The sequence below is a fragment of the Hydra viridissima genome, unplaced genomic scaffold (assembly GCF_058129835.1).
Source record: "Hydra viridissima isolate aposymbiotic clone 2 unplaced genomic scaffold, HvirCarnegie_v1 scaffold_4, whole genome shotgun sequence".
Classification (NCBI taxonomy): Eukaryota; Metazoa; Cnidaria; class Hydrozoa; order Anthoathecata; family Hydridae; genus Hydra; species Hydra viridissima.
In genome coordinates this window covers 3,146,166-3,218,254 of record NW_028324303.1, presented here as the reverse complement: position 1 = coordinate 3,218,254, position 72,089 = coordinate 3,146,166, and the positions used below count along the sequence as shown (strand labels likewise).

Genomic DNA, 72,089 nt, shown 5'->3' with positions numbered 1-72,089 from the left:
TGTCATTCCAACCGTCTGAGCAAATATTTACCCAACTGTGACCGAAGTAGAATTGCAAATCACCATGCAAAGTAGGCTTTTTAGATTTACCGGAGTGGCTCCACAGTCGTAGTTCGTATTCCTAATATCATTCAATTAAAATTGTCTTTCAATCTTATTGAAAAAAAATTTAAAACATGTACAAGTGAACGATCAAAGGGCAATAGGACTCTAATATTTATAATATTTCACTATTACATTCAATGTTAAGTATCAAGAAAAGTGTCTTAGATTAAATAGTGAAAAAGAAAAAAAAAGTGGAAAATAAATGAATAAAATAGAGTTACACAAAAGATAACTTTTCATATTTGCTATCTACAAAACTGAAAATTAGAAGCATCACAATTGCGCTGCAACAATGAAGAGCCGTAAACTCTGGATTCTTCTTTATTTTAAAGATATACTAACAGTATATGTGTATTATTCTCTATTCTCTCATGAAAAGGATGAGATAATTGAGTTTTTAAGTATAGCAAATAAGAAAAGAAAAATTTTTATTAACTACCATTTCTAGTCTTCATTGATTTATTAAAAATCTTAGAGATGTTTTTTTTAACCAATCAATAGAGATTAAATTACCTTATTATAATATTACCTCCGGGTAATATTAAAGATCACTGAATGCTCAAGCTTTACACAAAATCCTTTTACAAACTGGTAGTCAAATAATTCAATATTTAAGTTTCTCTGATTTTGGAAAATAAGATATCACATCGAAAGAAGGAGAGTAAAGAACAATGGTGGAGCTGCAAGATGTGTTCCTAAATGTCACGGTAAGAGGAGTTACAAAGTTATCTTTAACATGCGAAAACATTTCTCATCTTAAATTGCTCTGAAAAAGTTACATCGCATTGGGTTGATGTCATACTAAGCCCTAGAAAACTTCATACTTAAGCCATAGAAAGCCCTATAAAGCTTCATACGATTGAGTTAAGCTAATATTAACTCAATATGACAAAAATCGATTTTTAATTTAAAAAACTTAATAAAAAAGCAACTTTTTGAAAAAAAAAAAAAAAAAAAAAAAGATAGAAATAAACAAACAAAAAAAGAAACGATTTTTTAAATCACACCGCTCATGATTTACTCAGTTTAAAAAAATGTGTAAAAAAAAAGAGATTTTAAGAAGCTTTTAAAAATGTTTTAAGAAGCTCTCTCTTTAAATTTAATGTTTCTCGTAGATAGAATAAAGAATTATTACAACATGAACACACCTAAGGACATCTAAAAAATCCTTAGTATAAACCCCATCCCCTTTCCTCACTAAGTAGTCCTTAGACCATTAACCTTGACCGTAACCTTCATAATCCTCATCGCTCATACCAACATTAACATAAAATAACACTGAAGTCATATACCTATCCTCTCATTGACTAAAATAGTTAACACGCTACATAATATAAAAATCTCTTCCCTACACGATTCTATTTTCTAAACTATTGACACATTTATTGTCATAGTCTCCTTCCTCACAGTACTACACGTTAAAAACCATTTTATCGTCTATTTGAATGATGAATTAGAGTACCAATCGCGAGGTTAGAATTATTTTGTTTTATCTCCCATTTTAAACGTTGGGAGAAAGTTTTTGATTTTTTCCCAAAAGTAAAAATTACTTAAAACTTTAGCTTTTCTTTTTTAAAGAAACAATAACTTTTGCTTTAAATAATTTGTATTTAAACAAATTATTTAAAAAAAAAAAATTTTAATAAAATTTGTTTTAAAAGTAATCATTACTTACTAAAATTAATAACTCATTTTCTCCCAACGTTTAAAATGAAGATAAAAAAAAAAATTCTAACCTCGCACATTGATAAAAACATAAAAAAAACCTGGTTTAAAGATTTTATTGTATCGTTGTCTCTTCTCTCTGAGCAATAGATGAATACTTGAGATGATTGATGGCATTTGTTTTTAAAAACATAAGGTTTAATATTTTTTGTAGGACACTGCACTAAAGACTTTTCATTTCCTTCACAATGCAACATCAGTTGATGGAATCCATTATGAAAAATGTCTCCTAAGATGCTATAAAAAAAAAAAATACAAAATATAAGTAAAATGTAAATGTTTATATAATACAAAAACGTTTGATGTTTTAAAAACTATTACTTAAAATTGTTTAAAAAAATTAACTGAGAGAGAATGGGAAGTCATTTATTTTGTCATTTTTTTTGTGTTGTTCCTATGCAATTGTTTGTGTTTTTATTGCTGTGATTGTCATGATGATTATTGTTATGATAAACGGTTTTAAAACATCTTTCAAAAGATACCCCAATAGCTGTTAGAAAATTTTTCATAACAAGCTATGAAAAACAGCCACACACAAGAACTACTTCAGACTAAAGTCATATAAATGTAATTTAAGAAAGATGAACTGTGACAATCAAGTTCATAGAAAACACGCTTTTCCGAGTTATGAATTTTGTGCGTTTCCTATAGTGAGATCTCTGTAATCGAGCTTCATAAATAAGTTTTTGATAAACAGAGTAGCCGGCATACCTGTAGCGCTAATAAAATAACCCATGTTTTACAAAATTAAAGTAGAACCTATTTTGTGAAAGACAAATATATACACACAAAAATTGATAATTTTTAATTTTATTGCTAACCTGGTTTTATTAACGTGAATCGCTTTCGCAAAACCAAATTCTCTACACACCACCTTTGAGTTCCTATCATCCCAAAATTCATTACATAAGTATTTCCATTGTCTGTTAAAAGAAAACTGTAGGTATCCTTTATGATAACCATCGGAGCCATCAGCATTCAACATCCGAATATTCAGTAATGATACAAATGATAATTGAGCGACCAAAAACAAAATAGTCAAACCAGCATGCATTCTTCTCATGGCATTAGGCAGTATCCAATACAGAACTTTGAAACAGTTGACTCACTTTTTATTCTAAGAAACTTTACGTAGTATAAATGTTTACAAATTGTATTAGATATTTTAATAACAAACAGTCGTTGCTGAATGATTGATTTGAGGAAATTATTGTGTGAAAAATGTTATTAGATTGGTGAATGGTTCTCGAAAATATTTAGAGAAATGTGTAAAAAATTGACTCAAAAATGGCTAACTGAAATTAAGAGAAGCAAATTCAAAAAAAAACAAAAAAAAACGCTCTTCATATTCATCATTCTAATCATCCTCAACAAATGACACTTCTATTCTTTCGTGATGTTTTTCATAATCTTGGGCATAAGAGCCCCTTATTCTAAATTTAAACACGCCTCAGCAAATACAGAGAGCATACCAAGATAAAAATTATACAATTTTCGACCAAGTCGTTGTACTTAATATCATTCATAAAAAAAAAAAAAGATCGTTCTAATTTGTAAGAATCTAAAAACCACGATCTCAATTTTTCCAATAAAAACCTCAATCTTAATATGCCATTAAACATGAGTTTTAATTTCCAATTTTCAAAATATGCTCCCGGTATCTTTAAATGTGCTCCCGTTATCTTTAAATCAGGCATTACATTACAATCTGCATTCAATAGCCTTCTAAAACTTCGCGTTGAACAAAATTGATGTGCAATGTATTTATTCTTAGGATAATCTCTTTTTTTAAATCTCAATCTTTTTTTAAAGCTGTAAGCACTTAATAGATTACGCCTTTCTTTACTGTCTGGTTATTTCAGTAATAATGATGAAAGGGTTTTCATATCAACTTAAGTCATAATCTTGTTTACACCAATTGCTTCTTTAAGGTATTTTGATCAAGTTGACGTGATCAAGTTGACGTGCTAAATGGAGCAGTTGTCATTATTTATTGTTTTTACTACGAATATTTAAACAAGGTTACTAATTCGGGTGAAAAATCGCTGTTTTTTTTTTTTTTTTTAAACTCGTGATCTGATTGCAATTATGGAGAAACATGCATTTGTTCAGGAAGCAAATAAGAAGCCACACCTAAGAAAATTATCTCTAATAATTTTGTTTCGTGGTTGTTTTTGAAAATTAAATTCCTTAGGTAGAAATTTAGAAAGTTTAGTAAAAAGTTTGTAAGAAAAAAAAAAACAGTTTAAATGAGGTAAAATTTTTCGATTATAGAATTTAAAATTACAAATCTAAATTTAACTTAATTGATTGCATGAAATGATCAGTTATTAAGATTTAACAGAAGTCTCTTTTAAACTGCAAGTTCCACTACCAATTGGTCGAGAGATCAATCCGGAACCGGAAACAGTTTTTAAAGTTAATAATAATCATTTTACTTAATAAACAGCTTTCTCATGCTAGGAAATTTAACATGATAAAGACCAAGTTTTAGTTGTTTTATTTTAACTAATTATGTTTTACAGCGATAAGCCTGAGATTACGAACTATGTTTTACGGTGATAAGCCTGATTTACGGCGACATGCCTAAAACTGCAAACTGATATTATGATTTTTTTGATATAATTAATGCAAAATTCCCAATTTAAAAAAATATATATCTCCATCATCACGAAGCACTGTTAAGAAACTTGACCGCCAGGTTGAACTTTGTGTCAATTAAAAGTTCTGATTTATATAGTCTCTACTAACATATAGTAATGGGAAACAATTCAGTTTGAAAAAAAAATCGCATACTTAAGTATTAAAAACAGTCAATTTTCATCATTTTATCAATTTATACATTTTACAATAAAGATTACAACAGGGATAATATCATTATTTGACTCTTGTGTTAAAACTGACAAAACAGGTTTTTTAATTTTTCTCCGTGCTTAATATGCTCTGTACTGACTTTACTTTTTTTTTCAGGTTATCCAGCTTTTTCGGGTTATCCAGCTTTTTCCATTTTAAATTCAACAGGCACTGCCTCGCCAACCTGTTCTGCAAAATTTCCCAGCCTCATGTTATAATGTTTTGTAAATGGAACAATATGGTTCACAATGATATGTATTTTCCATGTTGTTGATAATGTTAATCCCTCTGTGTTTGCATTATGGATGTCATTTTGTAGGAATTTAAAAATGATAGCAAAATTGTTAATAGTTGTTTCAAATTATGGTTTCAAATCTTTTCCAAAAGCTACATCTTTTACCGATTTAAAAGCTCGCAAACATTAATTACAGTTAATGACAGATGTTGGTATATTGAGATTTCCTTTGTCACAACTTATTCAAGATAATCTAATTTTTAAAGTGCATTGTTGGAGTTATTTCCATCCCATCCAAAGTTTCAAGCGAGAATCAAAAAATATGACAAGACAACCAAGTTTTAAAACCTATGGGAACAATAATGCCTAAAATTCCAATTGCCCCCACCATTAAGTGAAATTCTGGTAAGGGTATCTTATGAATGCTTAATTTTTTATGATTCTCATCTAAATTAATCAATCTTTTACTATTTACATTGTAATAATTTGGCATTTTTGTGAGTGACCATCCATCATTTTTATATTTTTGAGCGCAGTAATCAAAACTTCGTATTTTCCTAATTTCTCCAGAGGTTAAAGAGCATAATCTTGTACAGTATAAACAGGTATATTTTCCAGAGAACATAGACAAACCTAGTGCACCATTCACACATTTTAAGTTAAAGGCCTTATAATAGTTTAAGTCTCGATGTAATCAGTCTAAATTCGAGTTAGAATGCTGGATACACTGAACTCTACTATCTTGATACTTTAAAAAATAGGATGCAGAATTTCAGGAACACATCACATGTAACCTTCAAGAAACTTTCTCCTCCCTTTATAGCCATATTCAAAAATGTTTTATAAGGGTATAGTTCCCTTTCATTTATAACATACATTACAAAATCACTTGCATTTTGACAAAATCCAAATTGCAGTCTCTTTTTGACCCTGCCTTTCCTCAAAGTTCTAATAAAGACTTATACAGCAATTATGAGGCTTTATAACACCTAAGAAAAAATTGACAAAAATTTATCCAAAAAAAAAAGTTCGCATACAAAAGAAGAGCAATAATAATTAAATCATTGAAGATTATCTTTTCTTAGATTGTTTAAAGCATGATATTTACAAATATATGAGATATATGAATCTTGTTAAATAAGAAAGTTAAAAAAATAGTATATTACAAAGTATATTATAAAGCAGGGCTGTGGAGTCGGAGTCGGAGTAGGTGTCGGAGCTCATTTTGGCTGGAGTCGGAGTCGGAATCGGAAAAATTGTACCGACTCCGACTCCGGTTTAAAAAAATCTTTCAAAGTTTCATAATTTTCATAAGGATTTTATAAATGTTTTTCATTAAAATATTTTATGTTCAGTCAGCCTAAAGCACAAGTATCAAACTCTAGCCCTTCAGTTGTTACAAAACTACAAATCCTAGGATACTCTGAAAGCTAACACAATGGGAATTGCAGTTTGCAACAACTGAAGGACAAGGAGTTTGACATTTCATTTTAAGGCCTTTAAAACAGTGGTAAGCAATAGGATATTTTCATAATGTTATTAGTGACTGCATAAGAGTTTATTGCATAACAAGAGTTCAGAAAAGTTATTTGTTTAGAAATTGTTTTCTAATAAATATTGTTTAAAGCACTAAGTTGTTTGATTATTTGTATCATAGTGATGAAATAGCCAATGTTAACATTTTACTACAGTATATTTGTTGTTACAAACTGGTTACTTATGAAGGAGTCGGAGTCTGTCCATGATGAAATCAAGGAGTCGGAGTCGGAACAGCAGCTTAGCGACTCCACAGCCCTGTTACAAAGTATATTATAAAAAATAAACTAAATGATAACAATAGTTTGTCCTTTGAAAGCTTATTAAATTTTCTGTTGCAAATAAGGTATATACTACATACATACATACATACATACATACATACATACATACATACATACATACATACATACATACATACATACATACATACATACATACATACATGCATGAATGCACGCATCTATACATGCCTTGCATTATGCACGTGTGCATGCAAAATGTTTCTTTATTTAAAAAATCTTTGTTATTCAAACACAGTATTACAACACCAATATATTTTTGATTTACGTTAAAGTGAAAAGGACTTAAAGTGAGAATTTGTTATAATTATTTTGATATCTTGGATGCTTAAGAACTTCTTGCAGTGCATTTGTCTGAGTCAAATAGGTAAACGTTTCTAAAATAGGATCACATTTGTAATTAACGAACTTTTTGTGTATTTTTTTGTTAATTAAGGATCTGTCAACGACATTTCGAATTTAGTTGTACTATGACGCACTTTGTAACAGGCCTATTCACCGTGCCGATACGTCATAAAGTGGAGGCGAGTTTTTTTGAACAGAAAAAAATAAAAAAATACTTTATTCCTTTTTTTTTTTTAATCAACAATATGCAGTAAAATACAATATATGCAGTAAATATATATATATATATATATATATATATATATATATATATATATATATATATATATATATATATATATATATATATATATATATATATATATATACATATACTGCATAATGCTAAAATAATTATTAACTTATATATCTAGACACCAGGAAAAAAGACTTTTATTTGTTGGCCTGTGTTATTAAATACTGAATTCCAAAGTTTTTTGTTTTGGTTCTTTTTTAGATCTTGAAGATTACAAATTAAAATACAGTTATTAAAGAATATATTTGAAAGTATAATACCATGGTTTCTGTTCATATTTAGTTGGTATAATTCAGAAATAAACATAATTAGATTGCACAAAGAAGAAATCCATGTATTATCAGCTACTTCACGAAACATTATATAGTTATATTACTCATTGACAAACCAAATCACCAGGCACTGTTAATCCCCCACGATTGATTTCCTCAGTAAAATCTCTGAATTTCTCATAACAAAAGTACATCATATGATACTTTATCATTTCTGACAATATACCCTGCTATGTAAATCAGAATCATTTTGACATCTATAGATAATAGTTTTTCTAATCCTGGTAAGTTATTAAATATCAAACATTTTTCTTCATTTAAGTAAAAACCACATCTTTCATAAGAATGCCCTGATGTAGTAAAATTAAGACTAACACCATTATTGTCTAACTGCAAAAGTAGTTTTGCTTTTATAATACCAACTTTCTCAAGTATTTGTTGTACAGGGTTATGTACCACCTGATCCTTGTCTGATTTTTTCAAACTGCTTCTCTAAAGGATCAGTTGTAAATGTTCCAAGGAAAATTTATTTATGACTTGTAGACAAGAGGAGCTTTGACAACTCCATGAGATTATTACAAGTATGATAAAGACCATTAGAAGTATCTTTTGAGAAACATTTAAAACAAACTTTTTGAGAAGAGCACATTTTTTTAGCCATGTTTCCAAATTCTAACAGTTATAGAAGATAAAAACCACCAGAAAAGAAAAAAAATAGCTCAATTTGGATCACGCATACATACATCTACAAAAGGGCTATGAACATTAACAATTCTCCAAAATTCAATTGAAAAAAAAAAAAAAAAAATAGTATTATGAACATCTTTTAATTCTGGATGACATTTTAAGGTACACACTGTTTCTTCGCAAAATACTTTCAGACAAGTTGAAACTTTTTGCCTTTCAATTCGCTTGGGAAACACAACCATGTCAGTAAGTTTAGATATTTTAATGATTTGATTTGATTCTAATTTATGTAATGTTATTAACAAAACTTTTTTTTTTTATTAACAGAAAACTCAAGTTCTTGAGTTTTTTCAGTTATCCAATTATTGCAAATATTTTTTTAAAAGGTGTACATAATCATATAAAAGATATATATCATCTTTTGTTTGCCAAGGTACACCATCTGTCTTGAATTTCTTGAAAATGTTACCATCACAAACTATAGATACAACATGACCACCTGCTGTTTTTATGGCAGATAAAAGTAGTTTGTTCAAAAAGAAAATTTGAATCAGTAATTAAAAATAGAATTAACAAGAACACTTGGATTGTTAACTGCTTTTCCAAAAACTGTTCCCCCATGGTACTGCAACATAGTCTTAACATAAACTTCATCTAACAAAAGAATACAATTTTTATGTCTACTGTCTGTAAAGGTTGAAAAAACCTTTTGTAAATAAATATCCTTGTGAACAGATTTCCCTTTTGATGTTAGTCTTGTTAATGTCATAATGCTAGGAAGTTCAAAGTCTTCTCTGAGACAATTATATGTAGCACATGACATTGCAGAGTACTCAAATGCTCTTATCATCTGTAACAAGTTTACCATCCATTGAAAAAAGTTGCTGTTGATAATATTTTTTTTTTACTTATTTCATAAGTATTTAAAAATCAAACAGCTTCTACAATATGGGGCCATCTTTTCAATATGATAATTCTGCTTTATGAGAGTTTTTATTATACAATTAACTCCACAATGAATGATTCATAATGAAAATTATTATTTATTTTCAAAACAAACAATGGCACACCTGTGCTATGGAAGAACTCTAATGATTGAATCGATACTTGATTCTCTGTTTTAGTATTAAATAATATATCAACTCCATTAGAGTTGTAGTTTCCTATGCTTGTTTTCAGACCATTAAACGATTTTATAACATCTTTTAAGGTGAAAGCAGATAACTTATCAGGTTAAAAAGTTCTAGTTTCTGAATGAACTCTTGAAGCAGTTTTGGGACAAGCAGATGGCGTAGGAATTTAGCTTGGTTTTACACACGTAAACAGAGACAGAGGATCACGAGGTCTTTCTTTGCCATAGTCTTTTGTTCTAACGTATCCAACAGACCAGTGTCTTTCACAAACAACGGTGTCTTTCTTATCTGGTATATTGTCTCTTGGTATAACAGCCAACCACTTTTTTCCTTCTTCTGGTGTTCGAGAAAGGTTTTTTCTTTGAAATTTTTATCATAATTTAACATTTCACTTTGTAACACAGCATTTACGACCCATGTTTATTATAGATATTATCGAACACCTAAAAATCTTGACTAAATAATTTGGCAAGACCTTCAACGCTTCACAAGTATCAAAATCTGAAAATACAAAATGTTTGCATCCAGTTTTGACGTCATCCGCACGGTGAATAGGCCTGTTATGAAGTAAGTCATGACTTGTTCCGATTTCCTCGACAACAAATCAAAATTTTGATCCAAGAATACCAAGTTTTTTGCAAAAGATCTACTTTCAGAAATCATGCTTTCCACCTCATATTGTGATTGGGCTGAATTACTAGGCATGTGAAAATGACTGGAGAATTTTAGCCGAAGTATTTGGTGTTAGCAAAGTTTTTGTTGGTCGTTGTGTTAAGCGATTTGTGGAGAGTATTTATGATAATAAAAATAGATAGATTGCCTTTCTAACTAAAGAAGCAGCGTTAGACAAATTAAATGACGAATTCTTCAAAGTTACGCAGTTTCCAAACTGCATCGCGGTCATTGATGGTTCGTTGATTATAATAAAGATGCCACTTTTGAACGAGCATGTTTATGTGAGCCGTAGTTACAAGTTCATTTTCATTCAAAAACCTAGGTATGTCTCTTATTATTATGGCCTCTGTGACATCACTTGTCTAATCATCAGCTTCTTTTTGGATTGAGTGTATATTGTTATTGTAATTTGACTGAATGAAAACAAAATACTGATTATTAAGAAATGTTAGTGATTATAGTGATTATAGTTTACATTTTAATTTTTCGAAATGTTTAGATAAGATAAGATTTACGTTTAACGTTAAAAAAACTTACAACTGTTTCTGATGATTCACATTCAGCCGAAATCTCTTCACTGCAAAGAAGATCACTTCTATGAGTGTCAAGTGATGTGAGATGGGGTATATCATGGGAAATGCCTCTACCAGTTTGTGTGGTACGCCTCCTTTTTACGGCCTCCCTCTGCTTCACTTTCGATTTAAGTTCATTGAATTTGTCTCTGCATTACTGCCATTATCTTAAACTGGTCTAAAATGAAGCACTGTAAAACCCCATTCGCACCAAATATAAAACTTGTTTTAATCATGGTTATTTCAACTAGTGACGCATTTTCCGTTCACACTGCTTTTTAAAACCTTGTTTCAATTGAGTTTAAAAAACGGAAGCTAAATAAGACAACATCGCAAAATTATTTTATTAAAAAACTTTTGTTTAGAAGCCTAGAAGTTTTATAAATCTCCATGAAAAAATAGATGTAATGAAAAATTGAGAAATTGAGAATAATAATACTAATAATAATAATAATAACAATAATAGTAATAATATAATAATAATAACAATAATAATAATAATAACTATAACTATAACAATAATAATAATAACAACAATAACAACAATATTAATAATAATAATAGTAATAATAATAATAATAAAAATAATAATAATAATAATAATAATAATAATAATAATAATAATAATAAAAACAGTAACAATAATAATAATAACAATAACAAAAACAACAATATTAATAATAACAATAGTAATAGTAATGATAATAATACTAGTAATAATAATAACAATAACAATAATAATAATAACAACAACAACAACAAATTAATAATAATAATAATGATAATAATAACAATAACAATAATAGTAACAACAACAACAACAATATTAACAATAGTAATAATAACAATAATAATAGTAATAATGATAATAATAATGATAATAACAATAACAATAATAATAATAACAACAACAACAATATTATTAACAATAATAATTACATATATATAATCGATTATATTAATATTCTCTCTTTTTATCTCTCTTACGTCATATATGATACAACTAAGCATATATTTATGTGTATTATAAGTATGATTTGTGTTTGAATAACAATTTTTTCTTCAATATCTTTGAAAATCGATATCTCTTCATTTGGAAAATATTCCTTTTTTTTTGTTTTTAAAAAATACTTCAAAGTAGACGTGACCGAAGTGTTATATAAAAGAATTTTTACTTGAGTTAGCAAATTTAATTTTTATTCGGTTTCGTAAAAATAAACCTGATTTATTCTGGTGTGACAAGGATAATAGTTAAAAAAGGTTTAAATTGAACACGGTTTTAAAAGCGAGTGTTATTAAAACTCGGTTTTGTTAGTGTGAATGGGGTATAAGTCGTCTTATTTAAAACGTCTTAAAGTTGCCTTATTAAAGACGTCTTTAAGTTGTTTTAAATTAGACGACTTACAGTTGTCTTATTTAAGACGTCTTAAAGTCGTCTTAAATTGGTCTAAAATGAAACATTGTTTAACAACAGAAATATATACAGTTAAGTATAAATTACTTATACATAAAATGAATATAAATACAATAAAGAAAAATTAATTTGTCACAGCTTTAAAGAATTCAGCAAAGCCAATTTATGACTAAAAATTTAATATTAACATAATAAAATTTACCACCTATATATAAACTAAACTTTATTTGACAAAAACTAATGGGTTATTGTGTGCTTTTTATGATAAATAAATTGATAAATGAAATATGAAAAACGAAAACATAAAATATCTGGCCACATTTTGCAAGTCAATTTTAAATTTGAATAACTTTTTAAAAGGTTTTGCATTATCAAATGAATTTAAAAAAAAAAAGGCCATTAGGAAATACAGCTACTAAAAAACAATGGATAGTGGAATATGTATTATGGAGCTTATAGAGTAGTCGAGGAAAAAAATGGCGACATATCAGAAAAAATGCTTAAAAAATACACAACTTTAAGGGTGGTGAATGAAGGACCAAGAATTGAATGAATCCAGATCTTGACAAAAAATTTTATTTAAGCTTTTTTGTATTTCGCTATACTTTTTTTAGTCATTTTAAAATTATCCTATTATCCTACAGGTCTATTTTATAATTGACGGAACTTTGTTTACACGAAAAAAGTACCCAAATTTACAAATGTTTATCTCGCAAAAATGATGAAAATCTGTTCGTGCCAACAACTAATTTCCTTTACCTTGGTGTAACTTGTCAACACGTGAGTATTTCTTTATCCTATTAAACAAATGCTATAAAAGTTTAAACTAATACCACGTGATCAGAGTTTGTTTTAAACCTGTGGGTAACCATTATAATAGATTTTTTTGTTGATGGGTGAAAATTTAGAGTTTGTCGGAAACTTGTATGGCTCGCTGATTTCTGCGGCCTCTTTGATGTAAAACAGAGTTGCACGTCCATCTCTTATACGTCCATGATTAGACAAGATCGCGAGGTCACTTTGTTAAAAAACTTTTGTTCAGAAGCCAAGAGATTTTATAAATATCCATGAAAAAAAGTTGTGATGAAAAATTGACTATAACAATAATTTTATATATATTTAAAAATCGAAAGAAATTATTTATATAAGGAGTATATTAATGTTCTCTCTTTTTAACTCTCTTACGTCATATATGATACAACTAAGCATATATTTATGTGTATTATAAGTATGAATCCTGATCTTACAAGTTTAAGCTTTTTTATATTTTGCTATACTTTTTTAATTATTTAAAAATTATATATATACATATATATATATACATATATATATATATATATATATATATATATATATATATATATATATATATATATATATATATATATACATGTATATATGTTTAACAAAGAATCCTACAGACTTTAAGGGAATTAAATTTCTATTGTTTAAAACAATAGATTTTAAACAATGCGCAACTAGCATGATTTGTAAAAAAAACAAAAACGCTGCACGTCGATCTCTTATACTTCCATGATTAAAGACATCTTAAACTGGTTATTCCGAAAGACGTCTTGTTAAAATGTCTTCAGGACGTCTTAAACTGGTTATTCCGAAAGACGTCTTGTTAAGATGTCTTAAGGATGTCTTAAACTGGTTGTCGGAAGACATCATAAAGACGAGTACAAAAGCCGTCTTGAACAAGTCTTTATTTAGTTGCAGACGTCTAGACGAGTTTAAGATAAGTTACAGACGTCTTAAAGACGTCTTATGTTGGATGGGAAGCTTACAATTGAAAAAATAATGAAGTTATGTAAATAAGTTTTTCATTTTTATACTTGTAAGCAGGCTTTAGCTCCAATCTAATATAAATAAAACACTTTATTGTTACGGCACATTGCGTGGATCGACAGAAAATTTTTTATGTAGTCATTATTCCAAAAATATTCATGAGACACTAATCGTCTATCTTTGTTAGAAAACCTATAACTTTGTTAGAAATTAAAATTCTTACTCTTTTTGTCGATTTGCGAGAAATACAGTTTTCAAAATTTATTTTCACAATAATTTTGAAATAACCAATGACAGGAGTTCTCCTGTCATTGGTTATTTCAGTTCAGACAACAAAAATTATTGTGAAAATAAATTTTGAAAACTGTATTTCTTGCAAATCGACAAAAAAAGTATTACACAAAACAACAACAATACATTTACACAAAACAACAAAACAACACAAAACAACACAATACAATTTTGTATTCTGGGAACTAATCAGAATCGTCGCACAAGTTGTCAAATCTTAAGTATTTTAATTTTTGGTCAAAAGTCAGCAGGCAGTTTTTAAAGTTCGATGTCCTGTCGACAGACGTTTCAGTCCGTGGTAAACATTGATGTTGAAGCCCATGTGGTGTCAGAATCTGGATCAGTTCAGAGCGTCGGACGCGGTTTTGGTCAGCAGTCTGGTAGAATATCAACACCAAAGGGTACAAAGAGGACTTTGAGGGTGAAGTTAGAACACCTGACAGGAAGCGAGTGGCAAGACGGAATACCGCCTTGTGGGAGTTCTTCGATGAAGGTCAAGAAGCAGACAGGGTCATCCATCCGCCATAGCTGTAATTTTTATAACTGTTCATTTTTTATTTTTTGAATCCAGTTTAAAGACAACATAAGCTTTTAATTTGTAAACGGAGCTTAGACATCATTAAATCAAAACAACATCGCTCCAAATCGGTACACCCGGGGTCAAGTTGCAAAAGTGTATGACGCAATAGAAGCCCAGGTGAAACAGAAGGTAAAAGAATTTGAAGTTAATAACTTTAATTCAAAAATAATTTTCTGGTATGCTAAAATAAGTCTAAAGACAACATAAGCTTTCAATTTGTAAACGGATCTCAGACAGAATAAGTTGAAACAATTTTGCTGGCACATAAAGTACCATTCATTGTTTCTGCAATTAAACCATACTCTCTGCACCAAAGAATTGTAGCGTACAAATTTTTTGTAAACTTTTTTTTTGTAAAATCCAACTTGGTCTAGGGAAATGGAATCCAACTCAATTATTGAGTTGGATTCCATTTCCCTAGACCAAGTTGGATTAATCTTACTCCATGACTTTTCGTTTCCGAAAAGTCATGGAGTAAGATTAAAATTATACTAATTTAGGTTCTTTAAAGCAATTTATAACATTTATTTTGGTAAAATTTACAACTTTTATATTTATATGTTTAAGTCTTTCTGAAGTGCTCATTATCGTCACTTTCAGCATCCTATTTTAAAATCAGTCACTTCGACCGTCACTAAGTTTTGGTAGGGTTTTTATTTTTTTTCAAACTAAAGTAAAAATACTTTGAATTGGTCGAAAAACTAAATGGACACCAATTTTCTTTACTTTAAACAACAATCTTTCATAATCTCCAATTTTTTTTTTTTTTTTTAAATAAAGGGGGTTGTTACGCAAATATAAGGCAAGAAATTCAAATCGGTATTGTTAGTTGACTACAGTTAAAAAAGGAGATTTTATAATCAACCATTTCTGTAAGAAAGTTCCCAACTGGCATCCTCATGATGAAAGCTATCACCAATGCACATCAAAAAGCTAATATCTTCTATTGAATGATAGCAGGAGAAATAGTTTGTTCTAAATTTTTTAGCAAAACACTATCTTTAGGAATGTTAGATATGCAAAAGTATATGAGAATTTTCCATGAAAATTATAGAAGCATTTGTTCAATTTCTGAAAAGCAAGGAAGCGCATTCTTGTAAATAAAACACCTGCCTAGCAAATTAACATGATAAAGGATCATAATTCTCTTTGTCCAAAAATCGACAGTTACTAGTGCAGCAAATAAACAAAATGACAATATATAAATCTGACTTAATTAAAATGTATGAACACTTTAAACAAAAAAGCACCTGCAGACATGAAATGATCTCTTTCTGAAGAATACGAGGGTTGCATTGATCAGAAAGAAGAAGCACAGAACGAGAAAAAATAAAGATAAATATAAAAAGATGTTTCTGTAACATTTGATCTATAGAGAGTGCTGCAGCCAAAAAAGGCTTCTTTTATTAAAAGTAGTAAAATAACTGCTGTTTACATGTCATAATTTTATTACAAATTTTTTCTGTTTTTACGAGAACATCATGGCTAAAATTTGTCAAAAAAACAAGAAGAATTTTATTATTAAATTTTTCTAAAATTTTTAAGAACTGTTTAAGGCTGAATAAAAAAAAAAAGGTTTTTTCAGTGCGTAAGTCAGTTTAATTGTCTAAAATAAGAACAACGAAGGCTCAACTTTTAAATTAAAACAGAACAAGTTCAATTGGAGGCTCAACACGCCGAAAAAATTAAAAAGTGCCCAGATTTTCTAGTTCTTATTAAAAAGAAATTGCATATCAACTAAGTTGTCCGAAGTGCTCTACATATACGATCTACACTGTAAAAGAAACTTGCTGAAACTTACTTATGCAATTGTTTTTCTGTTTTAATCAAAAAGTTTAATTTTGAAAGTACACTCATTCACAAACGCGGCTACCATTATGAACTCAACTAGATTATTTGGTGAAGGTACCGATGCTTTTAAATTGAGCATGTTTTTTTTTTAATAATTTGATTATGAAAAAATAATTATAATTTCAAAGAGCCATTTCTAGATTTCCAATGCATATAGCATTTAAAAGATACTTTAAGGAAATTCCAGTAAAGTTGTCAAACTTTATACTAATTACTTTCAATTGATGTAAGTGATGATGTAATGACTAAAAATATATAAATCCGTCATGTAGAAAGGTTTGAAAATTAGTGGCCCTAGGTAAAATTGACTTTTTCTTTATTATACCTTTTTTGGGGCTTAGGGCTTCCTTAGTGAAAGAAACTTTTATTTTTCATAAAATCAGAATACCATTGCTCATCGGCTTAACTATTTTTATCCCAGGAGGTTGGATTTTTTTTTTTTTTTTTATATACGGTTTTGCATACTCAAAAGCAAGCTTTTTATGCTGTGGTTTTGACAGTCCTTAATGCATATTGCTTGCAATGACGAGGTACTCAACTTAAGCTTGTTCTTTGTCTTTAGAGAATACAGTCCAAACAGCACATTGATTAAAATATTGACATTTTGGTTCAGTATTTTCATAACTATTCTTCTGACAAAAGTTTATATGTCTTCGCAGTGTTGTTCTGCTGATGCTAGAATTTTGTGCAGCAGTCCTAACTGAAAATCCATCCTTCATTTTATTGCTTCTGCAGCAAGAGCAACAGTTCCACTTCTGCATTTGTTAATATAATTCACAAACAGCTCTGAACATTTAAGTAACACAGCTTGATTGCAACATTTGTTGTATATAAATAACAAAGTTGATCAATAATTCTAAGCAGAATTGACGATTAGTTCTAATCGTAAAGTGGTATCCACAAAACAACTGCGGAAAAAAATAAACGCTCTGCACCAATCAGAATTAAACAATCTACCTAAAACAAATTCTTTATGAGAGAAACACACATGGTCCTATGTACAAGACATGATAGCCTCATCCAAAACGTCACCTATTGAAAAACTCGAACTGAGAGGAAACTTATTAAATATCGCATTTAGTACTTAAATAACAAACAACATTATATACAAGAATCTAGAAAGGCATTTTCTGTAAGTTTGTAAAACGGTATAAAATAGCAACAGCAAAACTTTACGACTATAAAAAATCTTTTTCCAGTTATAACTTGCCGATGCAACGCTCTCTGAGACTGAAAATAGGATTAAAAAATAGAAATTTGCTTAACCAATCACTTGACTGAAAAGAATAATTTAGACTAAATGAGTTTTCAAATAAAGTGGGGTGTCCATAGGTACACGAATTTCCCTTAAATACATTTTAAAAATCCACAGAGAGAGCTGCTCTACCTGGCTGATATCAGCTGTTTCAATTGCCATCAGAGTCAAAGAATTATTTTTTTTGAAAAATATTTGTGACTATTTTAGCTTGGTTCATCGAATACTCTAATTAATTCTTATTGAATTACTGAACTAGTAGACATAGTCTTCCTAAGACTTATTTCCAAAGTCTTGTGGGTAGATTTCCACTACTAAGGTGGTGATAGCAAAGTGCTTGCCAGAAAAATATTTATACTTTTGAGATCTTCGACGTCTAATTTCTAGACGAAGACTTTTTTTTTTCAATAGAATGGTTTCACATAAAGACTCTTCACCACTTTTGTACTACTTTAAACTTAATTCTGAGAGTTTTGCGGGCTGATTGATCTCAATAATGGCTGATTTAAGATTTCAAAACATTCAAATAATCGGTGACATTGGCGTTGAAGTAGAACGTAAAGTCTACTGGAATAGCGTGAGGCTGTTTATTATTCATAAAAATAATTATGCAGTAGTTTTTTTATAGATAACGCACTGTTCCATAACTTAGGGGCGAGTCATCAATGAAAACACCCGAAAAAATCCTTTGGAGGGATCAAAGTACATACCCATGGGATATCAGAACAAGTGATTTTAAAATCAACGATTTCTGTCCGTGAGAGAAATTTGCATTTTAAGTTTTTTCCTATTCCAGCTAAATTTGAGAGATGGGTTTTTAACAAAATTTCAACTTCGACTATAATTCAATACTTTTTATTCTTTAAAAATGTAGTTTTTTATTTTGATAACAAAAATAACATTATTATTTTACAGGAATTTCTAAGCAATAGTATGTAAAATTAAAAAATTTAATTTAATACATTTCTCAAAATTAGAGTTACCACATCCTAACTCTACTCTACATTAATTTTGTTTTGATTTCCAGTTAATCCTAAACATTTGATAATTTTTACCATTTTTACTTTGTTTTCACATTAGGAGACAAATATTTCATTAAAACTTTTAAATTTATTGAAAATGCCGAATTCTGCAAAAACTCATTCTGAATGTCGTAATTCTGTTTGCATTCTCTGCATGTCAAAGAGTGATCGCTGCTTAACACCTTTCCTAATCAACAGATTGACAAAAGATAGCCCTATACCCTTAAACTTTGCAGATGATCGCCTTCCATATGGCATGTGTACAAATTGTCGTTTTCACTTGCAAAAAATAGATGAAGGAACGTCAACAAAGCCATTTCCCAAGCTCTATGATTTTAACTCAATCATTGTGAAGCAACAAACAAGAAACTCTCTGCCTTGTGATTGTATCATTTGTCAAATTGAAAAAACAAAATGCAAAGCACCATCTCCATCGGCAGTTGATACAAGTCATGAAAAGTCAACTAAAACTGAAAAAAGATGTGCAAAATGTCTAACATTACTTGGGCCAGGATTACCCCATAAATGTACTGCTGGAGCCAGAATTTCAAATCTGATTGCCCTAACAAAAGCAAACACAAAAACTGCTGAAATTGTGGCATCTTCAGTGTAAGGAACTCAAGATGCATCTCCAAATGGAACAGTTCAACTCAACCAATCAGATGGAGGTCCTAAATTACCATTAAAACTTGGTAGGTTTCTTATATGTGCCAATATTCATTAAAACTCTAACTTAAATTCTAATTTCAGAAAGAATAAACTCTTAAATAAGACAGTACTTATCATTTTGTGCAAGGTTTATCTATTTGATGATTTCTCCTTGCATTAATAAAATTAATTAAATGCACATGCTTTAGATTATGCACAAGTCTCTTAAAATTTTAGGCAAAGCTACTCCAACTCGACTGTTCAGAGATCCTCTTCCAGTTGAAAGCAAGTTGCAACTGTGCAACTTAATACAGGACTGTCCAATAATAAGATGACACAGCTTGTCTCAACCTTCAACTCTATTGCCCCTCAAAGACTTGTTGAGCCAAATTTTGCTAAGAAGTTTGCACAACACGGACAAATGCTCAAGGATCATTTTACTGTTTCTAAAATAAAATGTTCAACCAATGAGACTCTAAGAGATGTTGTGCATTGTAAAAATGTTGGTGACCTATTGCAATTTGTTTTATCAGCAAAAGCTGTCCCTGAAGAACACATTGTAAAGGTTGGATTAGATGGTGGAGGTGACGTTTTAAAGATGAGTTTGGGTGTTCTTCAGATAGCTGCAGCACCAAACATTCCTGTTTTTAAAATCTCCTAGGCTTTGCAGCTCTTCATTAAAGGATTCTGGAGCAAAGAAACAACTAATAACAGCTATATCAGAAGGAATGCCTGAGACATATGAGAATATCAAAAACCTTCTGAAGCAGACAGATGTTAGTTCTATTTCCTATATCTTGTCATGTGACATGAAAGTAGCTAAGATTGTCTGTGGTCTTCAATCCATGAAGCAGACATTTTTGCTGTTGGTGTGATGGTGACTCCTCAAACCTTAGCACTTGTGGAAGTATGAGAAAGGCTCATCAAGCATTTGTTAAGAAAGGAAGTGACTTGAAGAGTGCGAAGCATACTACAAATGTCATTAACACGCCTCTACTCAATGCAACAGATGAGACACTAATTTTGAAAGCAATTCCACCTATGGAGTTACATTTGTTGTTGGGAGTTGTCAACCATCTGTACAAGAATCTGATCAACATTTGGCCAGATGGGAAGGATTGGCCTATGGAATTAAATATACCTCTTTAACCCTTTCATGGTGGTCATTTTCATGGACAACACTGTCACAAGCTTTTGAAAAATATTGATATTCTAAAACAAAAAATTCAAAAAGCAGCTGTAGATACAGCACTTCCATTTGTTGAAGCATTTCAACAATTTGAAAAGGTAGTCACCAGTGTTGAGTATTTTAAAAAGTATTTTAAATGAAAGTATTTAAAATACTATTTAAAATACTTTTGTATTATTTTTATTTTTATTTGAAATGCTTTTATTCATTAGTATTTTCAATTTTATTTCAAATACTTTTCAAGGCTATTTTTTATTTTGTTTAAAACACAAAATACAAAATACTTTTCCACCAACAGCAAATTAATTAAAAACTTGGTTTCCATAAGTGTAATATTAAGACGACTACATTCTATATATGTTATGTATTTCATCCTGATGTTCATTCGCTTTTACAATTTAAATATCGTTTCTTAATTCATTGTGCGCAATGAATTATGCACAAAGAGCCATATATAGTCATTGAACTACATATTCATTGTGCACAATGAATTACACAATGACGCAACTACAAAAAGTTCTTTGGCTGGATTGAGCTGCCTCGGACCACCCTTGGTAATGGTAATTTGTTATTTAATTACTATATTAGAGGGAACCAATCTACCAAAAATTCAAAATGGCGGAAGAGAGGGAAACGACTGAAATTGTAGAAAATGAAAATGCTGAGAGTGAACAAGCCGTCCCTGCCATACTTGATGGAAAATTTTTCAAAATTATATCTAAAAGTAAAACTACAGGGGATGTTAAAATTATTGCACAGTGTATGTTATGTGTTGGCAAAAAAACCTACAGTGGTTCACTAAAAGCAACTTCTAATTTTACTCAACATCTTCAGGTATGTATATAACTACAAAAACACTATATTATATTGCGCACTAAACAGTAAAAACGATAAACACATAAAGCAACACAGACAAACGCTAATGCTATAACATAACACAAATAAATGCAATAATCTCGGTTGATTGACTGTTGTTGTTGTTGTTGCAGAATGCTCATGGCAAAAAGCGAATCGAGGAATACAAGCAGCACAAGGTTTCAGTTGCAAAACAGCGTAAGTGCTCGGTAGCTGAGATGGAATCTGGAGTTGGAGATGGACCTTCTGTTGAATCTGGTCCTGCTTCTAAGGAGTTGAAACAAATGCTATTATGCCTCGAAACCAAACATCCATTTCACAGGATGAAGTTGACAAGCTTATTGCTGACTACGTTGTGCAGGAAATGCGCCCCTTGATCACAGTGGAAAAGCCGGCGTTCAAAAATTTGAATCACGGACTCAATCGCAATGTCAGTATACCTTGTCGCAAAACATTAGGCAAGCGATTAAACGCCCGTTTGCAAAAAATGCGTGATGATAAAAGAACAGTCTTCAGTAAAGTACCATTTGTTTGTACAACAGCTGACATTTGGTCAGTGAACCAAAAGAGCTACTTAGGAACGACAGCTCATTATATTGATATTAGTACTGAATGCTCAGTATCACGCATATCTGTTGCTCTTTCCTGTCAACGTTTTGGTGGAAGTCATACTTACGACTCAGTGGCTGCAATGATCTCAAAAATGATTATGGGTTACACGTGGAAAAAATTACAGCAACAGTAACAGATAATGCCTCTAACTTCAGCAAAGCCTTCCGAGAATATTTTGTAAATACTAGCAGTACTGCATCTGGTTCAGGGATCTCTGCAACTGCTGAAGAACAAATTCAGGAAACAGGAGCTGGTGATGATGATGAAGCAGAAAATTCCGACAATGATGTTGAAATAGCGGACATGACTGCAGTCCTAAATTTACCAGTTAGCAAAGACACGGATGATGATACTGAAGTTGTTCTGCCTCACCATGAAGCTTGCAATAGTCACTCTCTCAGCCTCACATCAACTACTGATGCAGATAAAGCATGTGATTCTGATGCTAATTTCAAACGTCTTTATCGAGCTGCATTGGCCAAGTGTACCAGCATTTGGAATTTGCTTCATAGAAGTTCCAAGGCATCGGATGCTGTGAAAAAAATCATCGCAAGGGCAATACTGATACCAGTCCCTACACGATAGAACTCCCGGTATGATGCATTGAAATGCATTCTCCAGTTGCAAGATAAGCTTGGAGAAATATGCGACGTTTTGAAGTTGCCAAAGTTCAAAAAGAAGGAGTTAGAATGTCTAGAAGAGTATGTAATGATAATGGCTCCTATTGCTGTTGCCATTGACAGGTTACAAGGTGACAATGTGTACTTTGGCGATGTATTTCCGACGCTGCACACCGTATAGCAGAAGTTGCAGGACCTGCAGCAGAAATCACTGAAGCATGCTAAGAAATTTGCAGAATCTATGCTTACAAGCTTGAAAACAAGATTTGAGGTTCATCTATCATTTTCTGAACATAATGCCAGCAGGATAGTTGCAGCAGTATCGCATCCCTACTTCAAAATGAGATGGGTTCCGGGTGATAAAAAAGATTTCTGTCGTGATCTCTTCGTTCGTGCAGCTAAGTCTCAGCAACAACAGTTGTTGGACAGAGCTAATACTATTTCTGACCCTGACCCACTTCCAGGTACTCAATCAGCTGGTGGCAATGGCATGAGTGATGATTTTTTCTCGTTTAGTGAAATTAACATTGCAGAACAAACAACAGTCAACAACGAATGTTTATCGTACTTAAGCGACTCTGGTACGGATTTTAAAATCTTGGCAAAATATGAAGTTATAAAACACGTATTTGTGAGGTACAATACGACCTTACCTTCATCCGCACCTGTTGAGCGGTTATTTAGCACCGCTGGACAAATTCAGACGCCACGAAGGAACTGTCTTAGTGATGCAACATTCGAAAAACTGTTACTTTTAAAGGCCAATAAAAGTTGATTTAAAGGTTAAATTATGTCAATAAAGTTGTGATGTACGATTCGAGTCGTTACAATTCCAGTATTTTGTATTTTGTATTTAAAATAGTTTTATAATGTATTTTTATTTGAAATACTTTCCTTGTATTTTATTTTTATTTTCATTTCAAATACTTTTTAGGTAGACTATTTTATTTTTATTTCAAATACTTTTAAAAAGTATTTTGCCCAGCACTGGTAGTCACAGCTTGCTTTGAAACAGAACTGGATGACAATTTTCGAGAGCATATTGACAAATTCAAGGATGCTTATCTGGCACTTCCAATCTCAATCACTCCAAAGGCCCACATCGTGTTCTTTCATGTGTCTCAGTTCATCTCTATCAGCAATCAAGCTCTTAGACTTTACAGTGAGCAGGCCACCGAAGCTCTGCATTCAAACTTCAACCCTCAATGGCAGCGGTATAAGAGAGACAGGGCTCACCCAGAATATGGATCTCATTTGGCTAACTGTGTTGTAGATTATAACAGTAAACATGTTTAGAAATATTTTAAAAAATGACTTTTTTGCTATTAGAGCAAGGCATTCTAAGAAGTCATTCTTGAAGTAAAAATCATTTTTGTCTTGGTCTGTTCTTGTTCCTTTGTTATTTATCCAGAAAATACACATTTTGAAAGAAGAAATCTTTGAGTAGTTGCCAAAGTTAAAAATTTGTCAAAAAGCAATCTCTTAAATTTAGCCGGTATAGGAGAAAACTTAAGACACAAATTTTTCACGGACGGAAATCGTTGATTTTAAAATCACTTGTTCTGATATCCCATGGGTATGTACTTTGATCCCTCAAAAGGATTTTTTCGGGTGTTTTCATTGATGACTCACCCCCAAATTATGGAACAGTGAACAAAATATAACCTGATGATTACTTAGTTTGTGTTCAAGCCACCATTCTGGTCACTTTTTGACTTTATAATCCATAGACTGCCTAATATTTAATACAGCTGATAGAATACAAAGCTACAATAGCCCTGACTGGAAGCAACCTCAGAACTTAACGTCTTTAGTTTGAATGAGAGGTCCATTAAAAAATCTTTTAAATATAAAACGTAAAGACCGTAAAAAATAAATTACATTGTTTATATTTAATTTAAATTATCTTCCTAAGCTAACAGATCCCGCTTTTCGATGATTTATGTCGCTGAAGATGTCGCAAGTTTTTTAAGATGATCCATAAACACTTGTAGACTGACATCATCGGTTAATATCGCTGATCCTGTGTCTCCACCACCCATCATATACATATTATTGTGAGTTTGACTCGGATTGACACGCGATAGAAGAAAACGAGCCTAAAACATAAAAACGATACCGTGTAAGAATATTCATTGCTTGTTTCTAGTAAGATAATTTCTAAATGATAATTTCTGATGTCTAAAAAGTGTTAACCATCGATTATTATAAACTTTGTTTTTGCGCGCCATGTTTGGCTGCAAAAAAGTTTTTTTTTAAGAGAAAAATTGTTCCATTGCTTTTTGTTTCAAGTGTTTTGAAATTTATTTTGAACTGTTTCTTCCCACCTCCTTTTCAATTTAATATCAATGTTTCAACTCAAAGTTGACATACTGAATGCAGATCCCAAGATTTAGACAAATGTAAAAAATGAAATATAAGCATAGAACAGAAACTTGATCCTCCAATTAAATGACTCATCTTCATCTATTTTCTCATCAGATACAAGTAAATTTCAAAATTCTGATTTTTTTCCAAAATCAAAATTTGTTGGGAATAATGGTCATTTATACATTTTGGGCAAAGCAATTACAAAATAACTGCCCAGTAGTGCACGCGTTTAAATGAACTCTAATATGCAACGCTTTGAGCTTGTACTTAGAAAATTACCTGACTTCCACCATGATAGGTTTCAACATATCTTGGTACCGGAAATCGATTTTGTAGTAGCTCCTGAGCATCATCTATAGGTGCCTGTAATAACTGGCGAAAATTTTCGTATGCAGGATCATCTTGATAATTCATATTTTTCCATGCTTGAATTGTCTAAGAGGTAACAAATGAGCGTATAATATAAAGACAAGAAAAAGACAAAATAAGCAGAGAACTAAAAGACTCATGAAACTTACTTCTCCATTTTGTATTAGAACTAAGAAATAGGTGTCCAGCAGTAAAATAGTATCAGGCTGAATACTACTTGAATCCAATAGTACAGGCTCTGGAGGACCATGAAAAGAGTATGAATACAAAATAGGTTGAATCATAATCAATGAATTGGTAACGTCTTCTTTATCAAGATAATGACGATAAAATGCTGTTTCATCAGGACTGTTGTTAAAGTATTGAAGAAATTGTGATCGTCTCAGGTGAAACATAAACTAAACCAACAAAAAGAAGTATTTTTTTTTTAAATTTAAAAGGAAATGATCTGATCGTTCACTTAAATCATTCTCATGTTCTTAAATTACTTGCATACTGAAAAAAAATTTTAAATTAAAAAAATACCTGAGGATACAAAGAAAAATTATCAGCTAAACGGAAAGAGTTAGCATCGTCCTTATTATATTCTCCATACTTTTGAACCAAGCGTATAAGCATTCGATCTAACCATCTAAGTACGTCTTGTACATTATCATCACTATCGCAGCGGTGCACAGCCACACGTGCCATAAGTACTGCTGATGCTTCTTGATCAAAACTTGCTGGAACATGATGTAGGTTTGTTGAATCCACCCAATTGCGTGCACAAGTAGTCACACGCACACGACGTTGACCAGAAGAATGCTGATACTGGGTGATAAACTGAATACAACCACGACCACCTTGTGGTACAGGAGCAGTATGCTGAGATTAAAATTTCATTATTAAATGGAAATTGCAAACAGCCCTAAGAGTTTAAGATTTTAAATAATTCAAAACATAATTACCATAATTTATACTACAGAAATTTACTATGAAATGATGTAAAAATAATTGATAACAACCATTTTATATTTCTAAAGAAAAAATAAATACCGAATTAGTGATTTCAAAGAAAAAAGCATATGTCACATTAGAATCCAAGCCGCTAACTTTCCATGCAGTTGTACATCCAATGCCAATTTCCTGAAAAAGATATTATTAAAAAATAGATAGAGATAGAGATTAGAGATAAAAGATAGAACAGATTGAGATGGAGATTGTTCAAGTAGCTTACTGTCTCAGATATATTTGGTCCTTTTTTTTCAAGAGATGTGCATGGTCCAATGCATCCAGAAATTTTCAATTCTTTTGAAGTCTAGATAAAAAAATACCTTAAAATCAATTTTTAATTATTCTCTTTTACTAACATCTATTTAAAAAAATTATCGATACATAACATATAGATAAATATTAAATATATTCAAGACACAGAGCAAATAAAAATATGTTAAAAAAAAGTAATGATAATTGGTAATAAGTGTAAGAAATTTTTCAGAACTGCGATCATTGAATTTCAGAGCGTTCATAAAACATGAGTTTGCTTACCTTAACTTCAATACTTGCACCAAATGCCATTTTAAACTCATCCTTTGCATCTTTAGAAAATACTCTTTGAAAAGACTGCTTAAAAAGTGCTGTGTCAAAAGAATCTCCCATAAACATGTAGCCACTGCATAGAAAAAAAAAATTTTTCCCTTGAAAATCTTTTAACTTTAGTGTCTAACTAGCAACAAAAAAAAATCTACAAGTAACTCTGCAAAGATATTTTCATCGGTTCCAAAATGATTACTAATAAAGCAGATTTATTCTCAACAAATTAGTATTCAAACAAGTATCTTAAGTAGAAAAAAAAAAAAAAAAACATTTTATAGGTAAAGTTTTTTTGTATTTTTAAAAAAGAAGATAAGGTTTATGGAATCATACTTTAGTAATTCAGTTTTTGAGTGTGTAGTTTCTAATGAAAGCTTTACACTTAAATATGGAATTGATAAAAATACTAATATTTTGAGCTTAATAGAGCTCAATATTTAATTTCAACAAGTATCTCTTGAAAAAAATCTTTCTTGCATTCTGAATATCATAGTGAATTTCTTAACGAATGTCGGTTGAAAATTTTAAAATAGTGTAAACATATCTTTACAAATTTTTTACTCACCCCGTATTATTAGGAATGGATTTCATTTCAAGAAGACCAAGCTGATCCAGAGAACAGGAATATATATCAACAGTATGTCCATTATCAGATGCTCTGCTAGATATGCTTTCATAAAACTATGAAAAAAAGAATTAAAAAAGAATAAAATCAGAGTCAACTTTAAAGGTGACTTCAACCCTGCTTTAAAACCAACACAATATATACTACATGTACAGTGTTAGATTTATCTTTATATTTACAGTGTTATAAATGTTATTTATATATCTATTTATACTTACATATTAATGGATAAATAAAGTATTAATAAAACACAAACATGCAATTTACAAACATTTTGCAGTTAAATTGTTTTTATTACCTCCCCTTTTAATTTTAAAACTCTGAGATACAAGGAAATAGTTTAGCTTGAGTACTTTCATTGTTAATACAGATAATAAGCATTTAGCGCTAAAACAAAAACTTAAAAGGGAAACTTGAAACATTCACTTTTAAGTTTTGATGATTAGAAAATTCTTACTGAATTGGAATAAATTACTGACCTGCATTTAATGAAATTCCTTTTAGTGCTAATATTATATTAGATCTTAGTCTTTTTTAATGGTTCCCAGTCTCATTTTTGGATGTTTTACATATTCTAATAAACTTCATTGTGTTTATGAAAAGTAAATGCTTTAGTCTGGCAGGATTCCATTTGAACCAAGTTCTTTAATTCTTGACAATTATAAAATAATTTTGTAAGTTAAAATTTTTTAGAAGTAAAACTTGATGAAACTGATTTTTGTTTACCATTTGACAGGTTATAAATTATTTCCAAAATTTTTGTAACCTTAGATTAACTTTAAGAAGGTTGCTTTGTTGTTTTTAATTTTCACAAGAAGTTCAAGTTGAAGTTTGACAAACTTGAATGTTAGTTGGTTTAAAGTAATATAAAAGTAAATAAAAAAGAAGGTATTAAGTTTTCTTTTTACATCAAATTGTTAATCAATTTGAAGCTTATCAAAGTTGACTCAATGAGTCGAAAAGTTCATCAACTGAGCCAATGTTTATATAATTTGATGTCTACTACTGGTTAGATTGCAAAAATTGAGAATTTTTGAACTTTTTCTAAATCTTTTTTTATTTTTACACACAACCTTGACATACGATTCTGGCATTTCATCCCACTGCTTGGTGATGGATGCTGAGGGTACCAATGCCAGGATACTTGAGACTGCAAGTCTTAACGTATACCCATATTGAAAAATTGAGAGGGTTTAAATCAATCAAATTGGGTGGCCAGATATGCTTAGGCCAAAAATTCATGGTCTTAGCCAGGTTTGTACAGTCTTTGCTATGTAACAGGGAGCACCACCTTGAAATAAGAGAACTTCTTGTGGGTCAGGGAATGTAGCAACAATCTAAGGAAGGATTAGAAAATTCTTACTGAATTGGAATAAATTACTGACCTGCATTTAATGAAATTCCTTTTAGTGCTAATATTATATTAGATCTTAGTCTTTTTTAATGGTTCCCAGTCTCATTTTTGGATGTTTTACATATTCTAATAAACTTCATTGTGTTTATGAAAAGTAAATGCTTTAGTCTGGCAGGATTCCATTTGAACCAAGTTCTTTAATTCTTGACAATTATAAAATAATTTTGTAAGTTAAAATTTTTTAGAAGTAAAACTTGATGAAACTGATTTTTGTTTACCATTTGACAGGTTATAAATTATTTCCAAAATTTTTGTAACCTTAGATTAACTTTAAGAAGGTTGCTTTGTTGTTTTTAATTTTCACAAGAAGTTCAAGTTGAAGTTTGACAAACTTGAATGTTAGTTGGTTTAAAGTAATATAAAAGTAAATAAAAAAGAAGGTATTAAGTTTTCTTTTTACATCAAATTGTTAATCAATTTGAAGCTTATCAAAGTTGACTCAATGAGTCGAAAAGTTCATCAACTGAGCCAATGTTTATATAATTTGATGTCTACTACTGGTTAGATTGCAAAAATTGAGAATTTTTGAACTTTTTCTAAATCTTTTTTTATTTTTACACACAACCTTGACATACGATTCTGGCATTTCATCCCACTGCTTGGTGATGGATGCTGAGGGTACCAATGCCAGGATACTTGAGACTGCAAGTCTTAACGTATACCCATATTGAAAAATTGAGAGGGTTTAAATCAATCAAATTGGGTGGCCAGATATGCTTAGGCCAAAAATTCATGGTCTTAGCCAGGTTTGTACAGTCTTTGCTATGTAACAGGGAGCACCACCTTGAAATAAGAGAACTTCTTGTGGGTCAGGGAATGTAGCAACAATCTAAGGAAGGACATGAGATTTCAAAACTTGGTCTAGATACTCTTTAGTGCCTATCCTCAAGTCTATCTTAAGAAAAACAGGTGGCATCTTTTCTCCTGAAGGCAATTGGTTAAAAAACCATAACTTCTGTGGGATTCTTAGACTTTTGGACTGATAACATCAGGGAATTCCTTCAGCTGTTGCTGATCAGATCAATGTTATTTATTATTAAAATATTTTTTCACTAAGAACAACTTGGCATTTTTTCTACAACATGTGAAGGAGCTTTTTGGAACATTCCAGTCTGAGAGCTTTTAGATGGCCAATAAAAAGAAAAACACTTTTGGTTCAACCCTTCTCGTTTTTGCTTCAGACACATGGAGTTCTTTTACCATCCTTCTCATTGATCTGATGGAGTTCCTGTTTTCCGTAGCCTGGGTGTAAAAACTAAAGGCTTTATTCCTGATCTTGGCTTACATTTGACATATCCTTGTTCTTTCAAACTGACTTTGACTCTGGAAATCGTGCTCAGAGATGTTCCAACTTTCTTCATTAACTATAGAAATAGCATTTCCACATGGAGCAAAGCAACCTTTACATTTGGCTTCCATTGTTAGAAAAAGCATTATATTAGACAATAAAATTATTCATTTCCTTTAGAAAACTTATTTCAAATAATTGTCATTTGTTGTGACACAATCTGTAGGAAAGCCAAAAAAATGATTTAATAAAATAGCAACCTTAAAAAATGAAAAAGCTGTTTGCTTACCCTTATAGCTTTTTTCATATAAGGCGTGTTGTCAGTTGTTATATCATGATGAGATCGTATAACATTTTTGAGCTCATGATCAATGACCATACCAGGACCCTATTTAAATAAAATAAAATAAAAAAGTAAAAACTATTACATCAGAATATTACTATCATTTTTATATAAAGTTGAATTTTTTTTGTTTTTCTATAAGTAGACTGCAAAGATCTTCTGCTCAACAAGGATGCAGTACATTTTATAATACTTAGTAAAAGATTTTCAAACTGAAAAGGAAGATTTAATAATGATAATTAGTTGTTTGAGATAAAAGCATTTTTAAGTTGCTTCATATTACAGTAAGAGATATTCAAATAAAATTCATTTTAAGAAGTTTCAAAGATTTGGTAATCTAACTCTTTGTCATGTAAATTATCAACTATTTACATTTAATATAATTTTTTTTTAAAAATTAAATCAGTCTCATTAAAATATAAGATTAAAAAAAGAATTAAAGAACAAATTTATTTTTAATACGTCCAAAGTCCAACTATCTAGATGAACATATTACTTAGGGTCATCAAGATAATTGAACTTTGTAATATTTTCCCAATACCTCTGTGTTCAATACAAAACAGTGCTAACATCTTTTAACACACTCTCTGTATTTTAAAGCTCAGTTTTGACTGCATTTTATCAAAAACTCTTTAAGTAAAAATCCCAGATACAAGATTTTACTTTTTGCATTCACAATTTAAACTTATTAACAATCAGTAAAAATATCTTCAAAGATATTTTTCTAAAGAGTTTATCCTAGTTTCCTAAGTGGGTTGGAAAAATTCTCTTCTTAGACAAGATGCCAAACTTTGGCAAGGTTTTCAAACTTAATTATAATCTCTAATACCTGAGTGCAAGGTCCACCAACAAAAAGCATAATTCTTCCTCCTGTGTTAGGGTAGGAGCACTAAAATAGATCGTATGTACAATTTAACAATTATTTTGAAATAAGTTATATCAATATAAACAAGAACTTTTCCAACATTATGTTAAAAAAGAATTCATGAGTTTAAACATAAGAAATTACCTCCAATAAACTGACAGCAATTGCTAATGCAGTACCAGTAGATCGTAGTGGCCTTTTATCTGCTGCAACAGGCCATGGGTCACGTTGAATTTCCCCAATTAAATCTGTAACACTCATTTCACATTTGTGAATAGGCTGAAGGAACCTACAAACAAAGTTAGTCAACTAATACTTAAAAACAAAACAAACCTTACCTTAATACTAACTGCATTAATAAACTAACTCCAGAAATAAAGTTTAGTTAGAGACTTATGATAAAAGGAAAATTTAAAGGCACTGTGAACATTTATTAACATTTTAAAATATACTTTTATGAAAAAATAATTTATAGTTAAAAAATTCTTGAAATAAAAGTTTTAGGAAGAATTAATAACTAAATTACTTAACGTGACATTTAAATCACATTACTACATAATAAATAGATTTGTATTTATTATGTAGTAATATTACAAATTACTATTACAAGTTGAAAAATAGAGACAAAAAATGGTTTAGGTATCAAAGGCAAACAACAATAGTATAATATCAACCAAGACATTAATAATGAAACAATATGTGATTTAAAGTGAAACAATAAGTGGTGTAAGCTGAATGGTGGTGGCTCAATGACCAAAGTAAACAAAAATAATCAGCAAGAATAAAAATCATAATTTACAAAGAAAGAGTTTTACACATCAAAAATAGTTTTTAAACCTATTTTGTACTTCATCGACAGGGGAAGTCTTTGGGTGTTGTTGACCTTTCTGACCAATACCTAGCATGTCCTAAAAAAGTAAATAAATTTACTCAAAAGAAATTCATTTTCTATTGCTAGTGTTTGAAAAATATATATTAGTATATAGCCATTGAATAGTTGACATATTATTATGAAGTCATTAATTATTTAAGACAAAAATTAAGTAGATTAAATTAGATAAGATAAAATAAGTAGATTAAAGAAAAATAAAAATCATAATCAATTTCAAAAAAAAATTGTTTAGGATATTTATCCTAATGATTATATGAAAAAAATGATGAAATTTAAAAGTGTGCTAAAAGTTTTATAGCCAGAATACATAAGAAAAAACCTGAAGCTGTTTAGTTGTTATTTCTTTGTTGCCTCGGAAAACATAGCTCTTTGAAATACCCTCACAACCAAGTTCATGAACATTAACCATTCGCCCGAATGTAATGAGCCCAACTAAAGCTGTTGGAGGCAACAAGCTTAGAGACATCTGCAGAGAGTCTTTAATTGCATTTAAGTCTTCTTCATCAAGGCAAGTGTCAACAACAAATAAGAATATTAGTGGAGCACTAACCTGCCTCTAAAATCAGTAAAATAAAGCAACATTTACTTAGTATTTTTAAAAAGTTTTTCATGAAAATATCAATTGTTGAAAAAAAAATTAAAATTGAAATAAAGTGTTTTGGTTAAAATTTAAAAGAAAATGTTTAAGTAAGAAAAGCAGTGAAACATACTGGCAAAGTATATTCAATAGTTGAAAATTGAGGGATGATCTCAGCAGGTTGATGCTCTTCACTTATTCCAGCATAATGAGGAGGAAACTAAAAATAACATTACAAACAACTTTTAAATTGAGAAAATGTAGCCTAGGTTTATTCGAATATTAAAACAAGTCAACTTTTTAACAATATACTTTAAAAATTTATAAACTACTGCATTTACCGCATTTCTTTGAAAACATATATTGCATATCCATGCTTTCCCTCGAAAATCAACCTGACTAAAAAGATAAACTTTATATATGTATACAGTTAATGTAAAAAAAAAACAGCCAAGTATTTTTTTTTGCTGAAAAAATGACTTTTAATGGATTTTCAAAGTATTTCACAGAGGTTTAAACCCATATCTTTGTTTTTGAATATTTTTTATATTAAGCATGATTTTCATATTAAATCTAAGTTTATTCCATTGTTACTTTCTTAAGAACTTTCTATTCAGACTTATCATAATCATGATTTAATAACCCTAAGAGTATTTTATGATTTTTAATAAAATCTAAATATAAACTGTATATAGACAGGATTAACCTAATTCTAACCTTGTATATATATAAAATCTGATAAGCATTCGTTAGTTACTTTTTAGATTAGATATACTAATACATAATTTACAGATAAAAATGGTCCTGAATGACGCCAATAAAGGAAGAATTATTGAAATACCATTCGGAATGACTCAGAGATTTTACAAGTAAGATTGGATGCCCATGAGGTTTCCATGTTGCAGACATAGTAATGAAAAGTATCTTTCTAAGTGTATTAAAGCTCTATTAAGCATTAATAGAAGATAAATGCATGGGGATGTTTTGCTGTGCATGCTGCAGGAAGGATTCATAAGATTAATGGGATTATAGATCAAAACCAGTTCCATACGATCCTTGTTCATCATGTAAAGCTAAGTTATATGAAATTATTTCCAGAAGGCAAGTGAAGGCATTGATACTCTTAATAAAACCACAAAAAGCTAGCCAAGAACTTTTACAAAGTTTTTGTAAAAGTTCTTGGTTAGCTTTTTTTTGATTGTAACTATATATGTATGTAATATACACAAATATTAAATATAATACAATATATGCTATGCAAAAAAAAAATAAAATTAAAAAAAAAAAAAAAGAAATAACAGCAGCAAGAATACCATAGTGGGTTTAAAATTGCACGACAGCTTCCTTTAGAACATATGACAGGCTCATAGCATATTGGTGGCAAGTCAGGTCTTTCTTTAAGAGGAGTGTACAGACAGCTAACAGGGACAACCTACGAATAACCAAGAAAAAAATTAATTAAATTGTAAAAATAAATTTTAAAATGATGTTTTCTATCTCTATATATTGTTGTGTTGGTTTGACAAGATTCTAACAAATCATGAGTTGTTTTGAGTAAACTGATGTCAAAGATTATTATATGTTCCTACCAACAGAGACACTGGCCATTAGTATCACTATTTTTCAAGCAAAGATGTTTCACTCTTCATAGAAAAATACCCCCAAATTAAAGTTAGAACCTTGTCATAGGGAAATAGTCACATCTTCACTATGACAAGGTTCTAACTACTGTTACCGTAAATTGTATCATTGTGTCAGTCACAAAATTTAAAAGTAGGTTACAACTTAAACATTTTTACTTACGCATTTTATTTTGTCTATCAAACTATATTTAATGGTACATTTTACAATAATTATATTATGTACAAGGCTTAAAAGCTTTTTATGGATTCAGTTGATTTTATAGGTGAAGAACTATTCAGTAGTAGTATTGGTCTTGGAGAGGCATAAATGGACATGCAGCTCTAATGTCTTTCTTTTTTAGGTCTGCAAGTTCCTTTGTGCAAGTTTGGATTTTTGGCTTCACATTAAAATTACTGGAAGTTAATAATCCACTGCCAGCATTTTTTCTCTTAGGTTTATCATTGAATTCGATATTAGCACAGTTCATTTTTTTAATTTCAGTTGTGGATAGATTTAAAATGTATTATGTATGATACTTGAGCAAATACTTGAGAAACTTTCTACATCAGATAAAACTCTTTCCATTTTTTGTGTTAATATTTTACTTAAAATGAAAAGTTTTATCTTTTACAAAAATTGAAATCAAATGTTTATTTACACAGTCTGGTTTTTAAATGCTACTTTACAAATTGTTTAACTTTTAAAAACTAATTTAACTTATAAGATCAAATATATTCAAAAGTACAATGACTGACTGCTAATGAAAAATGAAGCGAAAAGAACATTCATCAACTGACTGTTAGGGATTGGCTCTGCAAAATATACTTATGTTGACAGGCCATTAGGGATAGATGTGGGGAAATGTACTTTTATCGACTGAGTGTTAGGGTGTGAAAAGGCAGTACTTTCATTATTTGAAAATTAAAAAAATAAATAAATAAAGCTTACAAAACTCCCTTTTAAATTTATTTTTATAAAAATCATTTTTTTAAATCTAATTTTTAGAATAGAATAGAAAATAGCAGTTATTTTAATAGTTACTATTAAAATAGTTATCATAGTTATTTTAATGCTGATAAAAACTAGTACTTTTAAAATCAATGTAACAGTAATTAATTTGACTTAATATATATAACATTATGTTACAGGTTAGTTAACACCTTGTCAAACTGAATATTAGATTAGTAACATTATGTGGCGGGTTAGTTAACACCTTGTCAAACTAAATTTGCAGATAGAACCTTGGAACATTAGTAGTTCACTTGTTTTATGCTAGATCAAAGTAAGCTTCATTTTATATTATCATGATTAAAATAATAAAGTCATAACCTTAATTTTGGAAAAAATGTCAGTTAGAACCTATTCAAACCAACACTACAATATACCAAACCTATATCCTAGGCACTAAAAGTCTAATGATAGGCTTTAGGCTTAATGCTTAACTATTTGCCAAGAATTTAAGCTCAGTGCCTAATTTTACTTATTTGCACTAACATATACATACTCTAGTGGCAATAAATTATTTGCTACTAATATATATTGATTTAGTACACACTTGTACTCAAAGTACACTAACTTAAACCTGAAAAACAAAAAAAAAGTCCTACCAAAACAATAACATTCACAATTTTTTCAAAATTTTCAATTTAAATTCGATAATTCAAAAAGCATTATGTAATAACTGCCCTGGCTTTTACTGATTAAGATTAAAAAACTTTGCTGTAATGTTGTTCATGTCAATACAAACAAATATTTAAAAAAGATCAAGTTTTGTTAATTACTTCATTAGGAATTTAAAAATATACTTTTGTATACAACTTGAAAATATTTCTATAAAGATAAACTTAATTAAATAGATGACAAAAATACTAGAAATTTTTTTAACATTTGTTTTTTTCTGTCTAAGATATTAACTCCTTCTTAATGCTTCAAATAACCAAGTATATTGTTGATAATTTTACTGTATATATATAGTTTGGCACATGCAGGAAAAATCTTTATTTTTGCAAATAAAAAAAAAATGTCAAAGAAGTAAAATCAAGCTTTATTTTTACTACAAGACTCTTGAAATCCATAATTGTTTAGATTTCAAGAGCCTTATAGAAAAAACAAAGTGCAATGTTAGAATGCTATTATGCACTTAAAAAGACATTTAAGAGATTTTATTTTATCAAACCTTACATATGTTTGATTAAAGTGCTTAGGAAGTATTTATAAATTTTAGTGTTTCTTATGTTCATTATTTAAATACAAATGTTAATTAAATCACTGCAAATGTGAAAAACATCATTTGCATAGTAATTTTGTTTGAGGTAAATGACGTTGATAAAATTGCAAAGGCATTTTGGTTGCTTTCAGTTTTGTTCAATTTTAAATTACAGTATGTTGGTTAAAAAACAATTAGATATCAATTTTTTTCATTTGATTTAACTATTTTTCATAATAAAAAGGGGGTGCAAAAGTGTACTAGTGCTCACATTTTAGGTTCATTTATAGATTTTTAATTTAAAGAATTTTTTTTTAAATAACATTATTTTGTGCTTCATTTTTTATTTTATTTAAAAGAGTAATAATAATTAAATTAAAATGACAATATTTTACTTTGTACTTCTTTTTTCTACTGCAGATTATAAAAATTGTCTTATGAAATTAGGAAATAACATTTTTCATAAACTTTTATAATTTTCAATAAAGTATGTATGTATGTATGTATGTATGTATGTATGTATGTATGTATGTATGTATGTATGTATGTATGTATGTATGTATGTATGTATGTATGTATGTATGTATGTATGTATGTATGTATGTATACTTATTTCAAGTTGTATAAGAGTGCTCAATATTTTGTATAAATAGAGCAATATATATATAAATATAAAATAAAGCAACAATAAGTATACATGCTTAAAGTTTCATGCCTTACGGCAATCATCAGCCATGAAATACTATTATTTCATGGTTGATGAGTATATATATATATATATATATATATATATATATATATATATATATATATATATATATATATATATATATATATATATATATATATATATATATATATAAATGATGGTCAAAATTAAGCTAAAATAAATTACTATTACCATTCTTGTTGCCTCCAGGCGACTGGATGGCCAAACATTCCAACTAAATCGAATACCATCTCGATCTTCGTTTTGGTGTATGAACTCCTGATAAGTAGCCATCTTTATACGGTAACTTATGTTTTGATTTTCTTCATGTTTTGTTTTGTAACTTTATTGTTGGGTGGCTGAGACAATACGTCATTCTTGACTTCGTGGACTTAAATTACTTTTTGTTCACATTTGGTGTAACTAAACAAAAACCATACAAGCAGAGAGTTTGCACAAAAAAAACTCGATTAATCAATCATTTATTTTCATGTAAAAAAATTGTTAATCAGATGGAGAGAAACTATGTAGAATTTAGGTTATAGACGACTATTGCCTATACTGTAGTATGGAAAGAGAGTTTTAATTGTCTCAAGTATATTTTGAAAAACTAATGAGCATCCCTTGGCTGGAAGTCCTGATATATAGTTAAAGTCCCTAGTACCCAGAGCTCCTACTGAAAGTATTTATTCGATAAATTATTCGTGTTACTAAGTTTCTAGTCGCGCGGATTTACATGTCGCAATCTATGTGAATTAAACTTTATGCTACAATTAAAAAATTTTTGCAATCTGTGCCATATAAAAGCATTTAACTTAATTTACTAAAACTCCATTAACTCTGTAACAGTACGTACGTACTTACATACATACATATATACACACATACATGCATACATACATACATGCATACATACATACATACATACATACATACATACATACATACATACATACATACATACATACATACATACATACATACATACATACATACATACATACATACATACATACATACATACATACATACATACATACATACATACATACATACATACATACATACATACATACATGTGCATATAATGAAATATTGGTAGTGTATTGGTGATAATGCTTGTTCATCTATTTGATTATCAATTGATTGTATTTACTTTCTTTTTTAAATTGAGCTGTGTAATTACAATAAGAACTATGCAATAGCATTTTCTTCCAGTGTAAAGTATTTAAAATTGTTTGATCTATAGAATCAGTACAAGTTTTCAAAAATGCATCATCATTTGGTTGTTGCCTGTTTTGTTGTTACTGCTATTATTTTTGGATTTGTTGAAAATGCGTCTGATGAAAAGCAGCTTCAAATAGGCATAAAAAAGAAAGTAGAAAATTGCACTAGAAGATCTACAAAGGGAGATAATTTACAGATGCATTATACAGTATGCAAATTTAAATATATTCTGTAAAAAAAGACAATAATTAAATAATTAGCTGCATTCATCATTAGACATTATCAAAAGTTTATCTCAGGAATATCTCTGAATCTTTTGTTTTTTGTTTTTATTTTTTATTTTATTAAATTATGCATGCTCTATTAATGTTATTTCATTTTAAATAAATTGTACCCTAACTTTTGGTTTTATTACTTAAAGCAAAGTACTTTTTATATTTCTATATGCTAGGGCAAGTTAGAAGATGGAACAGTATTTGATAGCAGTGAAGGTAGAGACCCTTTATCATTCACTTTAGGTGCTGGACAAGTAATTAAAGGTATGTTTTATAACTATGACATGGATATTTCTTATTACAATTCAAATAGGTGCAAACACATAACATTTTATCCCAGTGTTTGCTTTATTTGAAAAATTTGTTTCTTTTAGGTTGGGATCAAGGTTTGTTAAAGTAAGTCACCTCTTCTTTCATATTTTATGTTGTTTTATTGGTGTTAAAAGTATCTTAAAATTTGTTTTACAAAAATGAATTTTTTCAAATATGGCTCATTGTTTTTTTAATTATGTTTTTTTGACTGATCTTTTAGTATGTGTGTTGGCGAGAAAAGAAAATTATCAATTCCATCACATTTGGGATATGGGGAAAGAGGATCTCCTCCAAAAATACCTGGTATAATATTTTACAAATAAATTCTTTCACAATTCTAATTATAAAAACAGAGAATAGGTTTTTTAATTACAGAGATTCATACTACCATAGAAAAACAAGGGTCTGTGATCAACCTTTATAAAAACCCTATCATAAAATAGTTTAATTATCTTACATAACTAATCCTTAACTAAAAGACTGGGTATAAATTTTCTAAACATTCTTTAGGTGGTTCTACATTGATTTTTGAAGTTGAATTGGTGGGAATTGAAGGCAAAAATAAGAAAGATTTGTAACATTTTTAATAGTTGTTTAAAAATATTTTTTATGATATTGAAAATTTTTGTTTTATTCAACTTATAGAATTTCTAAACTTTTTGATTGGTTCATGTTTTTTTCAAAATGCTTAAAAATTGATATCCCATTTGCAAGCGTTTCCACCATGAACACTTTTATTTTTTCTTGCTATAATAGGTTTCACAACAATTCACAAAATTAATTCATCATACATAGATCTAAGGACCATTTTTGCTCTATACACTAATTTGAAGATTTTTGATATTAATTTTGATTTCTGGTTGCTATGGAGACCTACAATGGTTAGCTACTAGATGTTTTCCTTAGTTACATAGGGAGTAAAAAGATTTTTAAAAAACTTTTTATCTGTTTTTTAACCCATCTATTTTGAATGACAATCAGATATTTAGGTAATTAATGTTTTAGTAATAGTAAAAAACAAAAAAAAGTGCAAGAAAACATTGACATTTTGAAATTACATCAACAACTTATAAATATTGTGTGGAGATAAGTGTTTTTGAGTGGTTGCAAAACATCTGAAGGAAATGTGTTATGATTTGTTTGGTGTGATGTTGGTTTATGCAGTGATGAAGTAACAGAGTCATTGGAAACAAGAAGTCTGTTGATCAGATCAGTATTTTTTGCTCTTCTGGGTGTTTTTCAGTTGAAATTTTCATGATAATTTTTGAAGTCGATTTCTTGTCTCTTGATTGTCTTTGGACATAAGTCCTATGGGTAATGTCTGTTGTTGAATTATCATGTCCATGTATTAGTACTTTATGCCTAGAAAGGTATCTGTGACTAAAAAGAATATTCAGACTGACTTTTTTCATAAAGTCAGTCTGAATATTCTTTTTAGTCACAGATACCTTTTATTTGTCTTCTATAAAATCTAACTTGCCACTTTCCAAAGAGACCATTGGGATGAGTTAGCTGTTCCAGATAATATAGTTTGGATCTTCTCATCAATCATTGTTAGTTTAACAATGCACTTCATTTCATTTGGAGATCCACAAAAATCTTGTAGAATCAAACCCAAGCCTTCTATCTCACTTTTAATGTACTGATCTTCTTCGAGTACAGATTCATTAGACTTCTTTTTGTATGCAAATGTTCAGGGTCTGCAATAAGCTGTGAATGATGGCTGCTAATTTCTCTAAAAAGGCACCTTTTCATTGCTGTTGTGAAATCCAGTCAAATCCAACTGGACTATGCAGGTATTGAATAATGATCCTTCACATTATAAATCTCTGTATGTGTCAGGTTCTCATGAAACTTGTTTACAAATGCTTTGGCTAGTAGCACGATTAAAGCCAGCTTTAAACGTGAGGTTCATTATTTTTATTGCTTGTCTTTCATAATCAAGTCCCTTAGCACAGGTTCTTGAACCGCACAGATTCTTTACAAAGTAAGAATCATTAAATTTTTTAAAGGAATCGAAGCTGAATAGTCCTCCACTGTTATATTTTTATTTGACAGGTTAATATTATAATATATATCCAGTGGGACTATTAATTTTTGAAATTTGAACATATAAAATTAGAATAGGGACTTATGGGGACAAACAATCAATGAAAACTCGATTTTTAATCAGGCTGTAAATTTGTGTAGTTAAATTATCATTTAACTACAATAAGCCGAGTATAAAATTATCATTTAACTACAATAAGCCGAGTAAAAAATTGGAGAAATCAGACTTTGTTTTATTACCCATTTTTGCATTTTTAAGGTACATAAAGCTCATGACTCATTTGAAAAATTGATAACGCTCTGTATATTGTAGTTTATGGATAGTGTTATGAGCACTCTGTAAATCGCGCTATGGATAACGCTGTTTCTATATACATCCCTGGGCTTCACTTATCATGCATCTTCTTTTTCAATCTCTAACGTTTGGTAAATCGCATTTTAGCGCATTTCTCAAAAGGATAAACACGATATGAAATTTGGTTTAATTTCATTAGTTAAAACCTAACGAAATAAAAGTGTCTGATTTTCTAAATCGTTTGGAAATTTCTGATGACAAAAAATTACTTTAAGGAAATCTTAAGCTTGTTTTCCGATAGTTGTAGAAATATCATACAACAACCGTGCAACATTCGTTTGATTTGTTGTGCGGTTAAATGGTTGTGCAACGCATGTTTCCATTGCATTGAATTAGCGCAAAAATCTTCCAAAAAAACAGTGTAAACAAACCAAAAATGGTCTTCACAAAAAAAGATCTTCTAAATTATCGACTTTTTGTTATACTTTTAGTTTTAAGACGCCGAAAAAGCGTAAAAAAAAGAAAGGATATGTTTTGGGTCAGAGAACTATTTAAAAAACGCGTTAAGCAAGGTGCATTTAGTTCTTTGGTGCAAGAAATAATGCTATTTGTTAGGGAACTTTTTTATCGATACTTAAGAATGTCTTCTAACAAACTTGAACACCTTTTGTCATTAATCGGATCTTCAAACTTGTTGAAAATCCGAAACTTGTTGTGCTATATGGAAAGTTCTCAAAAAATATTTTTCAGAGCCCCAAATAACATAAAAGAATGGCAAAATATAATTAAAGAGTTAAATCAGAATTAGAACTTTCCACAATGTATAGGAGCTATTGATGGAAAGCATTTAGCCATTGAGGCTTCTGCAAAATCAGGTTCTTCTTTTTACAACTACAAAGGATTTTACAGCATGATTTTATTAGTCATTTGTGATACTAAATATTATTTTAGGGATAATGATGTTGCCATTTTAAATGCAAGCACATTAAATGTGCTTGCATTTAAAAAGGTAACATCTTTATCAAATTTATTACCAAATTTTGGTAGGGCATTTAATAAGGGAAATTTTCATTGACAAGAAATGTCTGAAATCGGTCCTAAAGCTCCACCAGTCCTTGTTGGAGATGATATATTTGCACTTAAACCATGGTTAATGAAACCATACCCAGGTAAAAACCTACCGTTCAGCAAAGAGAATTTAATAATCGCCTACTGGTTTTGTTGATAGTGAAAGTAATTCAGGAATTGTTATTCAAGGAGATTGGAAAAAAGAATTACAAGATCAAGCATGTTTGCTTAATTTCTCGAAATCAAAAAGTAATAGATCTGTTTTTGATGCAATTGCAATAAGAAATACTTTCAAATAGTATTTTAACTCATGTGAAGGAAGCCTTTCGTGCAATTGGACTATGTTCAATCATGTGGCCACAATCCATTTAATAACTAGAGTATATGTGCTATACTTTGATAAACTTTCTTTTAAATGACAATATGATATATTTAACAAAGCAAAAATTTTGTTTTTTAAAATTTTAGATATGCCCCAATAATTACTTAAAAATTAATAAAAGACGTATATTATACCTCCATGGTTTTATTTAAAATGTGTAGTTTTTCACATCAATTGGTTAAATAAAATAGTAAGCCAGACTGTAATATTTACATTATTTATTCACATTAATAAGTTAAACAGAGAGGCTAGATTTCACCTTTATCTGGAAACTCTAATTTGAGAAGAAGTGCTCGTATTTGAACTTTAGCTAAAGCTTTGGAATAGTTGTTTAATCGCTTTAGCTGTGGAATTAATGATTTCATGAATAAATAATCTTCATCCTGTTCTTCTTTAGTCGGATTTTCAATATTGGAGTTAATTACTTCTAATGTTTTCACTAAAGTCTTGTCAAGTAAATCATCTGAATCTAATTTTTTTCTTTTTCTTTTAGTTTTGTTATTAGCATGAATTGTCGATTCACTTGACTCTACTTGCACACAAGAACTTATATAATCGTTTTTTCAATCAGATCTTCAGATAAATGATTATTTAGCTCTATGTTCAATGAATGATGAATATTTTCTACTTGCTCACAAACCACCTCAACGTTTTCCTCCAAATTCGTTGTTTCAATCAGAATTCAGAAGGTGAACAAATATTCTATGTTTTTTCACGATGTTTTATAAAATTATTTAGCTGAAGAAACATCGAATATTTGTCATTGTGTGGTTTCCAATAAAATAAAAAAATAAGCTGCGCGTTTTGCACAAAAAACAAAAATACTGTTGCAGAAATAGATTTTTTTCAAAACTCACAGTCACAGTTGTACAACATAAAATTTGTTGTACAACCGACGTTAAGTTGTGCAACTTACACTAGAAAATGTTTCCATTATAAAACAAAGTTGTTGTGCAACTGTTGTACGACATTCCTACAACTATTGGAAACCAAGCTTTAGTTTAAATTAATCACTTGAGAGAAATTTGTCGATTTAAATTCAAGCTAGTTTAAAGGGATGTATCTGGAGCAACTCTGACGATTTTTAAAATAATTATTCAATTACTAGATCCAACTATCTTTTTCTTTAGTAGAAGAACGAGTTATCCACACTTTTAGACCCCAGTTACATGTTACAGTTCTAGGGCCCGTTATAGAATTTTAGATCTCTCTTGAGGATGTTTTTTGGTTACGGTGAATTACCTACAATGCTATGAAAAGGGATTTCTTCACTTTAAGAAATATTTGAAACATGCAGAAGATTTAAAGAAACTACTTTAGCTATCTTATTCGATTTGGGTAGCTGAAGGCTTTTTTTTGTATGTATGGAGATATGACTGAGGCCTACAATAAATGAAATTTTAAGTGGCAAAATGGAGGTGATTCAGTTTGAAAGTATGCATTATGTAGTCAGCAATCATATTATGCAATATATAATAAATTTAGAATATTTAAAGTAAGGTTGTTCGGAACAATAGGAGCTGGCTCCTGCAAAACTCGCTTTTTTTTTGTTCGGCTGATTTAGTTGTTGTAAATACAATAAACTCACTGCTATTCGAACCTCCTAAAGGAATAAAAATTAATGTAAAATAAAAAATTCTTTACAATTTTTTGAGAAATCCATTTTCGAGTGCTGTTTTGTTAGAGTGAGTCTGTTAAGAAAAATTCACGGGGAAAGAAAATTGCTTCGAGTAACCGGGAGTTTACTATAACTGAGTACGTCCCTCAAGTTCCATTGCCGCAGTACAAAAAGTGTAAGCAAATAATATTTGAAATTGCAAAAATCTTTTTTCCGGAATAAGAAGCGCAGGTTCGGAATTGGTTTAAAGTTTTATCGAAATAATTTGCTATAAAGAGTAAGAACAAACACCATAAAGTTACCTTCGTTTTCAAATAGAGAGAAATAAAAGCCATTTTGATTTCGCTGAGACATTTAAAGTTTAGACATTTACTTTTGATAAACGATATTTCTTTTCGATTAACGATTTCTAGACATGCTAATAGAAAATTGAAACCCGTAAACGATTTTCACGGCAAAGATTTTACTCTCAATTTTTGTCAGAAATAGTTTAAAAATTTTAAGTTATTAACATGCAATTAATGTTATTAATTAATATGTAATTAATTCTATTTGCAGTATCAGTTTGAAATGAACTTGCACCAAGAGAGCCACAATTCTGCCCAGAAGTTTTATTAAACAGAAAAAAAAAACGAAGATTATTTAAGGTAGAAAAAAAAAAAGAACTGATGGAAGTTTGATGAGGATAAGAAGTAACTGTCAAATGCAGCAACCATAGTTTTACACCCTTAAGCCAGATTGCCGTTATCTTATTTGGTAGCTGCCAATAAGTGACTAATTATAACTTATCACGTGCTAAACATCTATTGATAAAAAAAACTTTTTTTTAATGCTTTGCATTTACAGGGTTGCTACTGTTATTAAAGAACAAAATTCCCTGATTTTTTGCTAAAATTTCGCTATTATTTCCCTGATTTTCCCTGATTTTTCGCTAAAATTTTGCTTTTCTCTATCTGATTTTTTGCTAAAATTTTGCTTTTTTCTCCCCGATTTTCCCTGATTTTTTTGCTAAAATTTTGCTTATCTGCCCCTGATATTTCCAGCATTCAAACACCCAAACTTAACTTCCAAACCAAACTTCTCCATTAAACCCCAGAGCATTTTTATCTCTAAAAAAACAGATACTATAATCCCCCGATGAGTAATGAACCAATCAAGTTGTTTGAAAATTAAAATAAATAATCAAATACTTCAATCAACACATGAAAATGTTCTTTAAAAAAAATATAAAAACTACAGTAGAATCCCATCAACTTGAACTCTGAAGGGGTGTATATATATATATATATATATATATATATATATATATATATATATATATATATATATATATATATATATATATATATATATATATATATACACTGTCCTCCAAAACATTAGCAACTAAATAAAAAAAAGCATTTTTTCTACTTTGAATACTTATTACAGCAATTTTATTTTTTTAATTACGCTTTAAATACAAAAAATGCTTAATATTACATGTAAGAAAAAAGATTTGTGCATAATAAGACTACTTGAAAATGATTAAGCTTGTTTTTTTGTTTTTATTGGTATTTTAACGCAAAAACGTGGTCCTCCAAAACATTAGCAACTTTTTATAATTACTCACAAAAACTCACGGAAAATCACCAGGACAAGTGTGGAAATAATGCCCAAGGGAATTCTAGAGTTGTAATTATTAGTACTTAACCAATGAGAATTAGCTAATTGTTAATTTTTGTCCAAAGATGAATATGGAGTGTTGTAATTATTACAATATAAATTTAAGATCGCAAATATATGCTGTTTTGGATAATAATGGCAGGAAACAAGTAATTTAGCTTTTCGAGAACGTATTGTAAAAGATTACAAGAAAGGAGACAAACAAAAGGAAATCGCAACGAAATACTCGATTAACAAGTCAATTGTATGTCGAATAATCAAACGATTTAATAAAGGTAGTCCTTTAGAAACAGAACATGAGGGCGGAAGACCACTCAAAACATGTCGTTTCACCGATCGAAAAATTATTCGTCATGTTAAAAAAAATCATTTTGACAGCGCTAATGATGCTATTAAAAAACTGAAGCTTTCCGTGTCTCAAAATACAGTTTGTAGACGGTTGGAACTTTCAGGACTTTTGAGCTTTAGAACAGAAAAAAAACCTTTCATTTTTCAGAAGAATAGAAAAGCTAGAATTGAGTTTGCAAATTCTCATAGAGACTAGACTATAAATGATTGGAATAGAGTACTCTGGAGCGATGAATCTAAGTACAATTTGAAAGGTCCTGATGGAAATTTAAAGGTACGTAGACCTAAAGGTAAACGCTTAGATCCTAAATACACAAGAGGAACAATCAAGCATGGTGATGGAAAAAGTGCAATAATTTGGGGTTGTTTTTCTGGTTTTAGTGGAGTTGGAACTATTTACCGAATAAATGCATTATGGATCAGTATGTTTATCGTGATATTCTCAAGGAAAAAGTGGTTCCTCATACTGATAATAATATGCCTCTTTTATGGACATTTCAACAAGACAACGACCCCAAACACACCTCTAAACTCGTTAAAGAATGGTTTGAAACAAATCAAATTAAAGTAATCAAATGGCTAGCTCAATCACCTGATCTCAATCCAATTGAAAATTTATGGTACCAAGTTGAACTCTCCCTAAAACACAAAGGACCCTTCAAAAACGCCGATGAGCTATCTAAAGCTATTGAAACCACGTGGAATGAGATTACACAAGAAAAAGTTAATAAACTCGTAAAGTCTATGCCGAGAAGATGTTCCTTGATCCTAAAAAGTAAAGGATATGCTATTAACTATTGATATTAACATTTTTTAGGGTAGTTTTAAAAAAGTTGCTAATATTTTGGAGGACCACGTTTTTGCGTTAAAATACCAATTCAAACAAAAATTCACGTTCATTTTTTTTCAAGTAGTCTTATTATGTTAAAATCTTTTTTCTCATATGTAACATTAACCATTTTTTTCATTTAAAGCGTGATTAAAAAAACAAAACTGCTGTTATAAGTAATCAAAGTAGAAATTTTTTTAAATTTTATTTGGTTGCTAATGTTTTGGAGAACAGTGTATGTATATATGTATGTATATATATACATATAAGTAAATATAAACGCAATGTGATTAATTTTCTTTAAAAATGTTAAACATAAACCCTGGCACGCTGGAAAAGGAAAATTTTTATTAGAAAACATTTCAAAACATTAAAGAAAAATTAAAAGTTCCTTGATTTTCCCTGATTTTTTCCAAAATCAACTATTTCCCCCTGATTTCCCCTGATTGTATTTAAATTTCCCTGAATTTCCCTGATTTGGTGGCAACCCTGATTTAATATAATTATAATTAATCACGTGCTAAACATCTATTGATAAAAAAAAACTCTTTTTTAATGCTTTGCACGTTTACTGGTTGAAAAGCCATCAGCAGCTTATATATCGACAAATCAAATACAAATTGTGATTTTTGTGATTTTTATGATTTTTACTCCAAAATGTTTCTTTCAAAAAATCTTTTGTGAACTTTTTGTCATTCATCTACCAACCATTCCAAGAGAGTGATCAGTTTTTGGATCAGCACTTATTCGCTGAACTGCAACAATAGCCTGATTAATTTGTGTTTGCAGATCTCGGAGATGATTTATTTGCAAAAGTCGCAAGATTTTCAAGGCTTCATTTACACTCTCGTCTAAAAGATTAAAAGTGCGAATCTTATAATTTAGGGTGATAAATTTATCAATATTTCGTATATTACAGAGCTAAAATATTGATATAACGTATATATTTATACGTTACATCAATATTTTATCTCTGTAATATACGTAATATTGTCAACAAATAATAAAGTTATAAATATTAGTTAACTAGATTATACATCAAAGTCAATGACATAAATATATTTTATATTTCATACAAATTCCGTTCAAAACGTTAAGTCTTATTAACTAAAATCAAATATTCAAACCAGGCGTTGAAAATCCAAGTGGCACATCTTCTAATTTAAGAACGAAATTATTTCTTTTTGGCTATAAGATAACAATAAAAACTCGATGCAATAAAAACTCTACACGCGGTATGTTTGCACTTTTCCTAATTTCGAAACAAACTATATACCTGTTTTGCATTTCGTTCTTTAATAGAAGCTTCACTCAACCTTTGTTCAATGATGTTGGTTATTGCCTAAGAAAACATTTAATAGTTTAAACGATCTGCAGACTAGAGTCCTACAATCGGGTCAGGGACCACGGCTTTCCCCACATAGCAGATTGGGGAGCTGATCGGGTGCGTGTCTAAAAAAAAAAGATGGTAGCGGGTCGATTGCGGTTCTGTTGTTATGGTATGGCAATTAACAGCAGTTGTCATTTCTGCACAGCCCTTAATGGTTTCACCGCTTGACTTAGTTCAAAATATACATACTTAAGTAGAAAACATACTGCATAAAGCACGTTGTAGAGGAACAGAATAGAAACTATTTAAAGTGACGTTGCAAAAAAACTTGTCACGTCTGGTAATGTTAATGCTATTAAGATTAAACTAAAGAAAGGTGAATGTAAAACGACTAATAAAACTAATTCCCAAACGTTGCTAAAACCAACGTTTGGGAATTAAAAACAATAACAAATGAAAATGAAGATGTAATAAAGGAGGTTAGTTGTAAAGATTGCCTTCATGCTTTGACATTTCACAGTTGTCAAACTAGTGCATCTTATTTTGGAGAACTGTCCACTGAATTGAAGTTGCCAATTAAAAATGATAAAAACCATAATAACTAAAATGGCTGTAAAATAAGTTTTTAAAGAGCTAGGATTGTTTTAACCAGTTGCTTCCCCTGATTTTTAAAGATTTTCCATAATGGCTAATTGATATCGGTTTGAATTCTGGTCGTGTTAGTTGGGGAGATTAGTTGGCTACAGTTTTAGTTTTTGAGCTCTGTGTAATTCTTGGTGAATTTTTTTAAAAATATCAAACTGCTGTTCAAAAGAACATGAATGTGGCAAGCATGTTCAAGTGTCAAACATTATCAAAAAAAATATTTAATGGCCCAAAAAGGGTCTCCAAAAAATAGTGTGTCAACTTACCCCGAGACGGGGTAAGTTGGCATCCCATATTTAAAGTGATAAGTTTAGCAACATTAGGCATTTTTTTCAAGTGTATCTTTTTCATGGAAACTGATGATAATTTTCATTCAACAAAATTTTCTCCTTAAGTTTTTATGCCCCTTAAGTCAATATAAATTTAAAACAAAAGAGAAAATATCAATTAACTTTTCATTATCATTAATAAGAGTAGTAACAATTGTAATACTTAGGTCGTTAGGAAAGTTCGTAGAACTTCATCTATAAAGATACAATGAGACAGGAAATAATTAAATATTTATATATCATTTTAAACTGTGTTTAATTATGAACATTTTAAGTACTCGTTGAAATATTTTGAATGTTTATTAAAAAAGTTATTTAAATTTTATTATATACATTTAAAAGAAAAAATTTAAAAATGGAAAAATTTGAATATCGAGAATATATTAAAACCCGTGCTCTACTTAGAGTTTCAGCACAAGCCATAACCGATGAGCCGGTTTTAGTTCATGGTGACCAAGCTCCAAAACATAGTACAGTTGCCAAGTGGGCTACTTTATTTAAAGATGGTAGAGAGAGTCTCGAAGATGATCCTCGCTCAGGGCACCCTCAAACCACGTATACAGCTGAGAATATGGAACATGTGCGAGCCATTATTGAAGAAAATCCGCATGCAACACATGATGTAATTGAAGCCCTGACATCGATTAATCATTTTACAATCAACGAAATCATTCACAACGTACTTAAAAAAAAAGAAAACTAACATCACGTTGGAATCTCACAGTGAACCGATCAAAATCGCAAGAATAGAGTTGAGACATGTAAGGAAAATTAAGCCCTTTTTAGGAACGGCCCATGGAGACTATGTGATGTTATTACAGGGGATGAGTCGCGGTTTTATTTGAGACAAGTTGGACACAAGTCGGTTAACGCTAGTTGAGTCGGTGAAGGTGAAAGTCCAAGAACTATAGTAAGATGCAACAGGTTTCAGCCGAAAAATATGTTCTACATCTTCTTCAAAACAACAGGTGTTGTTCATTTGGGTTATGTTGAAAAGGGAGACACCATTACTAGCGAATATTATATAAAAAATTGTTTGAAACCTCTTACATGCGAAATAAATAAGCAAAGACCTAAAACAGGCACTCAAAATTTCAAATTTCTCCATGTTAACGCTCGACCCTATGTGACTGAAACCGTCATAAATTGTCTAAACCAAGCTGGAATTACAATAATTCGCCACCCACCATACTCACCATACTTAGCTCCAACCGATTATTTGCTATTCGACTTGATAAAAAAAAAATCTTGATGACGATACTGACGTCGAAAGTCAAAAAACTCGCACAACGAAGCTACTTCAAAGTATACACAAAGAAGAGTAGCAAAAAAACGTTTGACAAATGGCTTTGAAAGGATGCAACTTTGTATAGATAACAATGGACATTATTTTGAACATTTGATAAAATAAAATTTAAGAAAACTCTTCTTTTTTTCTTTTTATAGGGAAGTTCTACGAACTTTCCTAACGACCTAAGTACTAATCGTTATCATTACAGTTGTCACAAATAAAAAATAAAGTGTTTCCAGTTATGCAGAACTCATGAACCCAAAGGTGACATTTAATGCACTGAACCCAAATTTCCTCAGGTTTACTTTTAGAAAAGGTTCCAACACAAACCAAACAAAAACACTCTACAAATAATTAACTGGGTAGTGAGTGAGATGAAAGAATAACTTATCTGAATTGTGTAGGATACAAATCAGGTTTGAGTCAAAAAGTAGCGGATAATGGTTGGATGTGGGTCTGATAAATTATACTCTTCTACAGATGCATAGTTTAAAAGAACTAAATGATACACACCTGTAATAAGATTAATTTGTCATCATGGCGAGGAATAGAAAGTAAGTTTGCTAATCTGTCGATACCAGCTTGAACGGTAGGATCATCAACTAACAAAATATCAGAATTCAACAAAAAAAAATTGTAACAACAACTTGTTTACAGCAGTCTATTCCATAATTGGAAGTTATATAATCATATATCAATTTTTTAAAAAAGATGGTAGATTTTTTTAAGAACAGGACTTTAAAAGCTTATAATCTGGAAAGCAAACATGTTTATTGAAAGAGCGCAATTTTTTTTAAAAAAAAAAATCACCTTTAAAACTATTTAAAATTGAAATTAATTCAAGATTGACTTAAAGAGGAGAATAAAACTTAAAAAGAAAGTAAGACGCGGCTCACCGGTGAGATCAGCAGACATTTGTACCTTGAAATTATCTGATGAAGGCTTGTTGTAGTAAGAAGCTAAGATAATAAGTAAAAAAAATAAAGAAAGAAAATATAAAACAAAAAAAATATTTTCAATTCAAAATAATCAAGTAATTTGATTGAACTAAGTTGTAACGTGCGTGTAATTGATTCGTAGAATTTATAAAACAAGAATTTATAAAACAATTTATAAAACAATGTACCCAAATGATACTAAAACAGAAAAACAACAATTACAAGCATGAGTCACCTGTATATCATATAACACAGTTTCTATTTTTAGAAATGATTTATTCTAAACATATTTGCATTTTAACATTATTCTACAAATCAATTACACGCACGTTATAAAATAAGTATGAAAAACAAGAAAAATAGGTGTATATTGATAAAAGAACGAAACAAACTTTTCTTTTTGAAAACAGAAAAGTTTTAACTATATTCTACCATTCTCTAAGTATTGTATTTTTACAGCATGACTGATTAGCCAATTAACAACTGCAGCTTTATTCCCAATATTTGCCACAGGGCATTCCAAATCCTTTAAATACTAAAAAAAATAAAAATTTGAAACCAGCTAGTGTAAGTCTGGTGTGAAGTATTTCAGTCAATCAATGTATACAATTTAAGAAGGTTCTTAAAGAGACATCTTTCTCCCTGAGTTAGATCAAAATATATGTGTTTTTGTTTGTTACAAAGTGCACTAGAAAAGAGATGCGATTTTCCCAAAAAGTTTTATAGCAGTCAAAATATAAAAAATTTTAACTATTTCTAAACTCTTTTTTTTAAACTTCAGGCGTTAATAGCCTTTTAGTTTTTTTGTATTTTATTTAATTTTTTCTTTTTTTTTACAAATATCAATATTCATTTTTAAATGAGTTCAGTTTTTGTTTCCTAAACTCTTTACAATTATTTCGAATTTTCATTGTTAATTGAGTCAGAAAAAAATAGTTGATGGAGAATGGCTAATAAGAACTTGTCTTCCTCATATTTTTAAGATAAAATTTTTACTGTGAAAACTGAACATTTTACCACTCTTTAAAAAAAGCTCAGCATTTTATTTTGTTTAAATAATAATACTCCAAATAATGGTAAATTAATTGTAAATTTTGAACTTTGCGGCAGTAAATTTTTACTATGCTTCAAATTTTAAAAGTTGTTTTTCACAATCATTTAAATTTTAACTAATATTTTTAAAATGTTTTAAAAATATTTTAAAAATATTTTAAAAATATTTTAACTAATATTTTTAAAAATGTTTTGTTTGTTTAATCCAAATCTTAGAATTTATATAAGAATAATTTATTTTCTATAGAGCTACAATTGGCTTAAAAATTAAGTTAGTAAATAATCCCTGATTAAATAATCAAATCCAATTTTTTTTTTCATTTAACCCCAATATAAACCTGGATTGGAAGATAGCCTCGAGGGACTGCTGGTAAACAGCTTGAGTTTTAGACCATTCTGAAAAACAAGTTCCCATGTATATGAAATGGTCTGTGATTCAAGCTACTGTGCCAGATACCACTCTGGTACTTACAACTTTACATATTCAGGTTAGTTACAATCCATCTCGCAAGATTTAACTAGAAAATTTTTTTTTAACTCTAGAACAAAAAAATTCCAAAAAGTCCCAAGTTGACATCAACAAGTCACTGATTTTGGTCATTTTAGTAAAAATTTCCAATAACTTTCCATTTTTCATTATAGTTTTTCAAGAAAATTCCTATATTCCAAATTAAAAAAATTTTTTGTATGTGTATAAATCTTTGCAAAAAACATAAAATACAATGGATAAGAAAAGAAGCACCTTTTTAAGAGCTTGAACCCATCCTGGTGAATTTACATTTCTCAAAGCATCTCTTTCATCAAGCTTGTAAAAACGTATCTTTTTATCTTCAAGCCATACAATCAAGTTTCGTGCTTGTAACTCATCTGAAAAATAACATTATAAAACTTAAAAGACTAAAATGATATAAGATTGCTAAAAAGTTTATGAACCAATTATTTACACATTTTTAGTAATATATCTGTCTCAAACTAATCACATGAATTGCTCCATATTTAATGTAACATTTGCACTTCTTAATAGATACTTCTAAGAGGCCCTAAAGTGAACGAATACAGAAATTAACCTGACTGACTGAGAGCAAATTAAATACACCAAAGCAAATGCACATACAAAAAATCATACCTTGAATGTTGAAGTTTTCTGATTGATAAAAATCCAGCGCTTTTAACTTCCGAGAAAACATTTTTTTTTTTTTTACTGGATTTGAACTAAAAAAATTTTATTTTAAAAGCATTAAGCAAAAAAAAAAAGGAAAAACTTCTAATCCAGGTATTTTGAGATTTAGTTAAAAATGATTCTTTTTAAATTAAGACAATAAATTTTGATCCGCAAATATATTTCTAGCTTTTAGTAAAGTATGCTAATAACATCCAACTTCATTATTCTCACTCAGTAAAAGATTAATATATTATGAAAAAAATACTTGGTAGTTGACCAAGCTTCTTACATGCAGAAATAAAAATATATACAGGAACTATTCTTTAAAAAGCTGATATATATATATATATAATATATATAAAATAAGTATGAACAGAGTACATATATATAATTATGTTTAAAATGCAGCATAAAATACAGATCATAATTTATATCTGTAAAGAAGGAAAACAGAAACAGAGGGAAAAAATAAGGAATTAAAAACTAATTTGATAAAATTATTGTAACTTTTCTGAACTGATGTTTGAATTTAAATAATAAAAATTTCAGAGAGTTTTTGAAATCTGAAAAGAAAAAATGGTGTATGAAAAAACTTTTATTTTTAAATTGTTTGTTGCAGGACTAATCTAGTAAAATCTTCAATTGATTTTTTAAGTAAAATCTGTACTATACAAGTTATAAATTATATCAACAATAAAGATCACCAGTAAATACTCTGAAGATTTTAAAGAAGCTAAAAAGAAAACGCTTTCAAACTTAAAAATAAAAAAAACTCTTTTTGTAACTTGTATTTTTTAAAAAAAACTTTTTGAAAGGAAGAGGTTTTTTTAAGAGCCTAAAAACATTTAAAAAAACATTAATAAAAATCTAAAGATTCTTAAGAATGTAGTTTATGTTGTGTCATGAAGTTGGTAGTTCAGATACATTCCAAGTGGAAAATTTTTTATATGTGTGGGCCACTGTGATGATAGCGAGAAAAATTTAACATCTGTCCATTCACGGCCATCAATTAAAACTAAAGAACAACAATCTTAAGTTAAGGAAATTAAAATCTTAAAATATCAAAACATAAACTCAATTTTGAATTATATAATAATGCATAATAATAACAATAAAGCATAAATAAACTAAAAAAAGATTTTAGTATATAAACATAAATGTAAATATATACAAATGTAAGTATTAACATACAAGTAAATAAAAAAAAGTATGCATAACTTTATATGAATTACAAAGTTAATGTGTTCAGAAAGTTTATATGAGAGCAAATCTTTAATGATATTGATCTAGTTTTTTTTTATGATAAAATTGTCAAAACAAGAAATTTTTTAAAGTAACCTTTAGTAAGCTTTAATTAACAAAACAAGAAAAATTTTCAATGGAATTTTTTAAATTTATATAAATATAGAAATACAAAAGCAAGATTTAACTATGAAATTGATTTCACAAAAAATGGCCATTAAATTTAAATGAATTAATTTACTTGAAAAAATTTCATAAAAAAATAAATTAATATTTAAAAGTACCCTCCTTTTGCTTTTATGAATAATTGGATTCAACAAGGGATGGATCTAATCAATCTCATGCGATAATCCTTTGGCAATTCTGCCCAAAAGATTTTCAATTGAACTTATCTTACATTTGACAAGCTTTCTGCCAATCCAGCTCCATACATGCTCAACAGGATTTAAATCAGCTGACTGTGCACACAAAGAAATAACTTAGTAGCTTTTGTCATTAAACCAGTCATGAATTGAATGTGCAGTATGAGGTGTGGGCCATCCTACTGAAATATCCAATTCTCACTTTTTCCATAAAACAGCATTAAATTCTCACTTTTTCCATAAAACAGGATTGTCCACTGTTTAAAACACTTTTCTAGAGCATCTTTGTACCACTGATTGATTTTGTATTGATTGATTTTTTTTCTGGTATATATATATTGCTGAGATCTGAACCTTTGTGAGAAATGCATCCCCATATTCCAGCAGAGTCTTCACCTACTTGTAACCTTGGTGTAACATAGCAAGATGAATACTTCTCATGCTTGTATCTTTTAACATAGACCTTTCAGCTGCGATTTAGTACCTCAAAATTAGCCTCATCACTAAAAATTATCAGAGACCATTCTTTAACAGACCAGTTTATTTTTCCTTGGCACCATTTTAATCATATTAGGCGCTCTTTTACAGTCAAAAGTGGTTTTTTAAAGGCAATAATTGATCTTATGCCTTTGTTGAGTAATAACCTTCTCACTTTTTATTTGTCAATTTTTTGACATTCTTTAAGGAAGCATTCAACTCTCTGGTTAAATTACAAATACTTATCCTAAGAGTTGATTCAACCCTGCGAAAAATGACATTTTTGTCTCTTTCATTTAACTTTGAAGGCCTACCAGACCTTTGAAGAGAATCTTTGACAGTCTCAGTTTCTTTAAACTTTTTAATGTATTTCGAATGCAGCCCTCTGAAACACCAACTAATTTTGCTATACCAACATTAGATTGGTTTCCTTGCTTATTTAAACCAACAATTTGCCACTTCACACTCTCAGGATACTTTTCTTGTCCATTTGGTCAAAATTTTACCAGGTCAGATTTGGCATTGAATATTTCAAAAAATATTTCATTCTTCATAAAAATTATTTTGGTAGGGTATTATATAATTAATAAATAACAAATATTATCACTTTTAGAGGAAATGGAAGTCAGATAGATTAAATAAATCAAAAATAACACAATTCGTTTAAACTTAATGGTCATTTATTCTCAGGTAAAAAAATTGGTAATTAATTATCAAAAAAAAAGAGGGAAGTGTAGCACATGCACAAAAATGATCTCAATAAAAAGAGGAACTTTTACACTAATTTTTAAAAAAAAGATTTTAAAAGATCATTAAAAAACTAGATTGGCATCATAAAAAATTTGCCCTTGTATAAAATTTCTGGCCATACTCTACAAACATTATTTTTCAGCTTGTTTTTAAAGAGAAAGTGTTTGCTGTTTGGTAGTAAATATATTGTTTACAGGAGTATTTTTTTACAAAGAACTATACACAGGGGGTACCCTAAGTTTGAAATAATGATGGGAAATCAAACTTGCTCAAATCACTTTTAAATATAAATATATGTAAATTACAAAACTAAAAAACCTTTATTTGTTGGATTTTTTATTCAAAATGAAAGACAGAAATATTGAATGAGAAGTAGGATGATAAAAATTTTGTGAAAAAAGATTGTCAGGGTCATTGGAAAATGCAAAGAAACCATTCCAGTTAAGAACAGAACCATTGCCAAGGGAAAGTACCCTAAAGTAGAATTTGTTTAGATGGCTCCAAAGCACATTTGGAGCCATCTAAACAAATTAGATGGCTTTCACACCTTTTGTACCAAAAGGTGTGAAAGTCAATCAAAACACCTACACCACATTCATTAAGGACAACCTGATCTCCTGGGACAAAAAGTTTCAAGGTCATCTCTGGGCTTTGTAACAGAACTCAGCACTAGCACACAAAGCTAACAAAACCATCAACTTCTAGGAAATCGAGTTTTCCATGTTTGGAATTCTAAAATGTGGCCCCTGTCATGGACAGACCTAAATCCTTTGGATTTCAGTAGATGGTCTGTTATGGAGTCTGTGGTCGACTTAAAGCTTTCATTCAAGTCTGTGATGGTTGATGTTAAATTGCAACTCAACTAAATATAAGATCTTGAATTGGTTTAAACTGTTTCTAAATTTTAAGTGTCATACTTTTTTTAGTGTGTATTTTTAGAGATAATGAATTTTTTTAAAAATGTCTTGATCTTATGAGCAGCCTAGTAAAAGAAATTGTTTTTTAAAATTTAAATGAAAAACAGTTAATTATGATGAAAATTAAATCTTACTGAATTTTATTAAATTCTTTTTGTTAAAGTGAAAACTTTTGAATTTTTTCCTGTACAAAGTTGCTTAAACCAAACTCACTGCATTCAAAAGTTGATGAATTAAACAATCTTTTTAAACATACCGTTAAAAGTGTGACCACTACTTCGAGCTGTACATACAATTTTACTAACAAATGCAGACACAGTGGACTTTGCTTCAACATCTTTATCTTTAGGTTTCATCAAACGCTTTACTAAATAAGAATTATTTAGGAAGAGTAAAAATAGTTATTATAAAAAGTCATTTAAGATTATGAAATTATGAAGAGTGTAGACTAATCACCTCCTTTATTTCTTGTTTTAAGGTTTGCTGAGAATAATAAACCATCACATTCACCAGGACACAAACGTGAGACTGAGAGTGATCGAAAAGCACTTTTAATGGACAACTGAAAATAAACACAAATAGTAAAATGATAAACAAATATAAAAAGATAAACAAAAATTATATACATGTTTTATGGCAAACCTTATTTACAAGAAACTAAAATGTAAATGAAACATGATATTACCTTATTAGCTTCTTTTCGTTCTTCTTTTTTGCCTTGAACTGGAAGGGTAGAAGATGACTGAATCGGCCAATAATCAACTTGAAGATCCAATGTTTCTGTAGCTGGATACTGCACAGTACTTAAACGACTTGAGTCGGTACTTTCTAGTCTATAACAGTAAAACTAAATAACTCATTTGAGAATTCTATAATAAAGCTTTTTGTTTATTACAAATGAATACTATTAATGTTATGAACATTTACAAACTATAAAAGTCAAATAGAATCCAATTCGAATTTACCGAGGGCTTGGAGTTATTAAATCTTTTTTTTCATTTATTGGTCCAATTTCATCACTGTTGTTTTCTAGTATATAAAATTATGTCTCTCTAAACTTTTGAATATTTTCATTTTTATACTCTCATTTCACAAAGAAAAAAAGCAAATTTATTTAATTATTTCAACTTATATTTATGTTAATTTATATTTATGCTAATTCATATATACCCGAGTCACATGTTCCAATGCGAAGTTCCTAAAAATAAATTCTTAAGAATTATTGTGTTTCTAGTTAATTTTTAATAAATAAATAGTTTTAAGTAAAAATTAAACAGTAAAAACAACAACAACAACAAAAAACACCAAATTTACTTACTGTTGTAAAAGGTATGAAAAGCTGTAATGACTCAGCATTTGGGCTGGAAAAGGAAAATGTTTTGGAATGAATTATTAGGTAGATAAAAAAAAAACAACATAAGAAAATCTGAATATTTATACTGGTCGTAGAGAATATCATTTTAGATAGTGAGCTTTTACAGTTCAACAACATTCCAATTAAAACCATAGTGCATGCTTTTTGTAATACCTTTAAATATCAGCCAAAAATAACTAATTTCTTTCAAAGAATAATAATTCTATGTTTATTGTTACAAGTTTACTTAGATCGTGAATAAAAACTTATTGATAAAAAAAAACTTGATTTTACGTTTTGTATGTGATTAAAGCTTCTGCAATTGGTATTGAATGAATGCTATCAGAATGTTCCAAATAATGCCGAATTCTACGTTCAACTTCACCCAAATCTATCAAAGTTAAATTTAACTTTAATTTAAAAGAATTTTCAAATTAAATTTAAGAAGAAAAATGTTAGAGGGAGTGATATCAAAGTATTTATATCAAATAGTTTGTAAAACAAAATTATTTGTAAAATACTTTGAGCAAAAAATTCAAAGTACCTGATTCTGATAAATAGCCATGATCAAAGGCTTTTTTCCAAAATGAATCCATAAATAACAATCTATACTTTGAATCTATTTGACTAATGTAGGTAGCAATCTTAAAGGGAGCTGCAAAGGTTAAGAAAAATTAAAATAAAAAAAGGTAACACAATCAAAAATCCAATTAATATAACTTAGAAGCAACATACTCTCTCTTTATACAAATATAGGATTTTTTAAATAAAAAGAATTTTTTTTTTAAAAAAAAAACCTGTTGGAATGATGAGAAATTTGACATAATTTTGATACTCTTGGCGCTTTTGTGAAAACTGCTCTACAAAGTTTGTCACAACAAGACATACAAAACTCTCTGGCCCAAAAAGGGCAATTCGCATGGGAGGAGGAGAAACAGAATGACGATTGCAACTAAATTAAAAATAGGTTAAATAAGTTAAGAATATAAAAAATTAAAAAACAGTCTGTTAACAAACTGGTTACTCCTAACTTTAAATTTGTTTTTTTTTTTTTGCAGTAAAGCAGCAGATTTTTTTGTAATTTTTTTCTGTTTTCTGTAAAGTTTTTTTTTGTTAAATTGCAAATATTCTGCAATTACTTTGAAACTTTTTCACTCATTCAGAGTAGCTAAGAATTATTTCTTGAAAATAACTGCCATTTTTTTTTATTCTCAAAAATTGTTTTATTCCCAAAAATTGCTTGATAGAAGGTGTAGAGCCTGGTTTCAAAAATTTAAAAGTGGTGATTTTGATTTGAATGAAAAAGACATCGAAGATACAAAATTGCAAGCATTATTGGATGAAGATGATGCAACTGTTACATTCTAAATGTAAGTCAACCAGCCATTTCTAATCATTTACAGTCAATGGGAAAGGTAAAAAAGAGAAGGAAAAAGATTTCATATGAATTGAGTGAAGGAAGCAAAGAAAAGCAAAAAACCACATGTGGAATTTTGATTAAAAGGTAACAAAGACAATGGTTTTGTATCATATTCCAATGTTAAATTGGACACTTATTTTGATTCTAAATGAACTGAATATTAAACTGATCCAGGTCAACCAGTAAAATCCACTCCATAATGCAATATCCATAAGGAAGGTTCTGCTGTGTAGAGGGACTAAAAAGCAAAATGATTAAGATAATAGACATGGAAAAATGATTATTTGCACAACAATGCTTGTCTTCATGTGGCAAAACCAGTCAAAGAAATAATGAAAACATTTGAATGGGATGTGTTAACCCACCTACCATAATTACCAATTGTTGTTCCATCAGATTACTTGTTCAAATCAATGATTAAACATGAAGATGTTGAAAAATGGCTGATTCTCAGATTGCATCAAACAAACAAGGATAAATATTATTTTGATGGTATTCATAAGTTGCCAAAAAAAAAAAGGGTAAAATTTGCCACTTGTAATGGTAATTACATTCAACAAAAATTTATATCCAGTATTTCCAAAATAAACATGTATTTCTTTAAAAAAAAAATTTATTGGTTGTTGAGTACTCATATTCCTGTTAGAAAAATGATTTAAAACTAAATCCACATATATCTAATCAACTAAGAATATAATTAACACCTGAGAAATAAACTGATGATAAATATATTAAAATCCTGTGGATATGTTAACTTGGAGAGGGTAGAAGTTATGTAACTTACAATTTTTGAAACTTATTTACAACAGCAGCCATCGTGAATTGAACCTCCACATTTGAAGGTGTGAATATAACTGATCCTAAACGGGACATCAATTTTGCAGCTGTACGCTAAAAATATACACATGCCTAATTAATCTTAAATACAATGTTTTTTATTTTATTTTAAGTCAGTTAAGTTATAAAAAAATGGAAAACATTATTTGAATATTAGAAGGATAATAAAACAATAAATAGTAACAACAAAAATCCATAACTTAGGATTTAAAAAATGTTGGATTTAAAAAGTTATTAAGAAAAATATATCTTAAAGCCTTTAGAAACCTGGCCATGCTCATCATTCAGTCCGACCATCAAAATATAGTCTGGTATATTATCATCTAACCCCAGAACTGCATTCACTTGGTTATTTATGACAGATAGTCCTTCCTAGAATGACAAGTTTATTCAATTGAAAAAAAAAGAAGTTAAAGAAAGAAGCTTTTAAAAAAACAGAGAAATGTTTTTAAATAAATTTAAAATTAGAAAAGCAAAAAAATACAAACATAAAAACTTTACTTTTAAACAATCCTCTAGATCCACACTGTTCTTCCGCTTTACAGAAAGTTTTTTCCCAGATCGATTCTCCCTTAGAGACATGCTACGGATCTTTGCTTTCCCAGACTTTCCTGATAAATTAACCATGCGTTTTAAGCGATCATATTTTTTCTGTAAGAATTAATTTTGAATAAAATTATTGTTACTAAAAAATAGTTTGAGTTTTAAAACAACAAAAATGAGGAAAAAAAAAAAAACTTGATATAACCACCAACTTTATGTCAAAATAAAAAATTTAATATAATCTTTGTCTTGGTTCATAATGAAAATAATGTGCAAAAGTTGATGAAAATAATTTATTTTCTACTGGATTTATTTCAAATAGCTTTGAATTAAATCAATTAGTTAAATATAGAACTCTCTACCTGGCCTTGATCTGAATCACTGCTTGGAGAAGGCTCTTTACTATCTTCCCCACTGATCTCAATAAAAGACTGTGTAATTGCTTTATGTAGCTCCTTAAAAAAGAATCATTATTTACAAAGAACTTTGTCACACTATTGAAATTACTTTGTATAAAATTCATAAAGTATTCAAAAATTTTTAAAAAAATTCAAAAATTTAAATGTAAAAAAAATATTAACTTTTGTTTCTTCCTTTGTTAAAGTTGATGTATTTAAAGATGCAGAACTTTTACTCTGATCAAAAAATGGTCTAAACAAAAACATTCCAACTACAACAGAATAGTGATAAATTTATTACACTGTATATTAATAATGTGAAAAAAATGATAAAACAAATTCACTTTTTACGTAAAGTTTCATTTTAAATAGATTTAAGTTCAACTGGCTGTTAAACTATACTATTAGGTTTGGGACTTTTGAACCAAATAAAAGTCATAGAAATAAAAATAGTAAACAAAAAAGACAAAAAAAAAAAGAAATCCAGCACAAAATACTAAATACCTGTATTAATAAAAATTACTCTTGCTATAATTACTTAATGATATAATAATATTTCTCACTGATAATTAAAAACAGCATTTGTATCATACCAATATTTTGACTCAATAAAATTGAACAAGATAAAATATATCTTTTTGATTGTTACTGCACACACAATCCCTGAATGAGTGTGTATGTGAATGATATAAAATCAATGTTAAAAAGTGAATGCTGTGAATGCTATAAAACCAAAACTGTTTGCTTCAGTTATCATTAACAAGCTTAAGTTATCATCAACAATAAAAAAAAAAAAAAAGATTAACTTTCAGTAACTTAAGCCCATGCATACTAAAATATTTAGAAACCTACTTTAAAGTAGATTTTATAAACGCACCAAGTTAATTTAGCTTTACAAACCATAATAGTAAATTACCTCAATCCTGGCCGCTGTACAGAACCAATACTGATGGTATCAGCGAGAAAACCATTTCCAACTTTATCATCTCCATCAGCATCTTCATCCACATCATCTTCATCTGCATCATCATCTGCATCATCATCATTATCTTCATCATCATCATCAAAGAAATAATCATCAACACTCCTTTGGATGTCAAGATTTTCACGCTGTAATTCCTTCTGAACATGACCAAAATCCTCAAAGGTAAAGCATAGAGATTCTCAAAGAATTTTCTGTTGGTATTTGACTTAGTAGTTAAAAGCTTTTTTTTAAAACTTTGTTAAGAATACTTCTATTTAGGTTCAAAATATTTATTAAATTTACTTCATCTGTAACTTTTAACTTCTTAAACAGGACTTGGATTATACGTTGCTTCAGATTATGGGAATTAACCTGCAAAAAATTTTTTATTTAGCCTAATATTTGTTATGCACAGATTTTCCAGGGCCAAAAAATTTATCAGCAAAAAAAGCTGGAAAAAATCGAATATACATTATACACATAAAAAATGACATACATTACATACACAGCCTAACTGCTTATACTTTAAAGTATCATAAGAAATAATTTATCACTGTTAAATACAACACTTATAAATGGACTTGAAAAATAATGACTTAAATGAGGTCTTATTTAAAAAAGGACTTTACAAATAATATTCTGGCAAACAAAGGCATGCTTGATCAACTTATTTTAAAATGCACTCTATGTAATTAAATATTAATTGGAAAAAAAAACAAAAAACAATTCATAATTTAAAAAACAGCAAAATCTGAGGTCATAACATCTGGAGACTTATGATTCTATTTGTTAAGACAAAAGAAAGCAAAATCTGAGGTCATAACATCTGGAGACTTATGATTCTATTTGTTAGGACCAAAGAAAGTGAAAATAGCATGATAGAGCAGAATAGATACTAAAAAGAAAAAAAGAAAAGAAGCAAAGAATATTTGTTTATTTTTTTAAAAAAGTAAAAATAAAACATTTAAAAAGATTAACAAAAATGCTCACAAATTTTACATGCTTATAAATAAACAGTAAAAAGGCTCTATGCTTATAAATAAACAGTAAAAAGGCTGTATGCTTATAAATAAACAGTAAAAAGGCTTTAGGAAAAAAGAAAATTTCTTTTTTGATATAGCATTAGATCATCTTCATGTAAATTATTCTAACAACAACAACAAAAAAAGAAAAAACACAAACAACAAAAAGAACCTTTCTCTGTAGATCTTGACGTGTAAAACCAGATAGCTAAAATATATTGCTTTTTTAATTATTAAAAAATATAACTTTAATTATTAAAAACATCATTTTAACTATTTAAAGCCTTTTTATATATAACTTTTTTTCTTTTTTGTTTTTTGATGAAACACAACCACAATTAAGACAAAAAAATCATACAAAATAACATAAAATTGAAAACTAAAATGATAATCATCAATACATCATAATTATCAAACAAAATTAAATTTTCAAATACTTTTAAGTTAAAAAAAATGTAGAGATTTTTAAATAAGAAAATACTTGGTCTATTTCTCCAGCGCTGTCTTCAACATCACTACTATAAGAATCATCATCCGAACTCATGTTCATATTTTCTAAAGAAAATTTAACGAATACGTTTAATAATTACACAGTTATACTTAATTATAATTGTTATTTATAAAAAAAAAAATTAAAAAATTACCAATTGCACTCCTCCTGTCATGTATATCTCTATCAATTGGCTCACTAAAAATCATAGGAAAATATTTTAAAAAATGATTTCTAAACTTAAAAAATTCCTAAGAAGAAAAATAAACCTAATAAAATAATAATAATAATAATAACAACAACAACAACAACAGCAATAATAACAACATCTATTAGTATACTTTAACATAAAAGTAAAAACCTTGTAACTGAACCAATGGTTAATGTTGCGACAGGTGATTTTTCGTCTTTTGCAAATAAATTTAGTTTTGGCGAATACCATCCTTGTAAGACCTATTTAAAAAAAAACTATCCTTGATCTATTTTCAAATTTCTAAAATATATATGCAAAATAAAATAACAGTAATAAACTAAAGTTTCAATCAAATGCAGCATCAATAGAGGCATCTTTAAAATAGTACTTACCTGAGCCATATTTATATACCCTACAGCTAAGGTCTTATAGCCAAGGATTGGACGATTTCTATATTTTTTTCTACGCTGAAGCATTATTTGTAAAAGATTCTGCCTTCGCTTTAGGAAATGTGGATACTAAATACAAATTAGCTGTTAAGTAAAGACAAAGTTAAAAATGTTGAATAATTTTTAAAAATTAAGATGCCACAATATTATTTTACAGGTTTATACTTGTTTGCATGAAAGAAACTAAATTACAGTTTTTCTTAAGTGATAAGTGTTAAACTTCCTTTTCTTTTGTAATTATATTAACATTCTAAAGAGTAGGGTTCCCCCCCCCCTTTTTTTTTTTTTTTTAAAAAAAAGATGTTTTATACAAAATAAATATTTAAATTGATGCTAAACCTGTAATGTGAAGACTAGGTCCAAGTCTACATCAACAGTACCAGAAGTTTGAACAGGTATTTGATCAGAACGCAAACTACGTCTAGATCCCTGAACAAAATTTATTTTAAATAAGATTTCAAAAAATTTAGATATAGAAGATTTAAATTAAAACTAGACTTTTTTTATAACATAAAAAAAAGAAACACACTCAACAACATTCATTTAATATATTTAAAAAGCATGCAACTATTTGTGAATATACAAACTTCAAAGAAATGAATAAGATCCTCACCTGCATTGCAACACATAAAACAAGAGCTTTAAGCTCAACTTCTAGTGTTTGAAAGACCTCTAAGTGAACAACACGAAAGCAACATGACCTAAACACAAATTAAATTCAAACACCAAAAAGTAATAACACCAAAAAGTAATAACACCAAGTCACCAATTATACCCAGAGCGCTGTTGCATTAACTGATAATCTTGTACCTAAAGAGTTGTTTGAGTTAAACCTTATGCTACTTTTCAAAGCAATTTGTATGCAAGAGAGTATTTTATGTTTTTATTTTGATATTTTTCACAAGATAAATTAGATTGTTAATATAGTGTTAATTTTTTTTTTAAAGTTTATAAATATTTACCAAACTTATTTAACTGTATAAAAACTACATTAAACTTTTATATTAACTCCAATAAAAATACAGCACACAATTACACAAGCAGACATGCACACACATATTAAATAATGGAATGTCTAATATAAACTGAAACTACCTTTCCACTTGATCCAAAGACATCCAAAATTTGGATATCTCAGAATCAGTTTAATTCATTGTCAGGTAAGATCTAGACATGAAGACTCTAGATTTGATAATCACATTAATATTTATCAAGTGTAGAAAATTTATTTGAAATCGTATTTATTTTTGAAGGAATGCTTAAAAATTGATGTGACTCTTGAGGCTTCAGGGAGAATAAATAATTAATCAATAATAATTTCTACTAGATGAACAAAAAATGCATTGTGGAAACAGATGAAATTGTTAAAATAAAAAAAAAATTTATTTCTAGATCTTCACATTGACAAAAATAAAAAATAAAAATATTAAAAAAGTTTATAGCATAAGTACAAAAGATGAGCTATAAGAATAATTTTAAAAAACAATTTTTTTACACCCACAGATTTATTTTTTTGTTTAAATTTCCTTACATTTATACCAACACTCATGCATTTTTAGGAAGATTCAAAATTGAAAAAAAAAACTTCCTTTTTTTGGCATTATTAAATGCCCCTAGAATTACGTTATCAATATATCAAAAGATATTTTGATATATATTTACATATGTAATATTATCGCTATTTTTTACACATGTAATATATTATTTCTCATATAATAGACACGAAGTTGAGCAAAATCCTAAAACTAGTTTTTTTATGAAGATACTCTTTATTTCTTAAATTCTTTCCTAAAGAATAATAAACTGAAAGAGTGATGAATTTTACTCAATATTTTATCATACAACCAAAATGCAACTTTTTGTTACAGACAAATCTGGAAATTTCTATGATTTTCTTAAAGGACAAAAAATCTGGAAATTTCTATGATTTTCTTAAAGGACAAAAAATCTGGAAATCTCTATGATTTTCTTAAAGGGCAAAAAATGCTCAGTAAAAAAAAATTAGTAAAAAGTAAAAAAAAATAAAACTTTAACCTTATTTAAAAACTTTTCATCAATAATTAACGGAAACAAAAAAACAAACTTAATATTTACATTATATAAATTATTTATAATTTGATATGGAATTCATTTAAATACAAGTAAGCATAAAATTAAAAAAAAAAAAAATTTCACTTCCAAATGAAAATATTTTTTAGCAGAAAAATAAAACCTCATAATGACCCATGAAACTGTGCCTGTGTGAATGTGTCAATTCATCATTAAATAAAAAACAATGTGAACGAAAAATTTACAAACCATCAAAAGTTCTACCTTGGAACACAGCTGTGCACATTGTTTTCATGATCAGAAATGCTTGAGAAAAATAACACTTTGGGAGCTTCATTACTTAATTTTTGTGCTGTCATAATGACACCTTTCTTATTTTAAAGTTAAAGAAGAGTTTTAGTTTTAGTAGATAGTATAGTTTAATGAGAAATCTTTATACAATGTTCCTTGATACAAATAGGTTAAGCATTTTAAGTAACTTAAACTAAACTGCTTATATTGTTTACATAAATTACATATTTTGGAAAAAAAAAAAAAATTTAGTGTTAAAAGTTGTTATTCTCACAAATGAAGTGCTCAATATTTTAAAAACTATACTCATTCATCTCATCTCATTGCCACTGAGGAGAAGAAAACAGTAGAGAGAAGCAAAGAAACCATATGTTGACAATAAACATCTGATAATGAATTTATTCAAATAAAAGTCTTTTATGATTGAATAATGCAAAATAATTGGGAGAATTTTTTTCATAGAGTTGATTTAAATGTAAAAGGAAACAAAATTTGAAAAAAAAAAAAAAAAAAAAATGAAACACTGAGCAGAAAATGTGCCATCAGTAAATTAAAAAAAATATATTTTTGAATTCTTCATTAGACCCTTGAATTGCATTTAACTTAAATAGTTTAAAAATGATTTTAGTGAGTTCTAGGGAGATACTATTATTCAGTTGCTGAAAGATTTTTGAAAAATATGTCTGATAAAACAACTGTTTGTTAATGCCCTCAGAATTGTACTTTTATGTGTAACAACCCTTAAATATTTTTTTATGCAAAAATTTGTAATATACTTTTAAAAACCTAAATAATTGAATTGGTAAGTAAGATCAGTTTTTTTATGCAAAAATTTTAGTATAAAGTGTTTTTTACTAAAAAAAAAAAATAATAAAAATAAAAATAAAAATCCTTAATAAGGTTATTTTACTCTGAAAGTAAAAAACATTAGAGTAAAGTATATCTGTCTATAATCTTTTATTATTTTGTGAATTATACTTCAATTTACATCATATTTAACAGATAATTCAAATTGGCCTGCATCATAATTGATTTAGCTGTACAAGTCAATTGATTTAACACATGAAATTTAAGACTACTTTCTTTTGATGTAAATCACATGCATTTAAACAACAAAAAGCATTCAAAACTCACACAAATTTTATTAATATAACATTTGTATGACCTTTTAAAGAACTGACTTAGACCATTTAATTTTGAATCTAAGAAAAGTTAAATTGTAAAAAAAAGGAATGTATTAGACTTAGAAAGAACATTATAGGAATATTATTACAGAGCTTTACACTAGCATAGGTCTCTCTGAAAACCAGAATAAAATATTAAACTTATAGCCAATTTAATCATCAGAAAAACTCACGGTATTTCAATTACATAAAGCAACATTCAATTACATAAAGCAAAGATTTAAAAAATTATTACAAAACCATTTTTTTTTAACTTTTTGAATATTGATTTGCAGCTAAAATATTTTAAATTACTTTTCTGGCTTACAACTTAAAAAAAAAAAAAAAGGCTGATATTCAGAATTTTATCTCAATAACAACAAATAAGAATACAAGCGATAGAGAAACTCAATCCTTTAGAGGTCTAAAGCTTAAAAAAAGTTAGAGCTCTATTTAAAGTTTATGAAAAGCAAATGAACATTACATTATATAATGTAAATGAACTATATAAGGTATATGGAATATCTTTAATTTTTTTTTTTTTTGTATAACTTGGTATTGGAAAACAATGATTTATCTTTTTTATTGGCTGTTGTGTATCATTGTCACTTGCTTTATAATGGCTATATTTATGAATAGAATGTATGCAATTAGCTAAAAATTATATTTCCATGTTTGTATCCCTACATATTCCCTTCGGCTAATGGTCATATAGAAAGAAAATTTGAAACTACTGTTTCAAGTTAATATCTTTATTTAGTAAAACTATTATTCAAAAATAAAAGTTCAGAAAAAATTATTTTTTTAAAATATCATATAGTCAACTCTGATTAACTCAGAAGTCAACTCCATAGTTAAGTCAACTAAAAGAAGCCTATCCAGAGTCAGTTCTGGAGTTGAAAACTCTACTAACTCCAAATCTTTGGAGTGTAAATATGCATTTATAATACTCTGAAAAAATTTAATAGAAAAAAAACAACAACAAATTCTTAAACAATTATCACTAATTGCATGGTAAATTAGGAAAACTAATAAGTTTTAATACAAAATTATTTCAAAGTATTAAGTAATAGTAATGAAAAATTAATCAAACAAAACTTTAGAAAATTCTAAATAAACAAAAACTTAAAATAAATTGCCACTGAAATCTAACAAACAAAAAACGCTGCTTGTTCCTTTTAAAAATCTTAAATGTCATCATATTTATTGCTCAACTATCTATTCTTTTTTTTTTTCCAAATAACTTTTTTTTATAAATTTACTTATGTAATGATTAACAATATTTGATATGAAGGAGAGAGAGATGGAAAGGGAGAGAGAGAGAGAGAGAGAGAGAGAGAGAGAGAGAGAGAGAGAGAGAGAGAGAGAGAGAGAGAGAGAGAGAGAGAGAGAGAGAGAGAGAGAGAGAGCTTTTATTATTTTATACAAAAAAAAAACTTGTAATACCTAGGAATGCAATTTGGAGCTGCGTTTTCAACATCCCACTCTGTAAACAATTTCATAGGTCTAATAGGGCCTTTGAGCACTTGTTGCTGCATTTTTTGAATTTATAAAAATGCTTTATTTAATTTATATATTATAGCAGTCTATTAATATGTATCCGTAGCTCTAAAGGATATCATTAAGATACGTAAGATCCAAAGTAGTAACATAAAGCGAGTGGAGCATCCAATTTGAATTTAGTAATAAGTTTAGCACTTGCCAGCAAGCTAGTTACCTAGCTCGAAATATAAGCAACATAACCATAAATGAGTTGTTTGATGATAAAGACGATCGAGCTCATTTAGTAATTTATAAACCTAGAAATTCAAAAAAAAAAAAAAATTTGTATTAATAGATTGAAAAAAAACAAACAAAGTATCTTATTATGCTGTTTATTAGTTATTTTAGTTAATTAACTTTTTGTTAAGAAAATAACAATAACGGCTAATATAGAGAGCGGACATTTTTTTAAAAAATGCTTTACCTAACCCTTAACCAATGCTAATTGCAGAAAAGCGAGTTTCCCCGTACTCTGATTACCAATAAATATTTACCAGCAACAAAATGGAAAATTGTTTTATTACTATCTCACTAAAATAGAAGACAAATATTAAAGAATGAAACATTTTACTCTTTAGCTAACATTACAGTATTATAAAATTACAGTATTATAAATTTACAGTATTATAACATTACAGTATTATAACATTATTACAATATTATAACATTACAGCCTTATAGCATTATTAGGGTATTATAAAGTCATAGTATCAATATAAGCATAGAGAAGATAAGATTATGAATTAAAAGAATACAAAACTGTTTCAAAATAAATGTTGAAAACTTTTTCAAGAAGACAAAATTGGTATCCGAAAATCGGACGACAAAGACCCTCGATGCGTTGTCCCAGTCCACCTCCAGTAGGCATCAAAAGAAAGATGATAATGATGATGATGATAATAACAATAATAATAATAATAATAATAATAATAATAATAATAATAATAATAATAATAATAATAATAATAATAATAATAATAATAATAATAATAATAATAATAATAATAATAATAACAATGATAATAATAATGATGATGATGATGATGATGATGATGATGATGATGATGATGATGATGATGATGATGATGATGATG

General features: G+C 28.9%; 5 protein-coding genes and 1 pseudogene across 9 annotated transcripts in view; 1 reads left to right on the top strand and 5 right to left on the bottom strand.

The window, feature by feature from the left end:
- LOC145182959 (lysyl oxidase homolog 2B-like) overlaps positions 1-2,980 on the bottom strand; it is a 10,006-nt gene extending 7,026 nt beyond the window's left edge. The window contains exons 1-3 of the mRNA XM_090084950.1: positions 2,652-2,980; positions 1,872-2,067; positions 1-121 (exon numbers count right to left, since the gene is read on the bottom strand). The exon at positions 1-121 is cut by the window's left edge and continues 50 nt beyond it. Of these exons, the coding sequence (XP_089941076.1) occupies positions 1-121; positions 1,872-2,067; positions 2,652-2,893 (559 nt within the window). The 5' untranslated portion in view covers positions 2,894-2,980. The remainder of the gene's footprint in view (positions 122-1,871; positions 2,068-2,651) is intronic.
- A 4,503-nt stretch (positions 2,981-7,483) lies between these two features.
- On the bottom strand, positions 7,484-10,193 carry LOC149889429 (uncharacterized; annotated as a pseudogene).
- Positions 10,194-24,711: 14,518 nt separating this feature from the next.
- On the bottom strand, positions 24,712-38,102 carry LOC145183296 (protein transport protein Sec23B-like). The gene is made up of 17 exons (XM_090083723.1): positions 37,909-38,102; positions 34,492-34,610; positions 33,520-33,577; positions 33,312-33,398; positions 32,921-33,157; positions 32,547-32,617; positions 31,854-31,998; positions 31,674-31,733; positions 30,791-30,889; positions 27,740-27,855; positions 27,130-27,253; positions 26,819-26,899; positions 26,638-26,727; positions 26,128-26,466; positions 25,752-26,000; positions 25,513-25,668; positions 24,712-24,962 (listed from the first exon to the last, which is right to left on the bottom strand). The coding sequence occupies exons 1-17, from the start codon at positions 38,008-38,010 to the stop codon at positions 24,804-24,806; spliced, it is 2,292 nt and encodes a 763-aa protein (XP_089939849.1). The 5' UTR covers positions 38,011-38,102; the 3' UTR covers positions 24,712-24,803.
- Positions 38,103-38,905: 803 nt separating this feature from the next.
- LOC145183056 (peptidyl-prolyl cis-trans isomerase FKBP2-like) lies at positions 38,906-40,152 on the top strand. Its single transcript, XM_080058381.2, has 5 exons — positions 38,906-39,151; positions 39,395-39,482; positions 39,593-39,614; positions 39,751-39,833; positions 40,041-40,152. Exons 1-5 carry the CDS (start codon positions 38,987-38,989, stop codon positions 40,106-40,108), a joined length of 426 nt encoding a protein of 141 aa, XP_079914507.2. The 5' UTR covers positions 38,906-38,986; the 3' UTR covers positions 40,109-40,152.
- Positions 40,153-48,410: 8,258 nt separating this feature from the next.
- Positions 48,411-54,611, bottom strand: LOC145182947 (tRNA-splicing ligase complex subunit RTRAF-like). 3 transcript variants are annotated; one of them, XM_090083962.1, is made up of 9 exons: positions 54,497-54,591; positions 54,315-54,410; positions 54,113-54,237; positions 52,750-52,852; positions 52,276-52,338; positions 51,893-51,981; positions 49,061-49,126; positions 48,912-48,972; positions 48,411-48,635 (listed from the first exon to the last, which is right to left on the bottom strand). In XM_090083962.1, exons 2-9 carry the CDS (start codon positions 54,316-54,318, stop codon positions 48,481-48,483), a joined length of 666 nt encoding a protein of 221 aa, XP_089940088.1. In that variant the 5' UTR covers positions 54,319-54,410; positions 54,497-54,591; the 3' UTR covers positions 48,411-48,480. The 3 variants fall into 3 exon arrangements, 2 of the variants coding, with proteins under 2 accessions (XP_089940088.1, XP_089940087.1); XR_016451479.1 differs by lacking the exon at positions 54,315-54,410 and having other exon boundaries at positions 49,061-49,236; positions 54,497-54,611; XM_090083961.1 differs by lacking the exon at positions 54,315-54,410 and having other exon boundaries at positions 54,497-54,611.
- A 551-nt stretch (positions 54,612-55,162) lies between these two features.
- On the bottom strand, positions 55,163-71,531 carry LOC145182942 (phosphofurin acidic cluster sorting protein 1-like). 3 transcript variants are annotated; one of them, XM_090083959.1, is made up of 26 exons: positions 71,420-71,531; positions 70,900-71,252; positions 66,564-66,651; positions 66,290-66,379; positions 65,894-66,019; positions 65,670-65,761; positions 65,463-65,506; positions 65,300-65,373; positions 64,991-65,026; positions 64,100-64,168; positions 63,749-63,972; positions 63,016-63,085; positions 62,797-62,889; positions 62,393-62,542; positions 62,159-62,263; positions 61,839-61,945; positions 60,432-60,586; positions 60,179-60,289; positions 59,929-60,025; positions 59,599-59,641; positions 59,451-59,478; positions 59,246-59,309; positions 58,966-59,113; positions 58,737-58,842; positions 58,537-58,647; positions 55,163-55,547 (listed from the first exon to the last, which is right to left on the bottom strand). In XM_090083959.1, exons 2-26 carry the CDS (start codon positions 70,989-70,991, stop codon positions 55,423-55,425), a joined length of 2,448 nt encoding a protein of 815 aa, XP_089940085.1. In that variant the 5' UTR covers positions 70,992-71,252; positions 71,420-71,531; the 3' UTR covers positions 55,163-55,422. The 3 variants fall into 3 exon arrangements, with proteins under 3 accessions (XP_089940085.1, XP_079914353.2, XP_079914354.2); XM_080058227.2 differs by lacking the exons at positions 70,900-71,252; positions 71,420-71,531 and adding an exon at positions 68,264-70,417; XM_080058228.2 differs by lacking the exons at positions 70,900-71,252; positions 71,420-71,531 and adding an exon at positions 67,046-67,275.
- Positions 71,532-72,089: the final 558 nt, after the last annotated feature.

Coding starts and splice junctions, on each gene's coding strand:
- LOC145182942 (XM_080058227.2), bottom strand. CDS start 68,358: ATGACAGCACAAAAATTAAGTAATGAAGCTCCCAAAGTGTTATTTTTC. Junction 63,973..64,099: donor AGTTAAAAGTTACAGATGAA/GTAAATTTAATA, acceptor TTTACCTTTGAG/GATTTTGGTCATGTTCAGAA. Junction 62,543..62,796: donor GTGATTCAGATCAAGGCCAG/GTAGAGAGTTCT, acceptor TAATTCTTACAG/AAAAAATATGATCGCTTAAA.
- LOC145182947 (XM_090083961.1), bottom strand. CDS start 54,557: ATGTTTTCTCGGAAGTTAAAAGCGCTGGATTTTTATCAATCAGAAAAC. Junction 52,339..52,749: donor AATACAATACTTAGAGAATG/GTAGAATATAGT, acceptor TTATTATCTTAG/CTTCTTACTACAACAAGCCT. Junction 49,127..51,892: donor ACAAATTAATCTTATTACAG/GTGTGTATCATT, acceptor ATGTTTTCTTAG/GCAATAACCAACATCATTGA.
- LOC145183296 (XM_090083723.1), bottom strand. CDS start 38,010: ATGGCTACTTATCAGGAGTTCATACACCAAAACGAAGATCGAGATGGT. Junction 33,578..34,491: donor GCAATTTTAAACCCACTATG/GTATTCTTGCTG, acceptor TTATCTTTTTAG/TCAGGTTGATTTTCGAGGGA. Junction 33,158..33,311: donor CTATTGAATATACTTTGCCA/GTATGTTTCACT, acceptor TACTGATTTTAG/AGGCAGGTTAGTGCTCCACT.
- LOC145183056 (XM_080058381.2), top strand. CDS start 38,987: ATGCATCATCATTTGGTTGTTGCCTGTTTTGTTGTTACTGCTATTATT. Junction 39,152..39,394: donor ATTTACAGATGCATTATACA/GTATGCAAATTT, acceptor TCTATATGCTAG/GGCAAGTTAGAAGATGGAAC. Junction 39,615..39,750: donor TGGGATCAAGGTTTGTTAAA/GTAAGTCACCTC, acceptor CTGATCTTTTAG/TATGTGTGTTGGCGAGAAAA.